The following is a 72089-nucleotide window of genomic DNA, read 5'->3' as shown; positions in this document are numbered from 1 at the left end:
AATAGTAGAGGGTTTAAATAGGCAGTCGAGAGTACATTATAGAAAGAATTAAATCCTACCTTGTCCATCGAATTGGCTGGGAAAAAACTCTGAGGGCCGGAAGAAAATTTTACAGAACAAAACAAAAACAAAAAAATACCTTTTTGTCTGAAATTGATGTCTTTTATTTTTCGAAATAGTGAGACATCATTTTCGGACGAAAAGAGGGGGTAATTTATTTTTCTAATTGCACCCAATGTAAGATATAAAAAAAGTTACCCCCCCTTTTCTTCCGAAATTGATGTCTTCAATTTTTCGAAATTGTGAGACATCATTTTCGGACGAAAAGAGGGGGTAATTTATTTTTCTAATTGCATCCAATGTAAGATAGAGTCACGGTTTGTTTTTTCAAAAATTTGAGACATCATTTTCAGACGGAAAGGGGGGATTTTTTTTTTCAGTCCTATCCACAAGAGAAGACTCAGTTTTTGAGAATGGAATTTCCTTGATCGATTTCTTTCTACTTGCTACTATTTCAAGAATGACTCACGGTTTGTTTTTTCGAAAGAGTGAGACATCATTCCCAGAGAAAAAGGGGGGTCATTAATTAACAAAAAGTTTTTTTTTTCATATCTAACTTTGAGCCGCAGAAATTTTTTTCCGGCTCTCAGAAATTTTTCCCAGCCGACTCGATGTGAATAAAACTTTACTGTTTTTTAAGAATGTTATTTCCTGGATCGATTTCAACCTATCGAGTTTCGCTTGAGTTTCGGCCATGCTGTGGGCCCACCTGGATACAAATTTTCCCCTTTTGGAATAGAATTTCCGTCAAGGTAGGCTCCTTTTCCTCTTTTTGCATTTTTCATGTCATTTCATTTGTATTGCAATATACTGAAAACGGGCGTTCGAACCGATTTCTAGGCTATTTCTACACAAATGGAGCTCGATCCAAGAAAAAAATGTCTTTTTTTTTATTTTGTGGACCGCCAATTTGTATTGGAATATACTGAAAACGGGCGTTCGAGTCGGTTTTCAGTATATTCCAATACAAATGGAGCTCGATCCAAGAAAAAAATGATGTCTTTTTTTATTTTGTGGACTGCCCTATTTGTATTGGAATATACTGAAAACGGGCGTTCGAGTCGGTTTTCAGTATATTCTAATACAAATGGAGCTCGATCCAAGAAAAAAATGATGTCTTTTTTTATTTTGTGGACTGCCCTATTTGTATTGGAATATACTGAAAACGGGCGTTCGAGTCGGTTTTCAGTGTATTCTAATACATATGGAGCTCAATCCAAGAAAAAAATTATGTCTTTTTTTTATTTTGTGGATAACCAATTTTGTATTGGAATATACTGAAAACGGGCGTTCACGTCGGTTTTCAGTATATTCTAATACAAATGAAGCTCAATCCAAGAAAAAATTATGTCTTTTTTTTATTTTGTGTACAGCCAATTTGTATTGGAATATACTGAAAACGGGCGTTCGAGTCGTTTTTCAGACTATTTCTATACACATTCAACCGTATCAAAATGACGTCATCGTTGAGTAGTCGCCGGACAATTTTATACCGAATTTGTATAAAAATATACTGAAAATGGGCTTGAGGCCCGCTTTCTAGTATATTCCTATATACATTCGGTTGCATTCAGAAGCAAAAAGAATGTCTTTTTGAATGGACAGGATGACTATGGAAACCGGATCTCTCTCTCCCAAGATTGGATGAGAGAGCGGCCCCTATTTGTATTGCAATATACTGAAAACGGGCGTTTGAGTCTGTTTCTAGACTATTTCTACACAAATGGAGCTCTATTTACGAAAAAAATGATGTCTTTTTTATTTTGTGGACAGCCCTATTTGTATTGCAATATACTGAAAACAGGCGTTCGAGTCGGTTTCTAGACTCTTCCTATACAAATTCCACCGTCTATACAGAAATGATGTCATCGTTGAGTCCAAACAGACTCGTCCCCGGACCATCTTGATGACCGAATGTGTATAGTCTGAAAATGGGCTTGAGGGTCGGTTTCTAGACGATTCCTCTACATATTCGGCCGCATCCAGAAAAACAAAAATACATAATTTCTCTTTGGGTGGACAGGAGAGAGAGGAAAAAGAAATTTATCCTCTCTCTCTCTCTCTCTCTCTCCCAAGATTGGAGGAGAGAGTGGCCCAAAAAAATGGGTCTCGGAAGGAATCGAATGCATCTTGAAATGCACTCATTCCTTCCAAGACCCATTTTTTTGGTCTCCTGATTCAACTCTCCAGCCTATGGAACAGGGAAAGTGGAGAACGTTTCCCCTTCCTTAAGCGACTGGAGACCATAGCGCATCATCATCATCATCATCCTCATCCTCTTTCTCATACTTTTTAACTAAGGCTTGTTGCCTCTGGATGATTTTGGGGAGGTGATGGATCCCGAATTGAGTGATGAAAAAGAGGGGACTCTTTTTCCTTTCTTGTTCGTCTTGCACGGTCTCTCGGAGGATGATATACGTTTCCCCGTCCTCCACGATTTTCGTCAGAGGTCTCATGAATATTTTACACATCCAAGGGAAGAGCGACTTGTTATGCAGGGATTTCGAAGCGACGAAGGTCGCTTCATTCGAGGTGAGGACAATCTGGTTCGGATGACCCCATTCTTTGGAGTAGTTGTCCAAATCGCCTAGTCGAAGAAAATGGTGTCGATTAGGAAAAAAGACTTGGAGAACACTCGTCGTATGCGTGACGTTCGTAGGCAAGAGAGTCAAGATATCTTTGGCATTCCAGTACAAAAATCCTAGATCCACATACGCGTGCACGTAATAGTCATCGTTATATTCCAGTTTGAGCAGCATGGCTTTTGTATTTTTTTTTCCGTTCTCAAGGCGAAACACTCGTCTGATATGAACAAGAGCTCGCTGGCGATCCGTTTATATAGACTCCTCAGAGAGAGAGAGAGGGAGAGGGGAGGAGGAGGAACAAGGTTGATGAATTCTAAAATAAAAAAAAATGATAAAACATGAGTGTTTGTGAAGGTCATAGAGAGATGATTATAGAGTTGTTTTATTTTTTATTTTCTCAAAAGAAAAAACCAAAAGGGTCCCATTCCATACGACATGGCCTTTGAGAAGGTGACGGGGTCATGTGTCTACAAAGTTGATAAACTCTAAAATAATAAAAAAAAGCTGTCATCACGTAGCTTTCGAGAAGAAGATGACAGGGGTCTCTAGGAGAAGGTCATAGGTAGTATACAAAGGATGGTTGTTTTTTCGTTCCTCTCAATCCCATGACCTTTGAGAAGGTGACGGGGTGTCCTTTAGGGAAAAAAATAGAAGGTCATAGAGAGAGAGGTAGACAAAGTGGATTTTTTTTCTAGAAGTCAACCGTCACGTCGCCCATCACGTGGTCTTCTCGTATATATAGAGAGGCGAGTGGAAGACAGACTCTATTTCCCAGAGAGAGAGAGAGACTGCTGTGCGTAGCCGTATTTCTACTCAAGATGATGATCCGCGTCTTATATAATGAGTTTGTGTGCATTCGCTATTATGTTGATGACGGAAGATTGTTTTGGAACGCTACGGACATTTTGACTCTGATTCATACTTCCAGCAAAAGAACCTGGGACATTCTCTCCGTGTTTTTCGACGAACACCACGTCTTCAGAAAAATAAAAGATCTCGAGAGTCTCGGCAGTTCTCAAGAGGGATATATCCTCTCCAGCAAAGAAATGTTACATCTGGCCGAAAAGAATCCTAAAAATAATCAGCTTCTGGCCTGGGTGTATAGCATTTTAACTCAGCCGCTGGTTCGAGTTGTACCCAGTCAACCCGTTTACCGACTGCTCTATCCGGGGGGCGTAATAGCAGACCGCACATTGAGTTGAACAGTGTTAAGCGAATTTCGCTTACTGCGCATGCTTGATGGTGTACCTTTGGCGCGGGAAGAAATATTGGCGACTAAGCAACCCTACGCTAGCTTCTTCGTGATCTCCATGGCTGTCGATTGTGTTCGAGTGATGTTTACAACTACAATGTTGTGGAACTTTGTTTATTAGTTATTTTAACGTCCATACCGATTGCACTTGTTTATATTTCTACTATATATTTCATTTTAATTTGTCAATAACAATACATTTAATATTTGTTAACATATTTTGTGCGTAATAATTCGTTATTTAGATGTAATTTGTTTACATGTTATAATTCAGTAATGTAAACTGTATTTTCTCGCTTAGTTTGTTAGCGTATATTCGCGCTTTTGTTTTCTCATTTCAAAGAATTTAATAAACAGCATTAAAGAATTGTAAAATTTCTTCAGTGTTATTTACAAGCACTTGCTATATTCCTCAGTGTTTCTTTATATATGTACGAATGTAACGTATGGTAAATCCTGAATTGTTTTTATTGCTTAAAAGTATAATGAATAAATTTTCAACTAATATATCGTAACTTTCAGTCTTTTTCTGGACGAAAATTTGTACAGTTACAAAGGAATGTGCAGAATTTCATAAGTATTACATCTTACATTTTGAATGCAAACACTGCTTCACATCATTTTGTAATAATGATTTAGATCTTATCTCTCTATGCCTGTATCAATTGTTTCATGGGATTATTTATCAATAATTCCTGGTAGAATTAGGAATGGGTTTTCATCCGCAGAGAACTCGTTGGCGCTTCGGGAAAGAACCCGTTGGCGCCGTTGCATTTTTACTCGCCAAGCTCGCCGTTCATCGACGATGAGCTGAGCCGTAAACGTGATATTTTGCAAACGTGATTTTTAGAGCATGTAAATTCAAATTAGCAGACAAAACAATATATTAAGCATATGGTAGTAAAAATTCACAGATAATAAGCATATAGATGTAAAACTAACCGGTTAAACGAAAATAAATTTTTATTAAATTCAAGTTAGCACAGAAAAGAATATATTAAGCATAAGACAATATATAACGATTTATAACGGAAATAAAAATTCATTTTAAAAATATAAATTAGTATTAATATACTGAAATTAACCGGTTAAGCGTGATATACGGAAAAAATTTGTCTTAAATTCCAGTTAACACAGAAAACAATATATCCCTTACACCAGCAGTGGTTTGCTAATTTTGATGATCATGGTGATGCATCGAACTGTTCTGTCATCTTAGATAATCAATAATATTTTTTATTTCAATTTAATCATCTATTTATGTCACAACTGCCATCCTCTGAAAGGTTATTGTTAGAAAAGCATTAACAATATATTATCTTGTTAAAATTTTACGCCATTAAAATTGATTTATTCTCATAACTTTAGATGACAATAACCAATAATAAAAATAAAAGCATTTCTTAATTATTTAAAATGCACATGCAAATTTTTGCGGCTTACGAAAACAAATTATTTTAGAGGTTGGAAACCTCATGGTTCTTAGAGCTGTTACTAATTAAGAACACAACGTGAACAGCCGTGTTACAAATTAGCATTCACCCCTCCCGCCGTATTTTCTTCCTTTCATCGCGAACCGAGAACCGGCATATATCTACGAAAATACTATTTCTATCTATTCGTTGTTAAAAAATTCAGAAAAAATATTAATAAAGAAAAAAAGAATAATATAAATCTGCAAATGCGACCAACGACAGCGATAATTCAATAAAATGAACGCATGAGGAATGGTTGCAAACTTCGAACAAGCGAATAGGAACTCTGCAGAAGTGCTTCCTTAGGAATATATACATATTATTAAAAGGTTTTTCCTGTATCATCTTCAAGAAACAGAAATTTAATTAAAGTGATGAATTATTGGAATGAATTTTAGTCAGTATTTCAAGTTATAGAATTCTACTGCAGTGGAAAATATGTTATTTAGATTTCTGTTGCATTAAAAATTATTTAAAAGCTGTGTAGAAATATTATTTTGAAATGTAAGAATTTTAAGTAGCAGAATTAAAATATATATATAATGCATATATTTAAAAGGTAGCTATTGTCATTGATCATAGATTAATTGACTTGGCCAAGAAGTCAGTACATAAACAATATATTTTTTATTCTGGGGGGTTAACATTGTTATTAATGGGGATATAATCAAATAAATAACAAAGAATCTTTGCAAATGAAACGTTTACCATTTCTTCGAATTTAGATATTTTTTCAAATATTCCAAGCATTTAAAAGAAATATAGTTTACATATTATGTAACTGTGGATGTATTTCTATTTCCTGAAGTTCTGAATATCTGCAGAAACACATATTTCGGTCTATGATTTAGATGGCTTAGAAAGTTAAGAAATAAATTTTTTTTAATATTTTGAAATTATTAACAAATGATTTTATATTAATAAGAAATTGATACTTTTGTAATTCCCCCCCAAAAATTCTTCAAGACTGGCAAATACTTACAGAAATTTTAGTTGTACATAAATTTAATCCCCCCCCAAGTACATGTGACGAACATGGACATACGTGTGATGAGTACGTTCCGTTAGACTTTGTAATTATTTTGTGTCAACTATACTTGTCGCCAAAATTTGGTCTTTATGCATATATATAATGTATACAACATGCATGCAAATTTATGATGTGTGTGATTATGGGAAAGCCTCGAGGGCTATCTGCCTAACGGATGGGATGCCTTCATGGAGGACTTTCCAAGGAAAACTGGCTCGTATACACGTTACACACGGGGAAAACCACGAAAACGCCCATGCAGCCAGCCCAATCGCGGGTTTCGAACCTCAGACAGAACTACCAGTGTTCAGGAACTTTACCACTCGGCGGCTGGTGGGCCTATGCAAAGTTATGATAGCTGTTAATTTATCATAATTGACCAAACATTACGAATACAGTTTCTCTTTCAAGATACGTACTTTCAGTTGTTTTCATGACAACTTCTGCATTTATTTAGAAAAAATTCTGTTGATAAAATACTACACACAGAAATATTTTTAAAATGATGTTTAAGAATGCTGTTCATTTTTCAGAGACACAGTAACAATTTAACTGGTTACAAACTTAACAGAGCACAGATGTTGAACAGAAAAAAGATTGCCATTAGAAATGCTCAAATGCCAAATTAAAATATTTGATCATAAACAAATGTAATTACAGTTAACTGATTTTTGAACTTGAAGACTGATTATCAAAAATAAATTAATGTTTATTAAAAGAATTTCATGAAAACAACCTAATTTTAAAGTACAATGAAAATAGTAGATTTTACTTTACCAAAATAGCTTAGTACGATGATTTTGTCAATGTATTTTTTATGTTTATTTATAGGAAATTCACAGAATGTAACATATATTACGAATATAAAGGTAAATTTTTTTATTTTAAACTATCGCTAATTAAATTAAAAATAATTTACAAAAGTTTGAATATTTGGTGTAAAATTCGACTTTTCATTATTAAGATTAAAAGCCCTTTCCACTGATTACTTTTCTTGATTTAATGAATCTCCTTTTGATCTTTCTTACACCTTATAAGAGTTTCACCCACTTTGGCAATATATACTGTGTGAGAATTCTGGAAAACTTAAGCGACTTCTTGCTATGTTTTGGAAATTACAACAGAGGTTTGGAATAGGTATAGAAAACCCTTTTATAAACTCAGACAAATTAACAGAGTGCACAGCTTATTAATACATAATCAGCCAGCATTTATGGCGTAAATCAAAAGTAATGAAATGAATTTAAGTAGATTTTAGTTAGCCCAAAGCCTACACAGACAGAAAATGCACAAATTGTCTCAGATGTAATATTGGCATGATAAGCTAATGGCGAGAAAAATGCAATGCTGCAGATAACCTGCTTCCAAGAGAACCCAACTAGTAATGCGGTCTTCAAGTAGATTCTTCGTTCTGATTCTACCAATTAAAACCTCTTCCTTTAAATACTACTGCTTTCTATCTTATTTGAATACACTCAAAATTAGTATTCTGGCAGGAAAATGGAAAGCGAGAAGTAAAAGCTAATTAACATAAAATAACTGGTTAATAAAAATAAATGAATACTCTACAACCTCAATTCACCACTTTAATTTAGCTATTTTCATTTTTATGTAGCCTGTATGTCGAAATATACATTTGTTTTGATGATAATAAACTTAATTCTTTCATTTTTTACCCGATTACATAACATCACATGCAACAGCTGTAAATATGAAAAACACATGCATATATCCAGCAGTATGTTAATTTCTTTTGAATATATGGCGTCTGTCATCTACAAAAGAAAACTGTAAACTTAAAATATAAGATGTGAACACAGGTCTCCTGTTGGATAATATAAGAAAGTAACACTTTCTGGTATTATTATTTGTAGGACCTAAGGTCCTACAAATAATAAAAAATAATAATTAAAACCAAATACTGTGTGGAGAGTAAAAAGCATAACGCAAAAACTTGGTGAAAAATTAAATCCCATTCTGTATAACAATATATGCATTTGACATTATTAGGTATTACTAATTAAATTAACATTTTAATACTTCAATGAAATATCAAGAAAATGAGAAAATATTATGAATACTACTTACTGTATGATATTAATTTTTTGTAAGTGAGCTAATTAATAAACAAAGACCAAAATATATAATTCCATATTGCTTAAGCTGAAGTCTACTTCATCCTATTATATCATCATTAGTTATAAGGGCAGAACATTGCAGTCTTCACCTTGCAAAATCCATGAGCAACATTTTAGTAATAGTATAGGAAAAGTTCATACAATGGCCAGTAGCTGAATTGAATGAAATGAGTATTTTAAATTTATAATTAAACATATTTTAAATTTGCTAGAAATTTAGGGACATATAATGTTTAAATATTTAAAGTTTCGGAGGACACTATTTAAAATGTCTTCTTTTTTTTGGGGGGGGGCGGGTTGCTTTAATTGCTTATGGGTTAGAGATTTCAGCTATATAATCTCATAAATAGCATTTAAAGATTATTTTTTTAACCCAGGCAGATTATATTTCCTCGTATGAAGTAATTATTCAAAATGTATTCACTGCCATACTTATTCATCACTATTCAAATACTAATAAATCGTATAGTAATACAATATTCAAATATTAATAATTAAATCCTTAAAAAATGTTCTATATTAAAAGGAAGAACATTTTAAAATGCCCAACTGAGCAGTATTTTTTAATCCTAAAATACGTCACTGTTGTATTATTTTTCAAATTCGTTACTAATATATGAATTAAGTAAACTCATGTATTATTTAGAATTGAGGATTAGTGATGTGGGTGTTTTGAATGTTCAGGGTTTTATGGAAAAGTACTATTGAATGTTAAAAAAAGGTTTATTAAAATTCAAATACAGTAATTCAATGATGTAATATACACATATAATTAATATGTACAACAAAAAATTATTGTATGAAATGCATAAGAGAGCAAAAAATGAAAACATATACATGAATTTACAATAGCATAAGCTGCAAAATAAACGGAATACAGGAATATTCACATAAATTTACAATAATATGAAACAATTAAGTGTTATGAGTAAGTTAAATCTTCATTTTCATTGTTCTTTTAATATCTTGTGTTGGTGGTTGGCCTGCACCCATTCTTTGAGTGATAATCTCTGTGGCACTTTATCAAAGCCTATATTGTTGAAACAAATATTACCAATGCTAAGTTGTAATGACATTAATACATGTATCATAACAAATACACAATGAAAATTAAGAAAATGTTAATGTACTAATATTTCTTTTTTCAGTAGTATTAATTCTTGAAATATCATAAAAGAGGAATTAGGAATTTTTTATTAAACATTCAATTGCACATCTACCAATTTCAGTGTTATAGTGGCACCAGGATAACTATGCGAGACACACTAATCCCCTCGAAGATTTCTGATATACAAAATAATTTTGGCAGTAACTCGTAAAGGCTAAAAAATGCTATCAAAAAGATACAATTCTTAAGTAATTACATATATTTTTCAGAAATATTTCGGAACTGTTTGAGCTGGTATTCGTGAGAATCCTCGAGTAATTTTTTAATTGCAGAATAATTGAATTGAAAAACAACAGAATGCAACCAAATTATATTATTAAGTATTCTTTCATTTCACTTTCTAATGCATGCATAATAGCATTAATTAAGAATTTAATAAAAACATTAGAAATAATTATATGAAGCAAGATCTCTAAAATTTCAAAATTGCATATAATTAAAATCTAGTTTAATATCCGCAATACGTTTTTAACTCATTATATTTTCATAAATTTAAATTTGCAATCTATGACAAATTACAACAAAACATACTTTATGACAAAAGAACATGAACTTCCAGACTAAATATAATGTGCATCATTTAGTCTGAGATTAAAAACTATGTATACAAAAAATTTCAAAACACATGATATTTATTCTGTTGCAGAAGCACACTGTTTATTTTCAATGTATATAATAATAAGTAAAGATGATATGTGTCAAATTTTCAGTTCTATAATTTTTATATCTAATAAACAGCGCACTATTATGCTAATAAGCAATCATTATTTTCAAATTCTTGCATTATTAAGTTGGTGATTATGGGTGGTTTTTTTATTCATCTGTTTTCTTATCCGTCATTGCAACTTCACTAAGACTGTTAATCAAGGCTGAAATGTATCCCTGCCTCCCGTAATTTTAAAGAAATATTTTAAGGAAAGATAGGTTAAATTACATAATAATTATATGTACTTTGCTTGCGCATTTACAATCAGACATAATACTCAACAACTAGTATGCTTGAAAATGCCCAAGTGGGATTTGAATGGCTTCAAGAACATATACTGGAAAAGTAAATAAAAGTATTATAAAAATATTGCTCCAATTCTAAATAATAGTTGTGTAATAAAAGAACATTTTAGATATGATATTAACTATTTTTTTTTTTAATTTTATCTCTTTGACCTTTAAAATGGAGGTAATGTTTCTGATTGATATTATGCGAAAACCTGAAAAGCAAACAACTACTACACTAAATCTAAAAAATGTTTCCAATTTTCACACATCTGCAAGAAACTAATAAGGTCAACAATGCCTGATTAACTGAATTTGTTGGCAGATAATGATTCAAATCTGAATATAAGAGACATGTAAATAGTATAAAAGCACACCAAATTTATATCAGTTTGCGAGTCATCGTATGTGTGAATGAGTGCCTACTATAAATTAAGTATAAATCTTACTCTGAACCACTTAGTATACTTATGCACTAACTTTTGCATTTTCTTAATTCATATATTTAATTAGCATTATTACAAAATTAAATAATGTCTGTAATAATTGTAATTGAAACAATTACATTTGAAATTTCACCTCTTTCATTAACTTCATTAGCAAAGCATACAATTAAGTGCTTCACAGTATTATTAACTGTAACTCAGACATTTACTTACATCTTAACATTCCACTTCCAGAAGCAAAGGTTAAAATTTTTCAGCTGACATTCACTGTGCCAATGCCTGAAATTAAAATCATTTTATAAAAATCTTTAAAATGATGATTCAAGTATTGAAAAATCTTAGATTATAACATGGCCATACACACAAAATATTTTATTAATTTTATATCAATAAAATGATATGTTGTTCAGTGCTGACTTAATTATTTAACAACACGAGAGTTTCAATGGTTGTGAAATCACATCAAAATAATAAGAAAATTTATAAAAAATGAAATAAGGGGTTATTATATTTAAATTTTACTATTTAGTTAAGAATGGTTATTTACTAACTGTAATTCATACATTCATCTCTGGTACAGACTTTCTACAAACTATCTCTGGCTACTATAGTCTGTATAGTCAGCTTCACAGGTACAAGCAAATGATGATTGACAGTCGTAATTATTATCTTGCCTTCCTGCTACATGTGCAGTACATGTATATGTTTTCCTATAACTTTCATAATGGCATACAAATTTTTCACTGCAGAAACATACAATTTTATGAAGAACTAATTTGAAATAATATATAGCACACATTAAAACAATCTAAGCATACTTTATAAAGTGCAATGTTATGTAATCGTTGACGAAAAATTACATACATCAAAATATACTTTATTGTTGACTTTAATATTGCTTTAGGGTTATTAAAAATCATCATCAATTCCTACATGCTGTACAATCATTTGCCTTTTAAAAATATAACTTGTTACATTTAATATTTCATCAAATTTTTCTATCCAATAGATATTTAATAATATTAGGAGTTAAGTAAATTTAAACCAATTATATTTTATTTTTACCAATTCTTTACAGTTATACCACAATTTATTACATTACTTTATATCATATTAACTTCAATCAAAACATTTCAACATATTTTGAGATAAAAGACCCAAGTACCTTGCATCAGTTTTACCTGTGATAAAATTACGCTCTAAATACTAATAGTTTTTTTCTTGAAGTTTCTTGAAAATGATTTTTCTTTTCGAAAAAATTAGAACAGTAAGGAAACAAATCAATTCTTAAAACATTTTTCTTAATGTTACATTATAAAGAAATTTAGGAAATGTTAAAAAAAGTTATTGAACTGTATGTGTGTTAAGAAAGATAATACTGTGACATAGTACATAAACATACTTGCACTTATAAAAACATATCAAATTTACTGAAATGGGAAAATATATACATACCTGAAAGCAATCTTGCAATAGCATTTGGTTTGGAGCTCTTGCGCTATCCGCTGCGGCATTTGTATTTACGCTGACTTTCTTTACCGATTTTTTGCACTCTTCAATCGAATTTATACTTTGATCGTATCATTAAGCTTTCCAGTTGTTGGAGCAGTAAGGTAAAATCTGTACAGTAATTACTATACATTTAGTACAGTAATTACTATACATTTAGATTACTGTATAGTAATCTAATTAATGTACTGATGTAAAATGTAAATGTACTCAGTAATGTACTGATGTAAAATGTAAATGTACATTTAGTAAATGTATAGTAATCAGTAATTACTATACATTTAGTTTTAGTACAGTAATTACTATACATTTACACTATACAAAGATTTAAACGTCAGGTTTGTTTACAATCAGATGGCGGTACATCTACCATATACCGTATTTATCCTCCTTTCAAATCGCGCCAACATAGTAATTACGCCAAATTTTTTTCTGGGCATGCGCAGTATGCGACATTCGTTTAACACTGTTCAACTCAATGTGCGGTCTGCCACTACGCACAGCGTGAGCTTGGAGGTAACTAAGCAGACACAACGACCAATATCCAATAAATTACGCGCACGCAATAATTTAATTTAAAATCAGAAAAGTAAAATTAATTAAGCTAATATTTTAATTAACAATTAAGCTAAGTTAATTTCTTTACGCAAATAAGCGCCGCAAACACGCGGTTGCAAAATGGCGGGGTATCACTCGTACCAGCAATTAAGCGTAATTCGCAAGAAAAAGCGAAAATAATTTCCAAAATCATAAAATAAATCAAAATAATAAAAGCATGAAGGCTTTCATAGATCAATACAAACCGTCGATTAGCATTGAAAAATGCTGATGCAAGAGGATTGAGCATGCACGTGGTCGCACTCTGCACATCACGCTAAATCAGACAAGGCGTACACGCAGAAACAGGATCGGTAGCAGGCTAAAGGCCCGTTTACACTAGCGGAACTTTGGTCCCAAGAAACGTACGCTAACGTTAGGATCCCACCCGTTTACACTTGTAAGTCTCAAAGCCTAAGAATTACTAGCCCCAACCAATCAAGTCGCTTTGATTTGCGCATGGGCAATATTTCCTATTTTGGGGTACAATGTCGAAAGTTTGCGGTAGAATGTCTAAAGTTAAAAAAGCTGAAGAAAGAAAACGCGTTATGCATTTGAGAAGTAATTTAATATGCATGTATTTGCTGTACAAAAGCGTTTGCGTTTCAAGGCGGGAATGGGTTCGGTCAATATTTCAAGAGCGAGATACGTATTCCGCTCATGCAACATTGTTTCCGTCATTGAGGCAGAAGTACCCAGAATTATTTTTCAATAATACTCGAATGACGGTAAGTTATTTTTATTTTTTAGCAAAACCTGAAAGTAAAAATTGAAGGAAAGTCAAATATTTCTTTTTATTATAATATATATATATATTTAATATCATTAAATTAGTAATTTTTCCCTTAGTAATTTATACTAAGGAAATAGGATTAATGAGTACATTGCGATTTAATTACCAACAAAATGAATAAGTTACAGTGTTTACTTTTTATATAATTATGGATTAGCATTAGTTATAACTAATTAGTTTGTAGTATTGTGTGGCCCCAACTTGTCAGTAACTGTGGTAGTGACTGCTATGAACTGTAAATTTAAACAAACATGTAAGAAGGCTTTAAAGCCCTTTTTATTTCACTTTAGAAATAACAGCTGCGTTCAGACGCTCACAAACTACGCCGATCCGGCAGTTTAACAAAACAGAAATGTGAAACTAAAAATTAATGACAGGATGAATAAACAACTAGATCACTACCTACGAGGCTCTGAAATCGTAACTAACCTAACCGCGTTCTAAAATACAGCTGAGATTCAGCGAGCTTACTGATTAAGCAGTTGAAAGATTCAACGAACTGCCGAGATAGGCACACAGGCCGAAACGCGCGGTTCTTAAATTTCTACCTAGCAACCTTCACGTTCGCGATTCAAGCAGCACACTTACAAACTCGTTTCCCTTCTATTTAAACTCAACTTACTTCTGCTAAAATTTGAATATACTGCGCGTTCTACTACAATTTACATACTCTGGCATCGGCAATTCTAGGGGAAAGTAAAGGCTTGACAAGAAAGATAGCTTATACTTAAAATAAATGTTAGTTAAAATAAATATAAACCCTACATTTGCCGCTGCCAGAATTTGGTAAACTTGGAAGCAGGTCCTAGAAACGACCTGTTGAAAAGTTTCCATAATTCTAACCTAAGACTCAAGAGCCCCGTTTACATAAAACAAACTTTTACCTAAAACATTTACAATCGTTTCTGTAGAGGGTTAGGATACAATATCTTCTTACAGGATCCTTTCTGCTGGTTGGTCTTCATCAATCAATCCTTTTCTCTTCCTTCCAGCATCTGGAAGGAATAAGTATCAGTATATTCCAAATGCATTATGATTTACACTTTCTGAATACTCGATAATGTTTTCGTTTTCGATCCTTTTCTTTTCCTTATTTAACTGCTTACATTCACATTCATTCAAATATTCAAACATGAATTTAACTTTACCCTGGTTCTCCACCATGTGTGGTGTCAAACGGGAATCTTCGTGTTTTTGTATTTCAACTCTTCCCCTAACCACAATGATTTATTAGATTTCCAACGACCAAATATGACACACCTTAATCCAACATACTGAAACTCGATGAGCTATGTTTAACATTCTTAAAATTCAAGTGTAGGTGGAGAACCCTAAAAAACACATTCATTCTAAATTTCCCCCTCATTCGTCTTTTGACATGCAGGCTTTCACTCTAAAGCATGATTTTATCTACTGTTTAACACTTAGGTTTTAACTCGTTTCTTTTGAGCATTTACTTTTAACATCTAACATTTTATGCTTCTACACTAAATTCTACTTTTACATAACTTTCAAGTATTTACCTATATTTACAAAATTCTAATACATATGATTTTTACAATTTACTATAAGATGAATAAGAGAAAATAAAATTTTACTTCACGCTTTCTTCGCCAAGCTGGAGGCACTGAAACAAAATTTTCCATTAATACAGAAATACGAAGTTATTTTACTTTCGTCCAAATTTTGGCTTTAACATAACAGAACCAGTCTTTCGACCAACATGAACTGCTTTCTCTTAGATTTTACACTTAAAGAAAATAATGCTTTTGCCTTAGCTAAAAAAGTAAAACAAAACTAAGTCTCAACCGAGACAAATTGACTTCCTTCAACACATAGAACTTCGTATTTACGCATAACATTTCAGAACAAAAGAAAAATGTATAGAAGATTTTAACTTATCTTTGACTTTTCGATGCTTGGAACTCCGACATCCTCTTCTGGCAGAATTGATCCCAAGTTACAGAATTCATGGACGTTAGTCTCCTCTTTTGGTTTCTTCGAGTTTCCTCCATGGTGAGTGACTTTCCTTTTTCGCCCTCTGTACGCCGGCCTCTTGGGGTGGTAGTCTTCGGGTTCCTGTCTTTTCCGTTTGGCCCCTGGACGGCTGGTCTTGGCGGCCTCCGGTTTGGATTCTTGCTTGATATTTTTCTGCTGGTGCCAATCTTTTCGTTCCTCTTGCTGTCTTTTACTTCTCATGAACGGCAGCCTTGTTTGCTCCTGACTATCTGGCTTTGGAAGTGGTTTCCTCGACGCAGATTTTCTACTGTGGGAAGTTGTACCTGGTCTTTTCCTGTTTACCAAAGATTCTTTACGAGGCGGCGTTGATTTCCTGCACTTCTTGAATGCTGGAGTCTGACCATTTTCCTTCCTTCTTTTCGGGAACCTAGAATAATTTGTACAAGGGCTAGGTTCCTCATCTGTTCTCTGCTTCTTGGGTGGTGGAGCGGGCGGCGTTAATTCTGAAATTTCCACTTCTTTTGCGCTTGAGTCCTGTAAGAAACTTTTAAGGATTTCGAAATCATTTTGATTATAATATTTTTCCACCTGGTCGAAACTTGCTTTACAGGTTTCCCCTCTCTCGTTCTTAAGGTACAATACGACTCCCTTGATTTCCTGTATTACATAGGGGCCTTCAAACTTTGGAGCCAATTTTGCAGTGAAATTATCTGGGGCACTTGATAAAGAAAATTTCCGCTTTAACACTTTATCACCTACTTTAAAATCTGCTTCACGGAGTTTTCGATCATAGTAAAGTTTCTGTCTATGTCTTGCCGTATCCGAACCTTTAACCGCCTGATCAATAAGTTTCTGTATATCTTTTTTTAAATTCTTCTTCCCTTTGTTGCTCAAAGAATAATTTATCTACACGCGTACTTAACTTACGTCCTAAAAATAATTCTGCTGGAGTTTTTTCAGTAGTATCATGATTTGCTGTTCTTAAAGCATAAGCTAACTCATTTATGTAGCCATCCTAGCGCTTGTGATGTGTGCTAACATAGCTTCGAATTATTTTTACAATATTTTTATTAACTCTTTCTGCGATGTTTGCCTGTGGTCTATGTCTACGGAACCATTTTGTTATGGCGTATGCCAAGTCCAGAGCAAATGTTTTAAAAAATTTGGCTAACGAAATGTTTACCGTTATCGCTAATGACTTTTATCGGTGCACCGTATTTTAAAATGTACCTGTGTAAGAATGCATCTGCAACTGTTTTGGCTGACGCGCGTTTAAGTGCAACAATTTCTGTCCACTTTGAAAAATGATCTACAATTACTAAAAGAAAACGATTTTTATTTAACTCACTCTGGGGAAAAGGACCAAGAAGATCTATGCCTAAATTTCATTCGGAAATGTAGCGCGAATTCTATTTAAGTACCCAGCCGGGCTGTAATTAATATCATTTATTAGTTGACATTGATTACAGGATCTGACATACGCAGTTACTATTTTGTACAATTGCGGGAAATATACCGCCTCGCGTACCCTTTTTATAGCCTTTCTGACCCCTAAATGACCCGATGTTGGCGCGTCGTGTAATTACTTCAAAATGCTCAATCGAAGAGAGGCTGGGATGACTGGTCTATACTTAAAATTTTCGTTTGTTGATTTCGTATAAAACAATAAATTATCTATTATTTCATAGTTTTCTGCTCTACTTCTTATTGTGGCGACATCTGTATGTTCAAAGATTTCAGGGTCATTTAAATAAGCATAAATACTTCCAAGTTCAGGATCAGCTTTCAATTCAGCAACAATTGTTTCTCTAGAACCTAAAATTTTTGAAGTCAACACAGCACATTTGAGTTCATTCCCTTCATCGTCCACTTTTTTTCGGGATAGTGCGTCAGCTACATTATTTTCTTTCCCTGGTTTATATTTAATTATTAGATTATATTCTTGAAGTTTTAAAGCCCATCTTATTCCCGAGTAAAGTCTACCAACAGCCGCATGATCCGAAAAGAATGTTACTGGCGCTTTGCCGAAATAAACTCGAAATTTCTGTACAGCCATTAATACGGCTAATGTTTCTCTCTCTGTAGCTGTATAATTCGTTTGCGTAGAATTGAAAGTTTTACTAAAAATGGCAAAGGATGGCCATTCTGCATGAGAACCGCACCTACCGCATAGTCCGACGCATCTGCTGCAATTTCCATGTTTTTGTCCTCTTCCGGGAATTTCAAAACAGGGGCATTGATGAGTGCTTCTTTTAACCTTTCAAATGCTGTATTTGCTTCTGCTGTCCACGTAAACTTTTTTTTTCCTTTTAATTAGTAGCAACGGTTCAACAATGCTCGCGAAATCTTTTATGAACGACCGATAATAAGGACATAACCCAAGGAAATAAGAGAGTTTCTTGGCGGTATTGGGAGGTGGGAAATTCTTGATGGTTTTTATTTTTGAATCCTGAGTTTCTATACCCTTTTGCGAAATTTTATAACCCAGATATTTAAGTTCTTTAGTTGCGAACTTGTATTTTGATGCGTTAATTGTAAGACCGGCCTCTTTTAATAATTTAAAAACCTCTTCCAAGTCTTTAATATGTTGCTCCAACGTACTACTCGTTATAATTAAATCATCTAGATAGATTAAAGTCGATTTTCCTAGGACAGGCTTTAGAACAATGTCCATAGCTCTTTGGAATGTTGACGGGGCCCCACACAACCCAAAGAGCATGCGTAAAAATGCATAAGTGCCCGATTTTGTGATAAACGCTGTTTTATGTATATCTTCAGGTCTCATAACTATTTGATAGTAGCCAGACGGTAAGTTCAACGTAGTCATGTATCTCGTAGACTTAATCTTTCTAATAATTTCCTCTATTACCGGCAAAGGGTAAACCGGGAACTTGGTAGTACTATTCAGTTTTCTGTAATCGATAGCAAACCTCCAAGCCCTTTTATCCGAAGGACGGAAATCGTTCTTTTTCCTACATAGTACGACTGGACTCGCGTACTCACTATTTATGGGCGTTATTATCTGGTTCTGCAGCATTTCCTGAATATGTTCCTCAATAATTTGCTCTTTCTGTTGATCATACCTGTAGGGTTTAGTCCTACAGGGTTTATCGGCAGTTAGTTGTATATCATGTGTTACAATTTGACAGTTACCAGGCCGTTCTGAAAACAAGTTTGAAAAAGTACTCACCACTTGCTGGATGGCTTGGCTTTCATGGACACTCAAATGGCTCAAGCCTAGCTTAGGTTCTTCCACTGGCTCCACCACTCTCTGATCCATTTCCAGCATGATCGAATTCTCCTGAAAATTTAGCTTGGCTTTCGCGGCCTTTAAGATCTCCATGCCTAAGATGACTGGATTTTGTAACTTTTTCACCACAAAAATTAATACTTTAAGGTTTTCACCTTTTGTCTGTATTTTTAATGATAATTTCCCGATACATTGACAGATTTTTCCTTGGGCCGCTCTAATTTCTGTGTTTTTATTTTTAAATAACCGTAATCTATTAAAATTCTTCTTGAAAAATTTATCACTCATAAAATTACCTTCTGCCCCTGTATCCGTGAGGGCTTCCACTGGTACATCGCCAACCAGGACTTGTATAATTGGTAATTGTGAATTCTTTACCACGATCGTATTTAGGTATCTTCTTGAAGGTTTTTTCGAAACTTCCGGGGTCTGGACCCTCGCTTTTACAGGCCCCTCTAATCGTTTAAAGCGTTCTTTTGAACTTCAGTCTTTTGGGAACGCGGACGGTTGTTTTCAAATTTCCTTTTTGCGCCTTGACCTTCGAGCTTCGATGAGTTGACTTGATAAATCTTTACCCCATAAGAGCGATTTGTCTTTCCGGTCTGTTGATTTGAGAATTGCCTTCGGGGACTTTGAGAATACGATGCCCCTCTAGATTTTTCCGCTATTCTTCGGTTTTGGAACTTGACCGCCAACTCGAAGAGTACCTGCAAGGTGCTTGGATTTCGGATTTCCAAGTAATCTTGGACAGCAGGTAGCAATCTTGGTAAAATTATTTCAATTATCTCTGTGTCGGGTTTCTTTCCATACAGCATGTCTGTCAGCTTAACTTTTCGCAGAATAAAGTCCGTCAAATCTTCCATATTACGTTGATAAAAACTATACAGTTCGGCTTCTAGCTTTGCTCGGTCTTTCACTATGGGGAAGGCCTTTAATAATGATATTTTAAAATTTTCAAAGGTATATGTTTAGCCTCCGAATTCTCCTAATAAAAATTTCCCTATACTCTTCCACCATAGTGAGGCCGGTCCTTTTAGTGCAGACGTGGCAATGGCAACTTTTTGTCTTTCAGGCACATGGTATAACTGGAAGTGATTTTCGAGACCTTCTAAGAATATCGCCACCGAATTTTTTCCGTCGAAATTGACGTTTGGCTTGATAGATGCTCTCATCGTTTGGACCAGGTATCCAAATCCTTCTAACTGGTTCGCCATTTCTTGCTGTTGGAGTTGTACAGGAGCTTCCATCCAGTTATCGGCCATCTGAGTTCGTGAGATGTTCGGGCGCCAATGTAATATTGTGTGGCCCCAACTTGTCAGTAACTGTGGTAGTAACTGCTATGAACTGTAAATTTACACAAATACGTAAGAAGGGTTTAAAGCCCTTTTTATTTCACTTTAGAAATAACAGCTGCGTTCACTTGACGCTCACAAACTACGCCGACCCGGCGGTTTAATAAAACAGAAATGTGAAACTAAAAATTAATGACAGGATGAATAAACAACTAGATCACTACCTACGAGGCTCTGAAATCGTAACTAACCTAACCGCGTTCTAAAATACAGCTGAGATTCAGCGAGCTTACTGATTAAGCAGTTGAAAGATTCAACGAACTGCCGAGATAGGCACACAGGCCGAAACGCGCGGTTCTTAAATTTCTACATAGCAACCTTCACGTTCGCGATTCAAGAAGCACACTTACAAACTCGTTTCCCTTCTATTTAAACTCAACTTACTCCTGCTAAAATTTGAATATACTGCGCGTTCTACCACAATTTACATACTCTGGCATTGGTAATTCTAGGGCAAAGTAAAGGCTTGACAGGAAAGATAGCTTAAACTTAAAATAAATGTTAGTTAAAATAAATATAATCCCTACAAGTTTATTAAGCACATTATTAGTGAAGTTTGTTTATAATTCGATTACCTTAATGAAACATAATATCAGATTGTGTATAATGTAAAATTATTAGATGTGCCAGATGTAGGACAGTCAACATTTTAATGCACTATCATGTATTAGGATACGTTCCTCTGTAAAAAAATAGCCAGCATTCTGTATCCGTAGATTTTTGTAATTATTACTGTCATGAATTTTATTAGTATTGCTTCACTTTGTCATGAAAATACTTTCGTAGGATCAGAAATATAAAATAATTAGGCTTTTAAATAATATATTCTAGAGAATTTGGGAGATCCATAAAAAGACTTGCTTTTAAAAGAATTTCTGCATTCCTGTTCCACCTGTGTTTTATATTTCACAAATGAGAAATGAAATTAAATCATGTCAATATTTTAAAAAATCATTTTTGGAGAATATTGTAGAATATTAATATGATGAAAAACGCTTAACCTCCAAAAGAATGTAAGAATAATTGTATCATAATAGATTATTTAGTGAAATTCTACTACCTGAAAAATTAAGCAATTATTAGAGTATAAGAGTGAATGAAATAGAGAGTAATTTTCCTTTTAATCAGAATTATTATATTTTATTTTTTCAAATTTGTAAGATAAATAATTGAATATTTTTCACTGATCATAGTTGCAGCAACACAGTATATATTTCGGCAATATAGTATATAGTGATGCCTCTCATGTTGAGCACCTTCAATAGTCAAAAGTATTCCTGAGAATACAAACAAACATTGGTTGTGACAATCACAGATAACCATATTCTCTGAAGGTTGCTATAATATCCCGTCGGTGGCTAAATAAATAAAAACACTGAACATTATTTGTCAATACCTCATGAATGGGTTTAGAACATAGGCATTTTGTGCATATCTGTCCAAGATATGAATGTAAATTAGTTTACCTTAAAAAATCTTCCTGATGACATTATTTAGGTTAGTAGGGTTACCTTTAGGCAGGTAACCCTAGTGTACGGTGCATAATCAAATAATCATGTTGAAGGTGCACAGAAGGCTGAAATCATTTCTAATTATGGAGTTTATGTTATTTTTGTTAATAACATGCGAGTAACCGCTAAAAGTGTTAATTGTTAGAAATAGTAAGATTATACTTCAAGCAATTTTTCAAAACAACAAAATTATTTTCTCTTACTTTGGCTAATCATTTTAGCATAATATAAACTATTTTGTATTTGTTTTTATATTAATTAGATTATTAAATATATAGTTCTGTTGTCCAATTTACTAATACGTATAATATTATTGAATTTACATGTAGGGAGAACAATATGATCATCTTCTACATTTACTGCAAGATAAACTACAGAAGCAAGAAACACGTTTTAGGAAATCAATTTCAGCGTCTGAGAGACTTGCCATCTGTTTAAGGTAAATATAAATATATACATTTGTTTTGAAAGCAGTGTCGACGCTAGACAATTTACCGCCTGGTGTAAACTCCACAAATCCGAAATTCTGCCACCCGATTCCTTCCTAAATTCTAATAATTTTGCCATCTGGTGTGGTCACACTGGTTGCATATGCTCTGGTGCCAGCTCTATTTGAAAGTCTTTATTACATCTAATTCCAATTTTGTGTAGTATGTATGATTGAAAATTAATGTTCTTGTCAGAACATTTTATACTTCCGTCTAACTGAACTTTTTAAAATTCATATTTTTTTAATTCGTAATGCATTTAAAAAAATTATGAATAGGAACATAATTTTATAAAAATAATTTGCATGAATAAAGCATTTATTTTCTGTGGTTTAATAATAAGAAAGAAAGAAAATTGCAATCTCTTTGAAACTGCCCCCCCCAAAAAAAAATAATTCTGAAAACTTGCATACTGCTACAGATTGCCCTTTGTTCATTTTTATACATGTTTCTAAAACTGCAAAAATTTAATTATTGATTCAGAATGTTATTGTAGATTTCTAGCATCTGGAACTAATTATACAGACCTGGCATACACTTTCCGAGTTTCTAAATTTTCAGTTCACATATTATTCGAGAGACCTGTGATGTCATATGGCAAGTCTTACAGCCACTGGTTATGGCTATACCAGCATCATCAGATGAATGGGCTGTAATAGCAAAAGATTTTGAATATAAATGGAATTTTCCCAACTGTGCTGGTGCAATCGATGGTATGTATTATGTCTTGCATTCCATATTTATCTGTCAGTGAGTACTTTTGAAATACAAAAATTGCATTATATTAAAATTAGGCAAATGAAGATTCTTTTCAAAGATAAATATAAAATATTGCAGAATCATCTAACTTGATATATGAGCTGTCTTAAAATATCAAAAGACTGGAATTGTTTCATAATAAATAAATGAAAGTGTGAAATCAAAAACAAATTTTAATATAAAAAGGAGTTTTTTTGCAAGTTTCTAATTTAAGAACTTTTTTAAGAACTGAATTTATTATTGAAAAAAGTATTTATATTAATTTTAATCATTAAAGTGTATATTATTTTTCTTTAGGCAATTGATAATTGTTGCTTTTCTTTTCTTGTAGGTAAGCATATCAGAATACAAGCTCCACCGTCAGCTGAATCAACATATTATAATTATAAGGGCTATAACAGCATAGTCCTAATGGCAGTGGCTGATGCTAGTTACACTTTCCTTTATGTTGATTCAGGCAACTATGGACGCATCAGTGATGGTGGAATTTTCAGTAACTGTTCACTAGGTAAAGCTTTGGTTAGTGAAACTTTGTTTTCATTGCCAAATCCAACACCATTATTAAATAGTGATCGAGTTTTGCCTTTTGTATTTGTTGGAGATGAGGCTTTTCCACTCAGGAAAAATATTTTACTCCCTTATCCTGGCAAATTTCTGTCGAATGAAAGAAAAATTTTTAGTTACAGACTTTCTCGAGCAAGGAGGTGCGTTGAAAATGCTTTCGGCATATTGGCGTCTAGGTGGCGAGTACTTCGTACTGAAATTGCCCTGAACCCAGAGCATGCTAATAAAGTAGGTTTGGCATGCTGTTGCCTTCATAATTACTTAATGAAAAATGAGTTGGGAAAGGCAGCTAAGAAATACTGTCTAGTGAACTTTGCTGATTCTCTTCTTTCAAATGCCACCATTAAAGAAGGTACGTGGAAAACAGAAGAATTTACATGGCAACCTCTTGGCCGTCTAGGGGCCAATAATTCATCCCGTGCTGCATCTGCAGTTCGAGATAATTTTTGTGAATATTTTTCTGCAGAAGGAGCAGTACCATGGCAAGAAAGCAAAGCATTTCTTGTGTAAATTTATTTTTTTGAAAATATTTATGAAATATGTAAATAAAACAATAAAACAACTGATTAGTGTTATGTACAAATAATTTCATTTATTTCTTGCCAAAATTTGTAAAAATTGGATTTTAGTTTCCAATTTTTTTTTTCATCAGTCATTTTTTTCAAATGACTATGAAGACTCAATAAAAATAGTTTATCATCATCGTCACCATCATTTTCACATCGATGGGGATTTTTCAAATATTTATTCGTTTCATCAATAACAGAAAGCAATGAACTTTCAATTGTTTCTTTCTTTTTTCTTTTCTTCCCCCTAGGAGTATTTTCATCATTGTTATTTGAATTAGTGTTACCTAAGATTTGTCTGGAGCTTGATGCGGGTGATAACAGTGATTCACATGAGGGCATAACATGAATAACAGATGGCTCCACATATTCACGTTCTGTCAAATATTCAATATTATCTGAAGACTCGGAGACAACAGATTCTACTGTGAAATTAAGCTCCCCGAATTCTTTGTTTCCTTGAAAGTTTGTCTGTGTCCTGTTTGGAAAGAAAACAAGGAAAAAAATCAAATGCATATAAAAAATATTTTTAATACATTAATGATTATTTTGTGATACGAAGTAATTAGGTAGTGAAATAAGCAAATTTAGAATCTTATTTGTTATTGCATTAAATAGCTTAATTTTTATTACTTATGAACTGCAGACAGTAGAGAAAAATGAGAGTTCTGGACCGGGATCTTAGGGATCTGAATTTGAGGGAGATCCCGAGAAGGAAGGGTTAGCCGTGGGAGGGAGGCTTATCTGAAAATGGGGACAGGGAGCCTTATCAGGAGGTGGATGGGAGTAGGGTAGTTGCTACGTCATAGAAAAAGGACGTGTGCTGAGGTTTTATTAATTAGGTGATTTAGCCATTGTGTAGTTATATGATAATGTGTAAACTTGCTTATTTATATTGAATTCTTAAAAATGTATATCAAGTAGGTGTTTTATTTTTGTTAAACAGATATAAAATGAAATGTTTCCTTAACAGTTTTTGGAAAATATTTATGTTTTTACTTGCATTTACCCGAAGGTTGAATGTCTATAATACTGCTACATATAATGGGTTTCATACAGGCAATACATTTTAATCATAAGTTTATTAAAATACAAATCATAGTGAGTACTATGTTTTAATTTGGTGATTTAGACATTTAGTAGTTATATGATAATGTGTAAACTTACTTACTTATATTAAGTTCTTAAAAACATACATCAAGTACGTCTTTGATTTTATTTAAACAGGGATTACTATATAATAAAATGCTTCCTTCACCTCTTTGGAAGATACTTATTTTCTTACTTATATTTATCCTATGACTGAATATCTACAAAACTGCTACATGTCATCACAATTATATTTGGCTGATTTACCGGAGCTGATTTCCTTCGTTAATAAATTTTTAGCCTTCGTGCTTTTTCTTCGTATTCTAACTATTTTACTACGTATATGATGATTATTTCCTAGGTAACCTTAATGACGATTATTTTTGAATTTAATGATTGAGGGATCCTATACACTCGAAATTTTATTTTATTTCTTAAATCTTCTTTTTATAGTTCCACATTTACTTTTCGTTACCTTCATTACATTACTTATTTTTATTATTAAATTCATTTTACCCAGAGTTTTTTCATACTTGTTAGCCATACTTTTAACTTATTTGTTATATTTTAGGACTGTAATTACTAAAACACGCGTTTTTATGTGTTATATTATTTAATGTTAGATGTAATTTAACTTTTTTCGCTCTTTTTAACGTTAGTGATCTTCAACATAGTCTGTATTTTAACATAGTTCCTATATTTTCTGATCATATACTTGACTTGTATTTAATATTAGATGTAACATTTCTAGCTTGTTTTGCACATTTTAACCTTCACACTGTTTCATATACTCTAATTTTTAACCAATTTATATTTTCACACTATATACATGACTTTTAGTTGATTTCTCTCATACATTTTAACCTTCATAATTTCCAATACAGTCCTAATTTTAACATAATTCCTATATTTTCACATCCATCATATACCTGATTTTTATTTAATTTTAGGTGGGAATTTTAACTTCTTTTCTATATTTTAACATTTTCAATTTTCAGCAAACTCTGAATGGTAAATAATTTGCTATATTTTCACACCATGTACATGACTTTCAATTAATTTATAGCTACTTTCATACGTTTTAAACTTCGTAATTTCAAATATACTTTACATTTTAGTTTAATTCCTATATTTTCTGACCATATATATGAATTTTGTTTAATTTTAGATGTAATTTTTAACTTGTTTCGTACATTTTAAACCTCCGTAATTTTTAAAGTACTCTAATTTTGAACTTGCTTATTACATTTTTCTACCACATACCTAACTTATTTAATTCTAGATGTAAATTTTAACTCCTTTTCTGTTTTTTATTGTTTTTAGTTTCCAACATACTAAGAATTTTAACTAATTTCTTATATTTTCACATGACTTTCATTTAATTTGTAACAACTTTCATACGTTTTAACACTTCTAATTTCAAACAGGCTCTTAATTTTAGCTTAATTCCTCTATTTTCTTGCCATGTATATCAGCTTTATTCAATTTTAGATATTATTTTTAACATGTTTCGTACATTTTATACCTTCGTAATTTTTAAAGTACTCTAATTTTGAACTTGTTTATTATATTTTCCTGCCATACGCATGAACTTTAGTTAATTTTAGATGTAAATTTCATACTTTTCTGGCACTGGGTTTCTTTCTAGTTTCCAACATACTCTAAAGTTGAACTCTGTTTTATAATTTTTGATTGTAATTGCGCTTGTGATTTGACTATTTCAGCTAAATTAACACGCTTAAATTTCTTAAAAATAGAGATCGATTTCAATTAAGCATTTTATTTTACAACCATTAACTGTTATTCATATCCAATTCGTTGAATAGCCCTTACTTAGTCCATATTTTATAGTACTATTTTAATTTGCCAATTCTACAATTTATCATTCTGTAGTACTCTTACCATGACTTATCCTACTACTTTACTTCATTATTGACTTCATTCGCATTTTCAAACTTTAACATTTCCTGCATATTCTGGCATTTCGTTTTAATTCTTAATACCCTTTATATCTGAATATATGTTTTTAAGCTCTTCAGTGTTACCAATGTTCAGTTTTGAATCTTGATTCTCATTAAGCTAATTTGATAGATTCCGAATTTTTAGAATGAAATCTCAACTTTCATCCATAATTTTAGACCCATATTCATTCTTTCATGTACTCATACAAATTTCTTTCTTATTATTTTGAACGCTCAGTACCTTTTAATTCAGTAATTTGTACTAATTGAATGCATTCTACATCACTTTAAATGTCTTGACTATGTAAATTTTCACTTTATTACCTTTTCCTACACTAAGTATGGATATTTCTGCCGTCATGAATGATTTTCATGTGAAACTGACGTATATTTTGGTTACATATCCAAAAGAAAGACCTAATGCATTTCCAGTTTTGAATAAGAGATGAAAGACAATCGATTTTACCCATTGGTTATAATTTCATCTCTTGAAAATTTGTTTTATTGATATGCATTTAGTCCTAATACATAATGTTAACGCATTTTTTTTTATCTTAGTCCAGTTCCAACTTAATTCACTAGACGGTTTCAAATATAGACTATTTTTTTAATTTCTTAGACTAAAATGTTCTTTTCGCAAATGTCAGTTTGCATTAATTTATTTACCAATTTATTTTCTTATGAATGAAATCTTGTAAAACACTACCACACCTTTACACAATATATATCATTACCAATTGTTAGCATAAATTTAGGTATTTTGCATAATGAAACTCGAAAGGCATACGAAACGAACGTGCGCCAAGGTATATATTGGCGAGAGAAAGTAAACCTCGTGTGCAATGCAGTATATTTGATTTTCACCCTAGCTACTTGTACTTGGCGAAAGGTCTAATCCAGTAGTACTTTCTTCTCTTTCAGGTACGATGGCAAAGTATATTCCTGTTTATTTTTCTTCTTGCCTTATATAGGTAAGCCTGATGATATTTAGTACTGATGATGATTCTATGTAAGTTATTCTTTTGAATACTTCAATTTTAATGTCTGTGAAGATTACTACTTTATTGTTATGCTCAAGTTAAGCAAAATTATCCTATTAAATAAAGATTTCGTAGTTAATCTTTTGACTTATGATTCTTTAATTCTGTGCTTGAGGAAACGTACTCATTACGCCTTCAGTGCTAATGCACAACCAACACCAATATACCTATATTTACAGAAGGAACCAAAGAGCAAGAGTCATTTTACCCAAATCTCCATTATAATTTCGAATATTTTAACTTTCTTCATCACAAATACCGAAATTTCTTCGTGCAATACTCATCATAGCAGTTAAATATTCCTTCCTAATACACATTTAATGAGGAATAACTAATTTTCAATACAAAATTGCACCTAAATAAGTGTTACGTTTTCTTATAATTGTACATATATGTCTGCATTATAGAATCTTTTTATCCATTTTCGAGACCTGTAATTTGCTAAATATCACTTTTTTCTGAGAGAAAAACTTCAAAGACCATGTAAAGCATTTAACGTTTTCTGCAGTATTTCCAACGTATAGAATAACTATCTTAGAACTAATTTCTTAGTATTAACAACTAAATATGAAATAGGCATTTTTCACTGTAGAATATTTAAGGTTTTACCCAAATGAGGATATAACCTCTACCGAATTCAAGTTATTTACCCAGAATTCCCAACAAATGTTTAGAAAATGTGCGCTAGAAAGCAATTTATTTACCTAAAAATGAGTCTTAACAGATTCTTATCGACTCCAGATTTACTATCAGTGGGAAACCTGAAGTTCACTTTATCTACCCTTGTCAGTATACACAGAAACGTCATGAATCATTCTGTAGTACAATTAGCACTTTAAATCCGTTTAATACTAATACTAATTTTAATTAACTTTCAATTAGGTTTTTTTTTTAAAAAAAAAGCATATTTATGCGACATAATATTAAATTTCTCCCAAGCTTTGTTGAGAAAAATGCAATTAAATATCCACATACACATTAAGAAAATCCTATTCATTAGAAACAGTAAAACTTTACCAATACTTAAATGAAATGTAAAATATTGTAATGCATTAATATAAAGCCTGAGTAACAAATAATTTTCCAATAAGCAGTATACGGTTAAAAAGAGTTTTCTTATAACTTATCAAATTTTAAGAAGTAAGAGTAAGGTAATGAACTAACGTTTTTAGAAATTTTCCTTTATTTTCTAAATCTACCCTTTTAATGCAACGAGAAAATTCAATGATACTCCTATTTTATTTTTATGTAGACATGCGCATTTCTCCTAACAGACGAAAATCCGAATATCTCACTTTTCCAAAGATTTACTATCAGTGGGAAAACCCTGAAGTTCACTTTATCTTACCCTTGTCAGTATACACAGAAACGTCATGAATCATTCTGTAGTACAAATAGCACTTTAAATCCGTTTAATACTAATACTAATTTTAATTAACTTTCAATTAGGGTTTTTTTAAAAAAAGCATATTTATGCAACATATTATTAAATTACTCCCAAGCGTTGTTGAGAAAAATGCAATTAAATTGTAACGTTGCGCGCTTCCAACCTGCACGCAACAATAGTGGTGATTGCTAAGAACTGGAAAGTAGACAAAAGTCTTGAGAAGGGTTTAAATCCCTTTTTATTCAACTTTAGAAATTACAAATGCGTGCTCTTGACGCTCACAAACTTGACGCAACAATAAGAAACTAAGAAAAGAATAGTAACAAGTGACTAACTACGAGGCTCTCTAAACGCAACTAACCTCACCGCGTTCTAAAATACCGCTGATAATTCAGCAAACTGTGAATATTACGTTGAAAGATTAACAATCTGCCGAGGCAAACACACAGGCCGAAACGCGTGGTTCTTCGATTTCTAACTAGCCACCTCCACGCTCGTGAAGCAAGAAAGCACACCTTTGAACTCGTTTCCCTTCTATTTAACTCAGAAACTTCCGCTGACTATTTTGAATCCTTGCGCGTTCTACTAAAATTTACATACTCTGGCATTGGCAATTCCAGGGGAAAGTAAGGCTTGACAGGAAAGATAGTTTAAACTTAAAATAAATGTTAGTTAAAATAAATATAAACCTACATTTGCCGCTGCCAGAATTTGGTAAACTTGGAAGCAGGTCCTAGAAACGACCTGTTGAAGAGTTTCCTCAATTCTGAACTAAATTTTAAGAGCCTCGTTTACATAAAAAAAATCTGTTATCTTACAAAAGGTAAAATAAATTTCTGTATATACTTATTTAACTTTCTCTTCTTACAGCAACTTTTCCTGGACTTCAGCAATCAATCTGTTCTCTTCCTTCCAGCATCTGGAAGGAATAAGTATCAGTATCTTTCTAAATACATTATAATTTACACTTTCTTGACACTGAATAAGTTTTTGTTTTTGAACGATTTATTTTTCTTAGTTACTGCTTAATTCACATTCATTCAAGTATTCAAACATGAATTTAACTTTACCCTGGCTCTCCACCATGTGTGGTGTCAAACGGGAATATTCGTGTTTTAGTATTGCAACACTTCCCCTAACCACAATGATTTGTTAGAATTCAACGACCAAATAGACACACCTTACTCGACATTCTACAACTCGATGAGCTACTTTAACATTCTTAAAATTCAAGTGTAGGTGGAGAACCCTACAAAACACATTCATTCTAACTTCCCCCTCATTCATCTTTAGACATGCAGGCTTTCGGTCTAAAGAACGATTTTATCTACAGTTTAATACTTAAATTTGAATTCATTTCTCTTGATCATTTACTTTTAGCATCTAAAATGTTATGCTTCTAGACTAAATTCTACTTTTACATAACTTTCAAGCATTTACGTATATTTACAAAATTCTAATACATATGATTTTTACAATTTACCATAAAATGAATAAGAGTAAAATAAATTTTTACTTTACTCACTCTTCGCCAAGCTGGCGGCACTGAAACTAAAGTTCTTATTAATACAAGAATACGAAGTTATTCTTATCTTCGGCCAAATTTTGGCTTTAACATACCAGAATTAGTCTTTCGACGAACAAAAACTGCTTGTTCTTAGATTTTATACTTAAAGAAAATAATATTTTTGCCTTAGCTAAATAAAGTAAAACAAAACTAAGTCTCAACCGAGACACATTGACTTCTGTCAAAACATAGAACTTCGTATTTACGCATAACATTTCGGAACAAAAGAAAAAAAAATTATAGAAGATTTTAACTTATCTTTGAGTTTTCGATGATTGGAATTCCGACATCCTTTTCTGGCAGAACTGCTCCCACGTTATAGGTTTCATCGACGTCAGTCTTCTCCTTAGTGTGCTCCGAGTGTCGTCCACGTTACTTTTTCCTTTTCGCCCTCTGTATGCTGGCCTCTTGGAGTGGTAGTCGTCGGGTTGCTGTCGTTTCCGTTTTTCCCCTGGACGGCTGATCTTGGCGTCCTCCGGTCTGGAGTCATGCTTGAATTTCTTCTGTTGGTGGTGGTCTTTTCGTTCCTCCTGCTGTCTTTTCGTTTTCTGGAACGGAGGCCTTGTTTGCACCTGACTCTCTGGCCCTGGAAGCGTTCTCCTCGATGTAGAATTTCTACTGCGATGCGTTGTAAGTGGTGTTTTCCTCTTTACCAAGATTTCTTTACGTGGCGGCTTTGCTTTCTTGTTTTTCTTAAATGCTGGAGTCTGAAAGTTTTCATTTCTTCTTTTCGGTACCGTCGCATGGTTTGTAGAAGGGTTAGGTTTCTCTTCAGTTCTTTGCTTCTTGGGTGGTGGAACGGGTGACGTTACTTCTGGACCTTCTACTTCTTTTACGTTTGAGTCCTGCAAGAAACTTTTAAGGATTTCAAAATCATTTTGATTATAATATTTTTTCACCTGGTCGGAACTTGCTTTACAGATTTCCCCTCTCTCGTTCTTAAGGTACAATACGACTCCCTTGATTTCCTGAATTACATAGGGGTCTTCAAATTTTGGAGCTAACTTTGCAGTAAAATTGTCTGGGGCACTTGATAAAGAAAACTTCCGTTTCAACACTTTATTCCCAACTTTAAAATCTGCTTCACGGCGTTTTCTATCATAATATAATTTTTACCTATTTCTTGCCGTATCCAAGCTTTTAACCGCCTGGTCAATTAATGTTTGCACGTCTTTCTGTTTAAATTCTTGCTCTCTTTGTTGCACAAAGAATAATTTATCTAATGGCGTAATTAACTTTCGTCCTAAAAATAATTCTGCTGGGGTTTTTCCCGCAGTATCGTGATTTGCCGTTCTTAAAGCATAAGCTAACTCATTTATGTAGCCATCCCAGCGCTTGCGATGTGTGCTAAAATAACTTCGAATTATTTTTACAATATTTTTATTAACTCTTTCTGCTATGTTTGCCTGTGGTCTATACGGAACCATTTTGATATGGCGTATGCCAAGTCCAGTGCATATGTTTTGAAATATTTGACTAATGAATTGTTTACCGTTATCGCTAATGACTTTTATCGGTGCACCGTATTTTAAAATGTATCTGTGTAAGAATGCATCTGCGACTGTTTTGGCTGATACGCGTTTAAGTGGAACAATTTCTGTCCATTATGAAAAATGATCTACAATTACTAAAAGAAAACGATTTTTATTTAACTCACTCTGGGGAAAAGGACCAAGAAGATCTATGCCTAAATTTCATTCGGAAATGTAGCGCGAATTCTATTTAAGTACCCGGCCGGGCTGTAATTAATATCATTTATTAGTTGACATTGATTACAGGATCTGACATACGCAGTTACTATTTTGTACAATTGCGGGAAATATACCGCCTCGCGTACCCTTTTTATAGCCTTTCTGACCCCTAAATGACCCGATGTTGGCGCGTCGTGTAATTACTTCAAAATGCTCAATCGAAGCGAGGCTGGGATGACTGGTTTGTACTCGAGATTTTCGTTTGTTGTTTTCGTATAAAATAATAAATTATCTATTATTTCATAGTTTTCTGCTCTATTTCTTATCGCATCGATATCTGTGTGCTCAAAGCTTTCGAGGTCTTTCAAATATGCATAGATACTTCCAAATTCTGGATCAGCTTTCAATTAAGCAATAATTGTATCTCTAGAATCTAAAATTTTTGAAGTCAACACAGCGCATTTAAGTTCATTGCCTTCATCGTCCAGTTTTATACGAGAAAGTGCGTCAGCTACATTGTTTTCCTTACCCGGTTTATATTTGATTATTAGATTACATTCTTGGAGATTTAAAGCCCATCTTATTAACCTGGGCGTTAGGTTTTTCCCCGAGTAAAGTCTACCAACAGCCGCATGATCCGAAAAGACTGTTACTGGCGCTTTGCTGAAATAAACTCGAAATTTGTGTACAGCCACTAATACGGCTAATGTTTCTCTCTCTGTAGCTGTATAATTCCTTTGTGTAGGGTTCAACGTTTTACTAAAAAATGCCAAAGGATGGTCATTTTGCATAAGAACCGCACCCACAGCATAGTCCGACGCATCTGCTGGAATTTCCAGGTTTTCGTCCCCCTCCGGGAATTTCAAAACAGGGGCAGTGATAAGCGCTTCTTTTAACCTCTCGAATGCGGTATTTGCTTCTGCTGTCCACGTGAATTTACTTTTCTTTCTTTTAATTACTAACAAGGGTTCAACAATATTAGCAAAATATTTTATGAATGACCGATAATAAGAACATAACCCAAGGAAAGAAGAAAGTTTCTTGGCGGTATTGGGAGGTGAGAAATTCTTGATTGTTTTTATTTTTGAATCTTGAGTTTCTATACCCTTTTGCGAAATTTTATAACCCAGATATTTAAGTTCTTTAGTCGCGAACTTGCATTTTGAGGCGTTAATTGTAAGACCGGCCTCTTTTAATAATTTAAAAACCTCTTCCAAGTCTTTAATATGTTATTCCAACGTACTACTCGTTATAATTAAATCATCTAGATAGATTAAAGTCGATTTTCCTAGGACAGGCTTTAGAACAATGTCCATAGCCATCTGGAATGTTGATGGGGCCTCACACAACCCAAAGGGCATGCGTAAAAATGCATAAGTGCCCGATTTTGTTATAAACGTGGTTTTATGCATGTCTTCGGGTCTCATAGCTATTTGATAGTAGCCAGACGTTAAGTCCAAAGTAGTCAGGTATCTAGTAGATTTAATCTTTCTAATAATTTCCTCTATAACCGGCAAAGGGTAAACTGGGAATTTAGTAATACTATTCAGTTTTCTGTAATCGATAGGAAACCTCCAAGCCCTTTTATCCGAAAGAGGAAACTCGTTCTTTTTCCTACATAGTACGACTGGACTTGCGTACTCACTATTTATGGGCGTTATTATTTTGTTCTTTAACATTTCCTGAATATGTTCTTCTATAATTAGGTCTTTCTGTTTATCATAGCGATAAGGTTTAGTCCTACAAGGTTTGTCGGCAGTTAACTGTATCTGATGCGTAACTATTTGACAGCTACCAGGCGTTTCTGAAAACGAGTTTGAAAAAGTACTCACCACTTGCTGGATGGCTTGACTTTCATGGTCATTCAAATGGCTACCCTGCTAAAAATGCCCCGTAGAAACCCATAAAATTTTTTACGGGGAATTGGCCTACGGGTACCCGTACAGCTCTGTGGGTACCCGTAGGCCAAATCCCCGTAAAAACCCACAGACAGAAACCCGTACAACTGTACGGGTACCCGTAGGCCAAATCCCCGTAAAAACACATAGAAAGAAACCCGTAAGGTTGTACGGGTACCCGTAGGCCAAATCCCCGTAAAAACCCATAGAAAGAAACCCGTACGGTTGTACGGGTACCCGTAGGCCAAATCCCCGTAAAAACCCATAGAAAGAAACCCGTACGGTTGTACGGGTACCCGTAGGCCAAATCCCCGTAAAAACCCATAAAAAGAAACCTGTACATTTCTATGGGTTTTTACGGGTACCCATAGGCCGAATACCCGTAAAAACCCATAGAAAGAAACCTGCACGGCTGTATAGGTACCTGTAGGCGAAATACCCTTGTACCTGTAAACGGAAACCCGTACGACTATGGTTACGAGTAGGCCAAATCTCTGTAGAACTGTAGGCACTATAAACAAAATCCCATAGCCAAAAATCAAAACTTTATATGCATATCCATTGGCCAAATTTCCATTAAAAAAATGGATATTCCGTAGGGTATGCCTTGTAAAAACCAGTAAACAAAAGCATGTACACCTATACAGGCACCCATACGCCAAATCCTGTAAAAACCACTACACAAAAATCCACAGACCAATAAAGGTACCTCTTGGAAAAATCGCTGCACAAAACCCATAAACAGAACCAATAGCATTATACCATAGTGGAGTATCCATACATAGAATCGTACATAGAATGGGTATCCATATACAGAATCCCTATAAAAAACAATACACAAAAATAGAACTGTAAATCAAATTTCCATAAAAACATAAACCAGCAGAAGTACATAATTAGCACTGATGAAATGTACAGAACTAAATTGCGGAGAAAGCATGTAAAGTAATTTTAAATAAAACTCAATGCGAATAAATAAAAATTTTAAAATATCTAGAAGCCTACGAGCCCGTTGTTCTTAATGCACGTCAATATCTATAAACATATTACAAAATATTTGTATAAATTCTCTTTACAAAATTTTAAACTACCTTTATATAATTCTGAAAATAAAATGAATAGAAAGATAATAACCAAAGTCATCTTTACAAAATTTTAAACTACCTTTATATAATTCTGAAAATAAAATGAATAGAAAGATAATAACCAAAGTCATGATTCACAACCATCGAATGATATATGTACATATATATATATATATGTAAGAAAAATAAGGAATATGCAAAAGATTAAATTAGCAGCGTAAAATTAATTTTCCTTCTCTATTCTAAAAACAGTAATCTTTCTGCTCTGCATCATTTGGAGATTAATTCATGTCATTCATGTCTTACATAATTTGATGTTGTAAAAGAAACTAAACCTCAAACAGCCAATACAGTATTTTTACAGTATTTTTACAATATTAACTATCAAAGACGAGTAAAAATGCATCGAGAACCAAAATTAACTCGGTCTGAATTAAGATTTCACCCTTAACGTAACGCATTTGCTTTTTACGCTTTGTATTAGCTGGATTGCAGTCTGTCTGCTCCTTGTTTCTTACTACACATTTATCAAAAATGTTAATTTTTGGAATAGGCATAAATAATGTGCCAACTTGTTTGTGGCTGCAACATATTTGCTGAAAGAAAAGTTTAATTAAATCTACCTCGACTGCCAAATTTCTTATTCATTGTGGACTGGAGTTTCAACATCTCTAAGCCATCAAAATTCTTGCTGTTCATTACGGATTCAGCTGCTTGTATTCGACTACAGAATCTATTACATATATATATAATATCATTTCATTTGATGGTTGCGAATCATTACTTTGACTGTATATATATTATTGATTTCATTATAAATATATACATATAGTACTGTACCTCACTGCATATATTTGTATTTCAGTTCTTTAATTGGGAAATTAAACAATTGTATTTAATCACATCAGCTTGTTTAACAATTTGATACCTAATGAGAAATGTATTGCCAAAGGATGGTACTTTCTAGCATCTGCTTAAATAAGTTACCTACAATGCACTAAACCAAATTAAAAAACAAAACTAGAAGAAACCCAAATTTTCAGGAAGAGAAACATTATTAGCAAGCAAGCAAAAAGAATACGGGACTTGCAAATTAGAAACTTAACATAGAGTTCAAATTTAGCATACTTGCTATCCCCTTAAAGCTCGCTTACCAATGATAGTAACACCCTGCAGCTAATTATGACACACATACACATAGATGTTTTGCGTGGAAGAAAGGATGAATCCAAGAATATAATGTAGTAAAGAAATAATAATATACAAACACTGTGTCGACCCCTTATTACAATACTTTGAATGTTACCTGTATCTCTCAAAAGATAAATGAAACATGAAGATAACATATAATAAACTTAATAGTACCCAAAATACAATAAATTATATTGTAACAAAATGAATTTAAAAAAATTTACAAGTTTCAACAAATACCAATTCTCAACGCACAGTTCAGGAATTAAGAAAATATCTCATAGCGTATAATGTTTTATTCCGTATCTCACTTTTAGTGCTATATAATCTTCCACAGATTTTATATAAATAAAATCTATAACATAATGGGTATTTATAGTATATGTAGTTCTTGATGTATAAAAGATAAACTTTCGTACTGTAAAAATTCCATCTATGTGAATAAGTATGAATATACTCATATACACATAATTATACTAAATAACTAATTTAATGAAACTAAATTCCTATAGAAAAATGGGGAAAGTGTAGAATCGCCCACTGCTTGGCGTGTTTTTAAGAATTGCACATACTCGGTATCCACGTACACATCGACCTATTTTCACTTAAAAAAAATCTCAGAATTGCACAAAAATGCCATTGTGCACTCCTTTGACTTTATTCATGTACACATCAACCTATTTTCACTTTAAAAGTCAAAAGAAAATTGACAAAAATCCAATTCCTTTTACTTTTGTACAAAGTGCCAAATAAATATGTGGGCGATTCTGCACTTTACCCGAAAAAATATATAAAAATACTATTTACCTATATATATTAATAATTTATTATTACACAAGGTTTTTCATATATCATCTCAAGGGAGCATAAATTTAATTAAAGCGATGCATTATTGGAATAAATTTGAGTCAGTGTTTTAGGTGCAAGTTATTTAGATTTCTATTGTAGAAAGAATACTTGAAATAATGTATAGAAATATTATTTTGAACCATAAAAATTCTCAATAGTAAAATTTAAAGTACTGAAAAGGTAGCTATTGTTTTTGACAGTAGATTATATAATATAAAAATACCTCATGCCGAGCATTTTCTGAAATTACAATGCTAAATGAAATTGATATAGTGCAGTATTTAGCAATAATAACTTTTTGTAAACAAATGTGGCTATATTCGCTTAATTGTAATGACAGTAATTTTAACTGCATTTGTATAAGGCTGTACAGAAGATTTATTTATATGGGTTTTCATCCGCAGAGAACAACCGGATTCCCTGTGGAAGTGATTTCGAAAATAATGTTTAAATATTACTCTAACTATATTTGAAAGCAATGCTATAACAGTGCCCTTATAAGACTCATGATCCGAAAAGCTTTGGTTTTAAATGTCTTGTAAAAACTTTCAATTACTTCTGCAAAATTCATACCCACGTAAAAATTACTACACCGAAGTCAATTGATTATACAGCAAAACGTTCCTAAAACAATCAACTCCACAATTCGAGATAATGCCAGTTTCCTGTAGCCTGACAAAACTATGAATGGTTTTTTAAGTCCTGTTATTTAATTATTGTCTTGACAAATGTGCCATTGTCAAAGGTGGTCATTTAAGAAAATAACCACTATATGAGGTTTCAACTTAATGTAATTTTTTTATAATTCACTTTTTAATAATATAATAATAATAAATAAATAATTCACTTTTTATACTCCCAAGACTAGTACATTTAATATTACATAAATCTTATTCACAAATCTATTTCTATTTCAAAAGCAATTTATGAAAAACACATTTGAAATTTTCTTCATCAAACTAATAATAATGAAAATTAAAGTATGCATAAAAATGATTATATGTGTTTTAACAAAATAGCACAAAATATTTAATGTAAAAATGTGGTTCTAGTCTCATACTTGTAAAGAAAAATAGACCAAAAAGAAAAAACAATGTAAGCTACTATGATCATCTAAATTTTCACATAATTTTAAAAAAGATTCCTTAAGCTTGTATGTCTTGTCTACCCCATTCAATAAGTAATAAACACATTAAATACTTCAATGTTTATTTCATTAATAAAACTTACCTTTTTTGCTCGCGAAATATAATTAGTACATTTTTTAAAACATAAAAAAAACATTCTTTTTGCTCGGCCACATCACATTAGTCGAAAAATTCAAAATTGAATCATGCAAGATCACTTTTAAGTAAGGTATGCTCAAATTTATTAGTACATAATATTCAAATGATAAAGCATCTACATGAACAAGCTTTAAAAAAGTATTTCTAAACTGTAATCAAAAAAATAAATTTTCCAAAATACAGTTTCAGTAGAATGCAAAAACTACATTTCTGCATCTGCACACTGAAACAAATTATCAAGTCTGAAATTATCAATTTTCAGTCTTTAAACACATTGTTTTTCAGGATAAAAGTAAAGATGGAAAATCAATTTCACGCTCAGAAACTCCATTTCACAACTAGTCAGTTATCAGCAACGTTCTCTCAAACATTAGACACGATTATACGTGCATGGCTTTAGTGGTATATTCATAGTCAGTGCTTATATTTTATTATTTATTACTAATTTCTAAACAGTAAAACATAGTAGAATTTGTAATACAGTAAATCCTAGTAAATAATATATTGCATTACTACAACCACGAAGAAAATAACACCACCATCACACAACAATAACTAGAGCGGCGCCATATTGCTTGTTTGGGAAACTTCTGAGAGTGGGAGAGGGAGGGGGAATTTTTTTCTCACGTCAGCGTTAACAGGGAGAAAAGTTTTGCGATTGTGAATGAACTTGTTCGCGTGAAAGAGATGTTGGTTGATACCGGTGTTTATTTTTAATATCAGAAATGTAAGTGCTTATGTGTGTGTATTCAGAGAACCAACTCGTAGCAAAAACCACCTCCCTAAGACGACCGCCTCTGAAAGAAACCAGTATTTCTGAAAACATAAGTATACTTTGGTATTGAATATTCCCTCTGTAAGGCGACCATTCACAAAGAAAATTCTGCAAGTGTGTCTGGTCGTCTTAGAGAGATTCATTCCGTAGATGCAATCTCCCTAAGACGACCACCTCTAAAAGATAAACGTATCTCTGAGAACGTGAGTATCTATTGGTATTGAGCATCACCTCTCTAAGGCGACCACTTGCAAAGATGAATTTTTATTTGCGGATGGTCGCCTTGGAGAGTTGGAGAGACCTCGTTGTGTGTGGTGTATATGATTACTGTTATTGTTTCCGAAAAAAAAATAAATAAAAAAATAGCATATTTAGTAAAAAACCTCTCTAAAACGACCACCTGCGTTTACAGGTTACTGTGGTGGTCTTAAAGAGATCATATTTTCATTCTGTTAATTTTATTGTTTACAAGAAGTATATTAACGTCAGATAAAAAAATAGCACAAACCCATATAAACCAACAGGAGATTTATTATTATATTGATACCAGTAAGAAAACCAGCAAGAGTCAATATAAACCTATACAAACCAGTACAAAGTTCTGCCATTGAATGTTGGTTGTATGGGTGTCAATTGATACCAGTAAGAAAAACCCACAGAGATCAACAGAAACCAGTAAAAGTCAATAGAGACCATCAAAAATTCTATAGGTACCAGTAGAAAGTTTTACTGGTTTCTATGGGTCATTTTGAAACCAGTAAAAAAAAACCCACAGAGACCAACAGAAACCAGTAAAAGTCAATAAAAACCCATAAAATCTTATGGGTACCCATAAAAAGTTTTACTGGTTTCTATGGGGCATTTTTAGTAGGGTAAGGTCAACTTGCGGTTGTTCCACTGGTTCCAACACCCTCTCGTCCAACTCCAACACAATAGAACTGTCCTGAAAATTCAATTTGGCCCTCGCGGCCCTTAAAAACTCCATACCTAAAATAAGTGGATTTTGCAAATTCTTCACTACAAAAATTAATACTTTGAGGCTTTCATCTTTTACCTGTATGTTTAATGATAATTTCCCGATGCATTGGCAGGTGTTTCCTTGTGCCGCTATAATTTCTGTGTTTTTGTTTTTAAATAATCGTAACCTATAAAAATTCTTCTTGAAAAATGTATCACTCATAAAATTACCTTCTGCTCCTGTATCGATGAGGGCTTCTACTGGTACATCGCCAACCAGGACTTGTATAATTGGTAACTGGGAGTTCTTTACGATGACCGTATTTAAGTGCCTTCTTGAGGGTTTTTTTAAAACTTCCGGGGTCTGGACCCTCGCTTTCACAGGCCCCTCTACTCGTTTAAAGCTTTCCTTTCAACTTCTGCCTTCTGGGTACGCGGACGGTTGTTTTCGAATTTCCTTTTTGGGCCTTGACCTTCGAGCTTCGATGAGTTAGCTTGATAGCTCTTTCCCCATAAGAGCAGTTTGCATTTCTGGTCTGCTCATTTGAAGATTGCCTTCGGATACTTTGAGAATACGATGCCCCTCTAGCTTTTCCCGCTATTCTGCGATTTTGAAACTTGACCGCCAATTCGAAGAGCTCCTACAATGTGCTTGGGTTTCTAATTTCGAAGTAGTCTTGAACAGCAGGTAACAATCTTGGTAAGATTATTTCAATAATATCCGCGTCGGGTTTCTTCCCATACAGCATATCCGTCAGCTTAATTTTTCGCAGAATAACGTCCGTCAACTCTTCTATATTCCTTTGATAAAAACTATACAGTTCGGCTTCTAGACTTGCTCGATCTTTCACTATGGGGAAGGCCTTTAATAACGATTTTTTGAAATTTTCAAATGTATATGTCTGGCCTCCGAAATCCCCTAATAAAAATTTGCCTATATTCTTCCACCATAGCGCGGCCTGTCCTCTTAGTGCAGATGTGGCGATGGCAACTTTTTGTCTTTCAGGCACAGGGTAGAGCTGGAAGTGATTTTCGATGCCTTCTAGGAATATCGCCACCGAATTTTTTCCGTCGAAATTGACGTTTGGCTTAATTGACGTTCTCATCGTCTGGACCAGGTATCCAAATCCTTCCAATTGGCTTGCCATTTCTTGTTGTTGTCCAGCAACTTCCATCCAATTTTCGGCCATTTCAGTTCGACAAGTGTTCGGGCGCCAATGTAACATTGCGCGCTTCCAACCTGCACGCAACAATAGTGGTGATTGCTAAGAACTGGAAAGTAGACCAAAGTCTTGAGAAGGGTTTAAATCCCTTTTTATTCAATTTTAGAAATTACAAATGCGTGCTCTTGACGCTCACAAACTACGCCAACCCGGCGGTAAAATAAAAATAAGAAACTAAGAAAAGAATAGTAACAAGTGACTAACTACGAGGCTCTCTTAACGTAACTAACCTCACCGCGTTCTAAAATACCGCTGATAATTCAGCAAACTGTGAATATTACGTTGAAAGATTAACAATCTGCCGAGGCAAACACACAGGCCGAAACACGTGGTTCTTCGATTTCTAACTAGCCACCTCCACGCTCGTGAAGCAAGAAAGCACACCTTCGAACTCGTTTCCCTTCTGTTTAACTCAGAAACTTCCGCTGACTATTTTGAATCCTTGCGCGTTCTACTAAAATTTACATACTCTGGCATTGGCAATTCCAGGGGAAAGTAAGGCTTGACAGGAAAGATAGTTTAAACTTAAAATAAATGTTAGTTAAAATAAATATAAACCCTACAAAATATCCACATACACATTAAGAAAATCCTATTCATTAGAAACAGTAAAACGTTACCAATACTTAAATGAAATGTAAAATATTGTAATGCACTAATATAAAACCTGAGTAACAAATAATTTTCCAATAAGCAGTATAAGGTTAAAAAGAGTTTTCTTATAACTTATCAAATTTTATGAAGTAAGAGTAAGGTAATGAATTAACGATTTTAGAAATTTTCCTTTATTTTCTAAATCTACCCTTTTAATGCAACGAGAAAATTCAATGATACTCGTATTTTATTTTTATGTAGGCATGCGCATTTCTCCTAACAGACGAAAATCCGAATATCTCACTTTTCCAAAGATTTAGCTTTAGACTTACTTTCATCGGAAAAGGAAAATAATTATACTTAAAAACAGGATATCTTCTAAAAGACCTTGAAACAATCACGATCACATCTATATGTAGCACTCAGTGGTTTAGTTTCAAACAAATTTTGATATTTTTTAATCATACAATGCATACGACTGCAACAGCTATTTCAATGGCGTTTTCATACTCACATTGTGTAAAAGACTTATAGTTTTGACTATTTTAATTGATAATATTGAGCAATACATTGATTATTTTCAGAAAACGTCATTTCAGAATCATATTTAACCACTCTCAAACTTTTGAGCAACACTTTCTACCATAATGACAACCAGATACTACATTATTTTTTACAGAAACATGAATTTTTTTTTTCTAATTCCTCTTTTAGAGATACTAATAAATTCTGCTATAGAAAGAAAATTCAGTTCCTATTATAAATCTACACGCTATTTGCAAAGAGAAAAGATACTCTAGATGATAACATAGCATCACATCACCCATATATTTTTAAAAATTTAGAACAATTTCAGTAAGGCAAATTATCTACGGAGTTTTCAAATACAGCTACATTTCTGACCTAACATACCGCTCATTTACTTCTATACCATTTAAATAAAACCAAACAATTAATAATATATTTGAATTTTCGATAAAGTTTAATACATCTATACAGTTATTTAATTCATGAAGTACCAAATTTTAAAAATTATAAGAGTAAAATCATCACTATTTCAGAATTTAGGAAAAGATCTTATACAATGAGAGTGAATATATACCGAACTTCATGCAAAATTTTTATTGTTTCATACCAAACATTTCACTATTTCGTAGATTCTAAGAACATAGCCCAATCTTTTCCAAAGAATATATATCATTTCTCATTAATTAGAGAGTGCCATACGAGTTTAATTGCAGGTGCTTACTGAATGACACTAAAAATTTCAAGGAAAAAATCAAATATTTTTCATCTTTCATAAAATTTTGTGAATAACAATGATATTTCACAAGAGCTAGAAGACTTAATGCAATGAAACAGTATCAAAAATAGAAAACTATTTTCAAAAATCTGAATTCCCATTGAAAAGTTTAGATATTCTTATGTAAAGTTATATCCGAAGTTATATCACTTCAGTCGTAAGTAATATGGGTATAAAATGTCATTAATTCGTTGTAATAGTTTGCGTATGAAAAATATAAACTTTTATTTTCGGAAGAAATACCAGAAATATATCAAATCATATCATAAATCTGGTTGGTCTTCAAGTTCGACTGAATATTGGTAAAGTTTTACTGTTTCTAATGAATAGGATTTTCTTACTGTGTATGTGGATATTTAATTGCATTTTTCTCAACAACGCTTGGGAGTAATTTAATAATATGTCGCATAAATATGCTTTTTTTAAAAAAAACCTAATTGAAAGTTAATTAAAATTAGTATTAGTATTAAACGGATTTAAAGTGCTAATTGTACTACAGAATGATTCATGACGTTTCTGTGTATACTGACAAGGGTAGATAAAGTGAACTTCAGGTTTTTCCCAGTGATAGTAAAATCTGGATAAGAATCTGTTAAGACTCATTTTTAGGTAAATAAATTGCTTTCTAGCGCACATTTTCTAAACATTTGTTGGAAATTCTGGGTAAATAACTTGAATTCGGTAAAGGTTATATCCTCATTTGGGTAAAACCTTAAATATTCTACAGTGAAAAATGCCTATTTCATATTTAGTTGTTAATACTAAGAAATTAGTTCTAAGATAGTTATTCTATACGTTGGAAATACTTTACATGGTCTTTGAAGTTTTTCTCTCAGAAAAAAGTGATATTTAGCAAATTACAGGTCTCGAAAATGGATAGAAAGATTCTATAATGCAGACATATATGTACAATTATAAGAAAACGTAACACTTATTTAGGTGCAATTTTGTATTGAAAATTAGTTATTCCTCATTAAATGTGTATTAGGAAGGAATATTTAACTGCTATGATGAGTATTGCACGAAGAAATTTCTGTATTTGTGATGAAGAAAGTTAAAATATTCGAAATTATAGTGGAGATTTGGGTAAAATTACTCTTGCTCTTTGGTTCCTTCTGTAAATATAGGTATATTGGTAATGATATATCTTGTGTAGAGGTCTGGTAGTGTTTTACAAGATTTCATTCATAAGAAAATAAATTGGTAAATACGAGGGCCATCCAGGAAGTAGATTACGTTTCCGTCTGTGTCCGCTAGGGGCGGGGCTAGCGCGGCCATCTTGGGGTCAGAGCGTTGCGCAGCTCAGTCTGCATCTAGCCGTGCTAGTGAGAGGTTCGTGCTGTGCTCCGTTCAGATACTGTGACGGTTTGAAATGTCTGCGTTAATTGAAAATCCCGCGAGGTGCGCTCAGTAATAAGGTTTCTGACTGCAAAAAACTGTAAACCGATAGAAATCTATCGGCAGCTTCGTGAAGTGTATGGGGACAACATTATCACTGAAGGTGGAGTGCGTCAGTGGGTCATAAGATTTCAAAATGGCCGAACCAATGTCACGACGAAGATCGAAGTGGGAGACCCAGCATAGTGACCGCCGAACTTCTCGAAAAAGTCGATGCTAAAGTCCGTGAAAATCGAAATTTCACAATAACGGAACTTTCTTTGAGTTTTCCACAAATTTCGCGAAGTTTGTTGCACGAAATCATCAGCGAAAAGCTTGGTTACCACAAGTTTTGTGCAAGATGGATTCCAAAAATCTTGACAGAGGACCACAAAAATCAGCGAATGGCTGCAGCGTTGAACTTTTTGGACGCTTACCATAAGGATGGTGACTCTTTACTCGATCGCATCGTTACTGGTGACGAAACATGGGTGAAACATGTGAACTGTGAAACGAAATTGCAATCAATGCAGTGGGGGCACACAAGTTCTCCCCAAAAACCCAAGAAATGCATGCAAACAATGTCGGCAAGGAAGATGATGGCGACTGTTTTTGGGACAGAAAAGGTGTAATTTTGGTGGACTTCCTGGAAAGAGGCACTACAATAAACTCTCAAAGGTATTGCCAAACTCTCCAAAAACTCAGAAGAGCAATTCAAAACAAGCGCAGAGGAATGTTGAGCTCTAAGATCTTGTTGATTCACGACAACGCCCGGCCCCACACGGCAAATGTCACTCGTAAAGTTCTTGAATCTTTTAAGTGGGAGTTGTTTCCTCATCCGCCGTACAGTCCCGACCTGGCACCGAGCGACTTCCACCTATTCCCAGCAATGAAGAAGTGGCTGGCTATGCAGCGTTTTGATGACGACGCACAGCTGCAAGAAGAGGTAACGAAGTGGTTGAAGGCGCAGGCGGCCGAATTTTTCGACGAAGGAATTTCCAAGCTCGTACATCGCTACGATAAATGCCTTAATTTGTATGGTGACTATGTAGAAAAGTAGTATTTGAGTGTGGCTTTCATCTGTATATAATAAAATTTGTTTCCTATACTTTGTTTATTTTTTTATTCCAAAACGTAATCTACTTTCTGGATAGCCCTCGTAAATTAATGCAAACTGACATTTGCGAAAAGAACATTTTAGTCTAAGAAATTAAAAAATTGTCTATATATTAAACTGTCTAGTGAATTAAGTTGGAACTGGACAAAGATAAAAAAAATGCGTTAACATTATGTGTTAGAAATAAATGCATATCAATAAAACAAATTTTCAAAAGATGAAATTGTAACCAATGGGTAAAATCGATTGTCTTTCATCTCTTATTTAAAACTGGAAATGTATTAGGTCTTTCTTTTGGATATGTAACCAAAATATACGGCAATTTCACATGAAAATCATTCATGAAGGCAGAAATATGCATACTTAGTGTAGGAGAAGGTAATAAAGTGAAAATTTACATAGTCGAGACATTTAAAGTGATGTAGAATGCATTCAATTAGTACAAATTACTGAATTAAAAGGTACTGAGCGTTCAAAATAATAAGAAAGAATTTTGTATGAGTACATGAAAGAATGAATATGGATCTAGAATTATGGATGAAAGTTGAGATTTCATTCTAAAAATTCGGAATCTATCAAACTAGCTTAATGAGAATCAAGATTCAAAACTGAACATTGGTAACACTGAAGAGCTTAAAAACATATATTCAGATATAAAGGGTATTAAGAATTAAAAAGAAATGCCAGAATATGCAGGAAATGTTAAAGTTTGAAAATGCGAATGAAGTCAATAATGAAGTAAAGTAGTAGGATAAGTCATGGTAAGAGTACTACAGGATGATAAATTGTAGAATTGGCAAATTAAAATAGTACTATAAAATATGGACTATGTAAGGGCTATTCAACGAATTTGATATGAATAACAGTTAAAGGTTATAAAATAAAATGCTTAATTGAAATCGATCTCTATTTTTAAGAAATTTAAGCGTGTTAATTTAGCTGAAATAGTCAAATCACAAGCGCAATTACAATCAAAAATTATAAAACAGAGTTCAACTTTAGAGTATGTTGGAAACTAGAAAGAAACCCAGTGCCAGAAAAGTATGAAAATTACATCTAAAATTAACTAAAGTTCATGCGTATGGCAGGAAAATATAATAAACAAGTTCAAAATTAGAGTACTTTAAAAATTACGAAGGTATAAAATGTACGAAACATGTTAAAAATAATATCTAAAGTTGAATAAAGCTCATATACATGGCAAGAAAATAGAGGAATTAAGCTAAAATTAAGAGCCTGTTTGAAATTAGAAGTGTTAAAACGTATGAAAGTTGTTACAAAGTAAATGAAAGTCATGTGAAAATATAAGAAATTAGTTAAAATTCTTAGTATGTTGGAAACTAAAAACAATAAAAAACAGAAAAGGAGTTAAAATTTACATCTAGAATTAAATAAGTTAGGTTGTAGAGTTGCGCGCCTCCAACTTGCACGCAACCCAGAGGTGACTGTTGAAACTGGAAAATAGACAGAGTCTTGCTAAGGCTTTAAATCCCTTTTTTTTCAACTTAAGAAGTTACATTTGCGTGCTCTTGACGCTCACAAACTACGCCGACCCGGCGGTAAAATAAAAATAAGAACCTGAAAAGAAAAAATAACAAGACTCTAACTACGAGGCTCTCTAAACGTAACTAACCTCACCGCGTTTTACAATACCGCTGCTAATTCAGCAAACTTTGAATATCACGTTGAACAATTAACAATTCTCCGAGGCAAGCACACAGGCCGAAACGCGGGGTTCTTGAATTTCTGTCTAACTACCTCCGCGCTCGTGAAGTAAGAACAGCACACCTCGAACTCGTTTCCTTTCTATTTAACTCAGAATACTTCCGCTGATAATTTGAATCCTTGCGCGTTCTACTAAAATTTACATACTCTGGCATTGGCAGTTCCAGGGGAAAGTAAGGCTTGACAGGAAAGATAGTTTAAACTTAAAATAAATGTTAGTTAAAATAAATATAAACCCTACAAGGTATGTGGTAGAAAAATGTAATAAGCAAGTTCAAAATTAGAGTACTTTAAAAATTACGGAGGTTTAAAATGTACGAAACAAGTTAAAAATTACATCTAAAATTAAACAAAATTCATATATATGGTCGGAAAATATAGGAATTAAACTAAAATGTAAAGTATATTTGAAATTACGAAGTTTAAAACGTATGAAAGTAGCTATAAATTACTCGTAATTGAAAGTCATGTACATGGTGTGAAAATATAGCAAATTATTTACCATTCAGAGTTTGCTGAAAATTGAAAATGTTAAAATATAGAAAAGAATATTAATTAATTAATTAATATTCTTTTCTTAAAATTAAATAAAAATCAGGTATATGATGGATGTGAAAATATAGGAATTATGTTAAAATTAGGACTGTATTGGAAATTATGAAGGTTAAAATGTATGAGAGAAATCAACTAAAAGTCATGTATATAGTGTGAAAATATAAATTGGTTAAAAATTAGAGTATATGAAACAGTGTGAAGGTTAAAATGTGCAAAACAAGCTAGAAATGTTACATCTAATATTAAATACAAGTCAAGTATATGATCAGAAAATATAGGAACTATGTTAAAATACAGACTATGTTGAAGATCACTAACGTTAAAAAGAGCGAAAAAAGTTAAATTACATCTAACATTAAATAATATAACACATAAAAACGCGTGTTTTAGTAATTACAGTCCTAAAATATAACAAATAAGTTAAAAGTATGGCTAACAAGTATGAAAAAACTCTGGGTAAAATGAATTTAATAATAAAAATAAGTAATGTAATGAAGGTAACGAAAAGTAAATGTGGAACTATAAAAAGAAGATTTAAGAAATAAAATAAAATTTTGAGTGTATAGGATCCCTCAATCATTAAATTCAAAAATAATCGTCATTAAGGTTACCTAGGAAATAATCATCATATACGTAGTAAAATAGTTAGAATACGAAGAAAAAGCACGAAGGCTAAAAATTTATTAACGAAGGAAATCAGCTCCGGTAAATCAGCCAAATATAATTGTGATGACATGTAGCAGTTTTGTAGATATTCATTCATAGGATAAATATAAGTAAGAAAGTAAGTATCTTCCAAAGAGGTGAAGGAAGCATTTTATTATATAGTAATCCCTGTTTAAATAAAATCAAAGACGTACTTGATGTATGTTTTTAAGAACTTAATATAAGTAAGTAAGTTTACACATTATCATATAACTACTAAATGTCTAAATCACCAAATTAAAACATAGTACTCACTATGATTTGTATTTTAATAAACTTATGATTAAAATGTATTGCCTGTATGAAACCCATTATATGTAGCAGTATTATAGACATTCAACCTTCGGGTAAATGCAAGTAAAAACATAAATATTTTCCAAAAACTGTTAAGGAAACATTTCATTTTATATCTGTTTAACAAAAATAAAACACCTACTTGATATACATTTTTAAGAATTCAATATAAATAAGCAAGTTTACACATTATCATATAACTACACAATGCCTAAATCACCTAATTAATAAAACCTCAGCACACGTCCTTTTTCTATGACGTAGCAACTACCCTACTCCCATCCACCTCCTGATAAGGCTCCCTGTCCCCATTTTCAGATAAGCCTCCCTCCCACGGCTAACCCTTCCTTCTAGGGATCTCCTTCAACTCCAGATCATTAAGATCCCGGTCCAGAACTCTCATTTCCTCTACTACAGACAATTTAAATAGATCTTAAAATTTAGCATGAAAAATAATGTAAGCATTTTTTGGGGGTTAATTTGAATTATAACATCCCATTGGATTCTTTTCTTACATAATCTTTTGTGTTTATTAATATTTGCAAGAATAATTTCTAAAAAAATACAGTTTGTTACATCCAGTTGTATGGTTTAATTCCTAGTCATTATATTCTTGGAGCAATGCTGGAACACATTTTGTTTTTAATTAGAATAGTATTTTATCAAATGTGGGGAAGGGTGAAATCATCATCACTCTTTGAATCTTTTGTACTGCAATATACAACCGAATTGTCATATTTATTCACTAATAATTTTATCGTACAAATATGGAGAAGGCAAAATGACATGAATAATTTATTTTCCGATGTATGGTGATTATAGAAGGAACATAACGAGTGAAAAGTATTCATGCATAAAGTATCAGCAACTTTCACAATATTATATATTTAAAATAAATCTACACCGCAATAAGAATACATAATCATATTACAATATTTAATAAGGTATTTCTACTCCCTTGTATCTTAAAACTTTCCCGCTCTTTTAATTATCATTTACTACTTAGACTTCATTGCTGCTATCTGTTTTAGATTGCAAATCATTGCCACTGTCACTGTTGTTATTCAGTCTGTCTTCCTAAATGATACGATCTTTACAATTATCAAAAGCATTAAATATTCCAGTTTCATATCCACACACTGTTGCATATACAGAGAAGCTTTGGCAACACATAAGATATCTGCTGATCTACAGAAAGTTCTATATGAAGAGTGAAAATCATTAACTACGTTAAAAACTGTCCTTTGAATGCCCATCTTTATTCGCAAATATGTGAAGAAATAGGAAATAGTCATATCCAGCTTGTTTTTCATACCAATGTTTGTTGGCTATCTCGAGAAAAAAATTCTAAATCGATCGTTTGAACTTAGACATGAACTTCAATGTTTTCTTAATGATAGATTTGAGTTGAGAAATTATTTACATTACTGGAAATGGCTTTGTAAACTAGCATACTTAGGAGATATATTCTCTGTTTTAAATTGCCTCAACTTATCATTACAAGGCAAAGAAATTTCATTATTTCATGTTCACCATAAAGTGAACGCTGCCATCGCAAAAGAGATTTATGGCAAAAGAGAGATGGTAATGGAGAAGTAGACTCGTTTCCCTCTCTGTATGAGTTTGTAACAAGTTCGACTATTAAAACTGACGCTGATACTGTGAAATGCATAACACAGCATTTAGAGAGTTTGCAAGTGAGCTTGAAAAACTATTTCCGTGATTTAAACAAAAATATTGAATGGATAATATATCGTTTAACATTAACACAACATCCATGCCAGAAGATTTGTCGCTTGCGGAAGAGCCAATTGCAAGAATTGACTTCAAACAAATTCTTGAAAAATAAACATAAGGTATATACTTTCTAACATCATTCTGGTTACAAATGCAACATGTGTATCTGGTTTTAACAGAAAAAGTTCTGAAATACATCTTGCCTTTTATAACTTCATATTTATGTGAAGTTTTTTTTTTTTTTTTTTTTTTTTTTTTCAGTACAGTAGAAGTCCAGAAATCCTCAAAGCTTGGGACCAGAGGTTGTGCGGATTTCAGGACAGAAAAGATAAAGCACAATATTCGGACTAAAAGTGCAAAATAAATAAGGTGTATTAGATACATTTAATTAAATTATATACATTACTGCAATAATTTATTATATGCATTAAATTTTTATTACATATATGATTATATTATTCATTGTATTATATGTACACAGCATTGAGGTTTGCCGATTTCGCCTCATGCAAAGATTTCCGGTTTCGGATTGCAGTGTTAGACTCACTGTTGCTGTAAAATGTCAACAGCTTTTTCTTTATTTTTCCGTATATCATACACAATCATGTCGCAATTCCATACCGTTCTGCTATTAAATGGAGGAGTAGCACCTGCCTCCATCTTTTACAGAATTTGCACTTTTTACGTTACTGTCAATGCAACGTGTTTATGTTTTTCAAAGTTGCAAGCAGTAAAATGAGTGTGTCTCTTATCTGTCATTGTATTAACAAGGGCTGAAATTTAAAATATTCTTAATTTATCCACAAAATATCCGGATAAAAAGGAAGACAGCACGAAAGAATTTCGTGAAATAACAAAGCTCAGAAAATACAGCAACGGGAATCGTGAACTTGAACAAAGAGTTGAATGAATCGTCTGCTTTTTACCTCGATGCAGATTAGAAGGAAAAAAACTTATCTTATTTTTTAAACTTTTTTATGTCAATAATTTGGTATTTCCCTTATGACTCATTATTATTCGGTAATTATGACATCATTATTCGGTAAATATTTTTTCTTCGATATTTCGTACTCAATGTTGCGGTTTCCGAAACCTATAAACTGAATGTTTATATTCTGAGAAACAACGCAGATTTTCGGTATTTGACTGTATTTGTAGACATTAAGTCGAAAAAATGGAACAGACTATTGGACGTGGAATCGCATCTGAGATTAAAATTAACAACCAGGGAACAAAACTATGACAATCTGTCATCTCAGCACAAACAATTTCATTCTTCTCATTAATCCAAATAAATGTTATTTATAGTGTAACATTTATTTATATTAATGCCATAGAAAATCAAATTTATAGTAGTGAAGATGAGCGGGATTATGAGTTAAATAACGTGGATATAAATATTACTATTGGAGGCTGCAATTTAACAGTTGTGATGACAGTAGTGTTTTTGACAGTAACAATAATGTAGTATGCCCTAAATAGAGATGACTTTAAAGAGATCAGGGAGAGTTCATTTTTTTTAAAAAAGTGGTGACGTCTTGTAGATTGAGTCGGCTGGGAAAACTCTCTAAAAGCCGAGATAAAAAATTTCTCTGGCTCAGAGTTATTAAAAAAACTTTTTGTTAATTTTTATATTGTCTTTAGACAGTATAAAAATTAACTCTACCCCCCTTATTTGGTTCGAATCAGGTCTCAACATGTTTCAACATGTTTGTAAAACAGATTTTCAAGAACGATATGACTCATTTTTTTCTTAGAAATCTATTTTTAGAAAGGGTGAGGCATCATTTCCAGAGAGAAAGGGTGGTAGAGCTAATTTTTATAATGTCTAAACACATTATAAAATTTAACAAAAAGTTTTTTTCTCACATCTAGGTTAGAGAATTTTTTCTGAGAGAGCTCAGAGAGATTTTTTTCCGTTCTTCTCCGACGATGGAAAGGGAAAAATACTGATCCAATTTCCCTACGCTTTAGGGAAAAAAAATACTTATGAAGTATTCATGTGTTGAAATTGGCTATTCAAATGAGTTGTGTTCTGTTTCTCATTGGAACTGCTCAATGGCAAGTCCACTCGTCTCGTTCTTTGGGGTAGGGGATGAAAGTTTAGCGGTTTGTTGAAATCGATGACAGTTTCCTCTTTAGCCGGCGGAACTGTAAACCAATTCCGTCTTAATTCCTCTAATGTCTTTGAAAGCCTTTCTACTTGTTCTGCTAAGGTTTCCTCGGTACTTATAGTCTCTCTTAGTTTAGGGGGGATTGGTTAGAACAGAGGGTATAGTGCGGGAGATTGGGATCGTTGTGAAATCTTTCTCTATATGTGTTTCGTGTAACTTGGAATATTTTTTTCCTTCTTCTTCTGGTAGACTTTGGTAGAGTTATTCAAAAGAAATGGAATGGGAAAGAAATAAACACATAACGAAAAAGGAACTCTTTTTATTATTTTCTAGGAATTCACATATATAAAAAAACCCATACCATTACATTAATGAACATTCAAGGAATCTTTCCAAGACCAAATTTTAGAAGAGGACCACAAAAAGTACTCTTGAGGATTCTCTTTCTGGTCTAGGTGAGATAAAGGTTGAGACCAATATTCTTGGGTTTCTAAAGCGTCCCAATTTGAACATTTCATCCTCCTCCTCCTCATTGTCACACGGGTTCTCCTGGGGAGCCTCGACCTCGTACACTTCTTCCTCCTCCACCACCTCTTCCTCTTCTTCTTTTTCGAAGGTTTTTGCTCTCTGGGGGTACGAATGTAGTTTCCTGAGAACATGACTGCCCTCCTTCAAATTGTATCGAAAATTCTTCACCTTGTTCTCGGCACAATAAATCAAATGCTGCTTGCGGAAAAATTGGTGTCGTGTGCATTTTGTCTTGTATCGCCACTCGGTTTTCCCCGGGACGTATAACTCGTAAACGGGCTGCTGACAGAGATTGCTGAAGTATTCGGCTTTATCGCATCCATTGACATAGATCGCCTCCACAATTTCGGTCAGCATTTTCAGAATCGTAGGAAGATGCTCGTAGGAAAGACAACCCTCGGTCCATTGCAGGCCGTGTCGGTTTCGCATGGTCTGGTTGATCGCAGCTCGATTGCGGGACGATAAGTCATCGTAATGGACAGGAGGGAGAAAAATCATGGATCCGCATAAGGTTAAATCATAGGTGATGTAGCCCAGTTCATTCAAGATGAAACACATTTCTCCAGTCTTGTGATCATGGCAGAGAAAGGACTCCATGTCCAAAACAATGTAGGAAACTTTGAGAGCTTTGGCACTCATGATGTCCATATTCATTGAAAAAAAATTCTCTCTCTCTCTTTCTCTCTGTGTGTGTCCTGAAGAAAAAAGGATTAGCGCTGTCTCTACGATCTCCTCTTTTATAGAGAGAGATAGACAAGGGAGCACGTGGCACGTCGTATGAATCTTGGGAAAGGTCACATTTTTTTGTTATCGTGCGCCTTTCAATAAATAAATAATAAAGGTCACCTTGGAAAGAAAGACAACATAGAACTCGTGCTCGACTTTGAAGGTTTCTACGATTCTCAAGGATCCTTTATTGTGAAAGAATTGGCTTACGTCACGTCGGACGGCACTTCTCGAGGGGTATTTGTTTTCAAACCCTCGTTTCCATGGAAAATGCTCACCGAAAAAGAAAAACGAACAGCTGTGTGGGCGAGTGATTATTATCACGGCTTGTCGTGGTACGAAGGAGAAATTCCGTACAGTTATTTCCCATGGTTGTTAAATATGTTGACGGAACCCTTTTCCGTGGTTTGGGTGCGAGGAGAAACGAAACGGCGGTTTTTAGAGAAATGGTTGCAAAGATCCATTTGTCGTATTTCAGGATCTACGAAAGAGATTCTCAAATACAATGGGATCGAACGAATGAATTGTCCTAACCATACAAAAGGTTTCTTCCATTGCGCTCTACAAAAAGTGGTTCGGTATCATTATTATTTAAAGACACAGAGAAGAAATTCGCAAGGTCGATCATGCAAAATCCAATTTTGAGAGAACCCCCTAAAAAAATACAATGTTACCTCTTCAACAGCATGGATGGTTTTGAAGCGTAACTTGGAATTCTTAAATAGATCAGAAAGAGTTCATTTATAAAAAAATGGTGATGTCTTGTCGATCGAGTCGGCTGGAAAAAATTTCTGAAAGCCGAGAAAAAAATTCTCTGGCTCAGATTTATAAAAAAAAGCACTTTTTGTTAATTTTTATCATGTCTTTAGACATGATAAAAATTAACTCTCTCCACCCTTATTTTGTTTGAGTCAGGTCTCAACATGTTTCAACATTTTTCTAAAACCAATTTCCAAGAAAGATATGCCTCATTCCTCTCTTAGAAATCTATTTTTAGAAAGGGTGAGACATCATTCCCAGAGAAAAAGTGTGGGTAGAGTTAATTTTTATAAAGTCTAAAGACATTATAAAAATTAACAAAAAAAAATTTTTTTTAAATCTGAGCCAGAGAATTTTTTTCCTCGTCTCTCAGAAATTTTCCCCAGCCGACTCAATCCAAGAGACATCACCATTTTTTTAAGAATATTCTTTCGGTTATTTATTTTTTTTTTAATTCTGAGCCAGACATACCCATTGACTTTCACAAATTTTTTACTCCCCCCTCCTTCCTTTTTCCTAAACTATAATAGAAACATTGTGGAATCTCATTTTTCGAAGCTAATCCACAGTTCTCCAATCAAAAGGGTTACTATAAAGGGGTTGGTTTGAATGCATTTATTTGCAAATTCTATAGGATTCTGTTGAGAAGGAGTAGGTGTATTGCAGAGTCGTTTTCTTAATGGAAGCCTAGTCTCATCAGAGGGTCTTTTCTGGGGATCGTACATAGAATGTTTTTCAGTAGGAATGGTTTCTCTCTGATCCTCAAGAGATATAGGGGAGTCCTGTCTTGAGAGATTGAGCGGTCCCTCATCCTCGAGGGGTCTTGACAAAAGGAGAGGAGTTTCGGTTCCCTTATCATCGTAGGGTCTTGACAAATCGAGAGGTCCCCCATCTTCGAGGGGTCTTGACAAAGGGAGGAGAGGTCCCTCCTCTTCGAGGGGTCTTGACAAGGGGAGGACAGGTCCTTCCTCTTCGAGGGGTCCCTCATTCTCGAGAGGTCTTGGTAAAGGAAGAGGTTTTTCATCCTCGAGGGGTTTTGACAAATGGAGTCGGTTTTCATCCTCGAAGGGTTTTGACAAATGGAGGAGAGGAATCTGAACAGACTCCTTCGTCTCCTCATCCTCATGGATAAAGATAGCCTTTCGGAAAGACCTTTTTACTTCTGAACAGGCTCCCCCTCCTCCTCATCCGCCTCCTCTTCATCATCGGTGAGAGAGATGGGATAGCTTTTCAACCATTCTATCTTTTCTTGCTCGATAATTTTTTGAAAAGTCGTGGACTCGTTCAGATGATTGTCCTCGAGAATATAATATGGGTTCTTCCCAGTCCTCACGATCGAGTGAGTTTCGTGCAGAAATTTGTGCAACTAGTCGCTAAAATGAACGAGGATCCCCCTTTTTCTTCTCAAGACGATTTATGATACTGTTCATTTGCGGGAGGGTTAGAAAGGTGGACGTGTAATGATATTTGGCTCCTTTCATCGACAAAATGTGTGTATCCAAAGTAGAAATTTCACGAGCCGTGAAAACGTTTTCGTCGGCCAGAAATTGGTCCCGCATCTTGTGGTAGCTACCCACGATATGATAACCCGCAAATTTTGAAAAATCGTAGGCTTTTAAGTAAATGACTCCTTGGATGACATAAAAGGAAAGTTCAAAATTTTTATATTTGAAAGGGATACACGTGGTGAGCTGGGGATTCCCAAAAAATACGACTTTTTGGCTCTCCTGTTCTATTTATATATAGAGAGAGAGACCCCCTTCCTCTCCCTTCTTCCTCTATATCTCTGCACGTCCTTGGGATAGAAAGGGTGACTGAAAAATTATGAACGTCATGGTTGGTTAGTTTTTTAATTATTACTTTCACTTCCTCATTCCAACCCACTCAAAAAAATAGCTCAGGGAGATAAGGTTTCTTGGAAAAGATATATATAAACAAAAAAAGAATGAAAATGACGTCATAGAGACTCTATGTGTATATAAAAATGCGAGAGCACTGACCGAGATCCATTTTATTCCATTGGGAGCCATGTCGCTGTTAGATGTTTTTCCAGCTCAACCGGTTTCGGGTGTAGAAGATTTGAAGTCGCTCACGCAAATCACCCACTTGAAAATATTTCTGGCACGTCATTGTGCTAAATTTATTCCTCATTTACCAACTCATCGAGGAACCGTCTCTTTGAAGCATGATGTCGAATTCTCCGACCTGCTCGTTCAGAACCTGTAAAGGAATTTATTCGACTCTCAAAAAACGAAAGAGAAATCCCCATCTCTTGGAACCGGGTGGATCGAGCTTTGAGAAGGCCCATTCAAACAGACCGGAGATATACGGATCCGCGCATGAGTTCTCGGTGGAAGAATATTTTTCTCACGAAAAGATACTTTACGTTTAGAGTGAGAACGATGGCCGAGGACGAAGTTCATATTTATCAAACCACAGCCTCCCCCGTCTATTACGAATCAGCGGCTCCCAATCTCCAGGAAAGAAGTTTTAAAGTCACCGACAGGACGAAATTTAAGAAATATATTCTAAGACCTTTCCAAAACTACGTCGTCCCTCCAAAGACGTGTTACCTCATCATCACGACCCAAAAGAGCCTCTTTCTCGTGGATCGGTGCCCGTGGACTCTTTGGAAACAAATGAAAAAGGAGATTCCTTTCCAAACGCCGACGACGTTTCAAGAAGAGAACCCACGGCCACCTTCTTCCATCCCTTCTTTAGATGATGAGAGGAGATGGATGAAACCGTCTTGTCCCGGAACGAGATCGGCAAGTCAACGGAAAGAAATCGAAGTCATCACTATCGAAGATGAGGAAGAAAAGAAAAAATTACCGATTAAAAAACGGTTGACTTACCGCAACATGCCTGGCGGGGAAGATTCGTTCAAGAACCTAGAATCCTCTTCTCAGACTGGTTCAGACAGGCAGCCTCTTCCGGACTCCTCTCAGACGTGTCCAGAACCTCTTCCAGCATCCTCTCCTTCTTCTTCTTCTCCAACGTATCCCAAAATTTTAGACGTAGAACTCCCGCCGGGTCCAAAAGCTCCAACGTGTCCAGAGTTCATGGAGGTAGAACCTCAGCCTGGTCCAGAAGCTCCAACGTGTCCAGAAATGGAGGTAGAACCTCAGCCTGGTGCAAAAGTTCCAGCGCGTCCAGAGGTCGTGGAGGCAGAATCTCAGCCTGGTCCAGAAATCATGGATCCGCCCCCTCATCTCAAAGAGACTCCAAGAGTTTCAAGACAACCTTTGGAGGATCCAGCACTTCCCGTATGGAAGGATTATATGGACTTACAAAGTTTGATGAATCATGAAAAGGAAAATAATACTGATCTGTGGGTCAAAGATTGTTTAGATGACTTATCCTCGAATGAAATTGAACTGTTATGGAATTGTGTTTCTGAACTGACATCGGAAATGTTATAAAAATTTTTTTTCACAAATTGTATGATGGTCATGATAACAATAAAAAAATATTATATATATATATATACCAATCCTGGTGGCTTCCCAATTCAAAGAGAGAGTGTTACTCTACAGTGACCAAGACCATCAAGGCAAAGTTCACCTGCTCTACGAATTTATAAGAAAGACAGCCAGCACTTATATTCCTCCTACCTCAAGATCTTCGTGAGGGACTGCTATGCGCTCTGAACGCTCTGGAAACGCTAGCCTTGAGAGGCTCACACCTTGCAGAAAGCCCAACCCTAGCAGACATAGGAGTAAACACGTCGACGGTGCTGTGAATTTGCTCACTCGATTCAGCAAAATGCAAAAAGACAGGTGAAGCAGCTCCATGCAAGCAAAGATACTATACAGCAGGATGAGCACCCGGTTATAGAGGGCAAAGATGGCCAACCTACGTACACGCAAGCGGTAAAGCGGAGATGGAAAAGGAAGGTCACGAACAGGCCGACACTGCTGATCCTCCCTAAACGTGATGAACAGAGTGCGGATATACGCGGGGTACTAGAAAAGCATATCCAAATTGAAGATCTGGGTGTCAACCTTCGGGGCATTACGAACTTAAATAGTGGAGGTGTGGCGGTGCGATGCAACAACAAGGATGAAGTACAGAAGATAAGTCAGTTCCTATCTCAGCACGACAACCTAAAGGATACAGTACGCACGCGTATACCACGGAAGATAACACCGAAATGCACAATCGACAATGTACCGTACGGCACCTCGGAGGTGGAAGTACAAGAAATGCTACAAAAGTCTTGCAAACTTGGGAATGAAGAGTGTAGAGTCCTCTTCACACTTAGCGCCCAGACAGAAGAAATAGAGCCACAAAGTGGGTGATTGAATGTACAGTCCGTCACAAAAGTATTCGAACACCGGTACCCTATCAGAAAATGACAAGATGGCGTTTTTCATTCTCTCTCTCTCTGTGTGTCGTGTTATTCCATCCTAGGTTTTCTTCTCCCCCCATCTTGGAAAAAACTGGAAAAAATGGTCACGATCTCTTTTTGAATGGGGGGATGCCATTTTGAGAAAAAGCAGACGACCCCATCTTGGAGAATGAACATGACCGCTCTACACACCCTTTCTCTCTCTCTCTCTCTCTCTCTCTCTCTTTGAATTGGGAAGTCATTTTGGGAAAAAAGCAGACGATCCTATCTTGGAGAACGGAAATGAACGCCCCTCCCTCTCTCTTTGAAATGGGAAGCCATTTTGGGACCCTCTATTCTTGGGGAGGGAGAAACTGAAAACTGCACCCCGCTGTCTCTGAATGCAGAAAGCCATTTTGGGAAAAGCGGACCCTCTTCTTCTGATCTTGGAGAACTGGAAATGAATGCTCTACACGATCTCTCTTTAAATTCAGAAGGTATTTCGGGACCTTCTAATGTTGGAAAACTGAAATGAACGCTCTACGCCTTCTCTCTCTCTTTGAAATGAGTAGCCATTTTGGAGGATTCTCCACCCCCCCATCCTAACCTTGGAAAACTGAAATGAACGCTCTACACCTTCTCTCTCTCTCTCTGAAATGGGTAGCCATTTGAAAAACTCCCTAACTTTGGAAAAAAAGAAATGAACGCTCTACGCCATCTCTCTTTGAAAATGGGGAAGGGGTGCCAATTTGAGACCTCCCTCCCCTAAACTTGGAAAAAAACTGAAATGAACGCTCTACACTCTCTCTCTTTGGACATGGGTAGCTCTTTGGGGATCCTCTCCTCTTGGTAGAAAAAAGAATTGAAGTGAAGGCTCTACACAATCTCTCTTGGAATGGGATCCATATTTCGGGAAACGTAGAGCACCTCATGCTGGAAAACTGAAGTGGACCACCAAGATTGGACTCTCTATAATATTTTTTTATTGATATCATGACCCTCCTCCAATTTGTTAAAAAAACTGTTTTTTGTTTTGTTTTTTATCCCATTTCCGATGTGATTTCAGAAATACAATTCCATAACAGTTCAATTTCATTCGAGGTTAACTGATCTAAACAGTCTTTGACCCACCCATCCGTATGATTATTTTCTTCTTCCTGTTCCATCAAACCTTGTAAGTCCATATAATCATTCCATACGGGAAGGGCTGGATTCTCGCAAGGCTGTCTTGAAACACTTGGAGTCTCTTTGGGATGAGTGGAGGGATCTACGATGTCTGGACCCGGCTGCGATTCTGACTCCATGATTTCTGGACCCGTTGGAACTTGTGGACCCGGCTGAAATTCTGCCTCCATGATTTCTGGACCCGTTGGAACTTGTGGACCGGGCTGTGATTCTGCCTCCATGATTTCTGGACCCGTTGGAACTTGGGGACCCGGCTGACATTCTACCTCTACGATGTCGGGACTCGTTGAAGCTTGTGGACCCGTCTGACATTCTACCTCTACGATGTCGGGACAGGTTGGCGGAGAAAAAGAGGATACTGGAAGAGGTTCTGTCTGTGAGGAGTCCGAAAGAGGCTGCCTGTTTGAACAATTCGGGGAAGAAGAAGAAGAAGCTACTGGGTTCTGAAGCGAATCTTGCACGCCAGGTAGGTTCCGGTAAGTCGACCGTTTTTTAAGAGGTAATTTTTTTCTTCCTCCTCATCTTCAATCGTGATGACTTCAATTTCATTCCGTTGCCGGGTCGATTTTGTTTCGAGCCATGACGGTTTGGTCCAGCTCCTCTTATCATCTAAGGAAGGGATGGGTAAAGGTGGCGGGGGGTTTCTCCTCTTCTTCTTGAAACACCATCGGCGATTGGAAAGGAATCTCCTTTTTCAATTGTTTCCAAAGCGTCCACGAGCACCGATCGACGAGAAAGAGGCTCTTCTGGGTCGTGACGATGAGATATTGCGTTTTCGGGGGAACGACATAGTTTTGGAAAGGTCTTAGGATATATTTCTTATATTTCATCCTGTCGGTGACTTTAAAACTTCTTTCCTTCAGATTGGGGGACGATGATTCGTAATAAGCGAGAGGAGCGGCTGTGGTCTGAACAATATGAACTTCGTCCTCAGCCGTCGTTCTCACTCCAAACGTAAAGTATCGTTTCGTGAGAAAAATATTCTTCCACCGAAAACACGTGCGCGGATCCGTATATCGCCGATCTGTTTGAATGGGCCGTCTCAAAGCTCGATCCAACCGGTTCCAAGAGAAGGGAGATTCCTCTTTCGTTTGTTGTGATTCGAATAAATTTCTGTATATATTCTGAACGAGCAGGTTGGAGGATTCGACATCTTGATTGAAAGAAACGATCGCTTGATGAGGTGGTAAATGCGGAATAAATGTCGCACAATGACACGCCAAAAAGATTTTCAAGTTGGCGATTTGATTTAGCGTCTTCAAATCCTCCCCGTTCGAAATCCGTTGAGTTACAAAAACATCTAACAGCGACATGGCTCCCAATGGAAAAGAAATGATCTCGCCCAGTACTCTCGCCTTTTTATATATAGACACACACAGAGACATAGAGGCTCTATGACGTCCGTTTTATTTTATTTTATTTTATTTTTTGTTTCTCTCTCTCCTTTCCAAGAAATCTTATCTCCATGACCTCTTTTTCTTTTCTTAAAAGATGAGTGTGTGTGGGAATGAGGAAATGACAGTAATAATATAATAAAAAAAAAACTAATCAACCATGAACTTCTCCTTTTTCTAGAGTTACCCTTTCCATCCCAAGGACGTCCAGAGATAGAGGAAGAAGGGAGAGGAGGGGGAAGGTCACGCTCTCTTTCTCTATAAATAAAAAGGGAGAGCCCCAAAGTCGTATTTTTGTCCAAGTGGATCATGAGGAGGCATCCCCAGCTCACCACGTGTATTCCTTTCAAATATAAATATGTTGATCTTTCCTTTTATATATAATCCAAGGAGTCGTTTACTTGAAAGCCTCCGATTTTCCAAAATGTGCGGGTTATCATATCGTGGGGAGTTGTCAAAAGATGCGGGACGAAATTTTGTCCGAAGAAAACGTGTTGATGACTCGTGACATTCCACCTTTGGATGCACAAATTTTGTTAATGAAACGAGCCAAATATTTTTACACGTCCCACTTTCTAATCGTCTCGCAAATGCATAGGATTATAAATCGTCTTGAGAAGACAAAAGGGATTCTCGTTCATTTTAGTGAATGGTTGCACAAATGTCTGCACGAACCTCTCTCGATCGAGAAGACTGGGAAGAATGCCTATTATATTCATCTCGAGGATTCTCCTCCTTCGTCTCATCTTAACGAAGCCACGACTTTTGAAAAAATCCTCGAGCAAGAAAAAATAGAATGGTGGAACAACTACCCCATCCATCTCCCCGAGCATCAGGAGGAGCCTGTTCAGAAGAAAAAGAAGAAACCTTTCCAAAAGCCTATCCTCATCCTCCTCGATGATGGGGATGAGGAAAAGCCTGTTCAGATTCCTCTCCCTTTGTCAAAACCCGTCGAGGATGAAAAACCTCTCCCTTTCTCAACACCCCTCGAGGAGGAGAGACCCCTCGAGAAGGAGAGATCTCTCCCATTGTCAAACCTCCTCGAAGATGAAAAACCTCTCCCTTTCTCAAGACCCCTCGAGAAGGAGGGACCTCACCCTTTGTCCCTCGAAGATGAAAAACCTCTCCCTTTATCAAGTCCCCTCGAAAATGAGGGACCTCGCGATTTGTCAAGACCCCTCAGGGATAAAGGAACCGAAACTCCTCTCTCTTTCTCAAGACTCCTCGAAGAGCAGAGATCTTTCCCTTTCGAAGAGGAGGGACCTCTCGATTTGTCAAGACCTCTCGAGGATAAGGGAACCGAAACTCCTCTCCCTTTCTCAAGACTTCTCGAGGAGGAGGAGGAGGAGAGACCGCTCCATGTCTCAAGACAGGACCCCCCTCGATCTCTTGAGGATCCGAGGGAAACCATTCCTATTGAAAAGCAATCTATCGACGATCCTCAGAAAAGATCTTCGGATGAGACTAGACTTCCATGTAGAAAACGAATCTGCCACAATCATAATAATAATATACCCACCCCCTTTCAACAACAGAATCCTACAACATTTACAGATAAATGCATTCAAACCAATCCCTTTATAGTAACCCTTTTGATTGGAGAACCCGTGCATTAGCCTCTAAAAATTAGATTCTAGACTGTTTCTATGACCAGAATCTAGAGCCAATAGATAGGTCTAGCTCAGAATATTCTTTTTAAAAGAAAATAAATAAATAATCCAAAGACCATTCGTGAATATAAATGGTAAAGTCTCGAGTCGGCTGGAAAAAAATTTTCAGAGCTCAGAAAAAATTCTCCAACTCAGAGAAAAAAAACTTTTTGTTAATTTTTATCATTAGTCTTAGACATGATAAAAATTAACGACCCCTTCCCTTTTCGTCTGGGAATGTTGTCTCACTCTTTTGAAAAACAAATCGTGATTCATTCTTGGAATGATTGCCATTAGAAAGGATGAGTCATGGTCTATTTTTAGAAAGGGTAAGACATCCTTCCCAGACAAAAAGCGAAGGTCGTTAATTTTTATCATGTCTTTTTGACATGATAAAAGTTTTTTTTTTTGAGTTAGAGAATTTTATCTCAGCTCTGAGAAATTTTTTTATCCCAGCCGATTCGAGACTTTTCCATTTTTTTTAAAGAATGATTTCTCCCTGATCTATTTCAGAATTCCAAGTTTCGCTTCAGAACCATCTGTGCTGTTGAAGAAGTAACGTGATATATGTATTTTTTAATGAGTTCTGTCAAGATTGAATTGTGCAGGATCGACCTTGCGAATTTCTTCTCTGTGTCTTTAAATAATAATGATACCGAACCGCTTTTTGTAGAGCGCAATGGAAAAAACCTTTTGTATGGTTAGGACAATTCATCCGTTCGATCCCATTGTATTTGAGAATCTCTTGCGTCGATCCCGAAATGCAATAAATGGATCTTTGCAACCATTTCTCTAAAAACCGCCGTTTCGTTTCTCCTCTCATCCAAATCACGGAAAAGGTTTCCGTCAACATCATTAACACCCATGGAAAATAACTGTACGGAATTTCTCCTTCGTACCACGACAAGCCGTGATAATATTCACTCGCCCACACAGCGGTTCGTTTTTCTTTTTCGGTGAGCATTTTCCATGGAAACGGGGGTTTAAAAACAAATATCCCTCGAGAAGTACCGTCCAATGTGACGTAAGCCAATTCTTTCACAATAAAGGCTCCTTGAGAATCGTAGAAACGTCCAAACTCGAGCACGAGTTCCATGTTTTTTATTTCTTTTTCTTTCCAATGTGACCTTTATTAGTATTATTATGATGGATGTGTATTGAGATGCGTACGATATTATTCAAAAAAATATACGAATGTGACCTTTCCCAGAATTCATACGACCTGTCACGTGCAACCTTCTCTCTCTATAAAAGAGGAGATGGCGAGAGAACGCTATCATTTTTTTCCTTCAGGACACACACAGCGAGAGAGAGAGAGAGAGAATTTTGTTTTTCTTTTTTTTTTTTTTTTTCAATTGAAGATGGACCGTTTGACTGCCAAATCTCTCAAAGGTTCCTACATTGTTCTGGACATGGAATACTTTCTTTGTCGTGATCCAAAGACGGGAGATATATGTTTCAACTTGAAAGAACTGGGCTACATCACTTGCGATTTAACCTTATGCGGATCCATGATTTTTCTCCCTCCTGTCCATTACGATGACTTATCGTCCCGAATTCAAGCTGTGGTCAACGAGACTACAAGTAACCGACACGGCCTGCTATGGACCGAGGGTCGTCTTTCCTACGAGCATCTTCCTACGATCCTGAAAATGCTGACCGAAATTGTGGAGGTGATCTACGTCAATGGATACGATAAACCCGAATTTTTCAGCAAGCTCTGCCAGCGATCCGTTTACGAGTTTTACATCCAGGGGAAAACCGAGTGGCGGAACGAGTCGAAATGCACGCGACACCAATTATTCCAAAAGATGATTCATTGTGCCGAGAAGAACGTGAGAAATTTTCGATACCATTTGATGGAGGGTAGTTACGTTCTCCGGAAACTACATTGTTACCTCTCCGAGAGCAAAGCCGTCGAAGACGAAGAGGAGGCGGAAGAGGAAGAATCTCCCCAGGAGAACCCGTGCGACGATGAGGAGGAGGAGGATGAACTTCTAATAATAATAATAATAATAATAATAATAATAATAATAATAATAATAATAATAAATGTTTAAGTTGGGACGCTTCAGGGACCCAAGAATATTGGTCTCAACCCTTATCTCACCTAGACCTGAAAGAGAATCCTCAAGTGTACTCTTTGTGGTCCTCTTCTAAAATTTGGTCTTGGAGAGATCCCTTGAATGTTCATGAATGGAATGGTATGTGAATCCCTAGAGAAAAAAAAAATAAAAAAAAGTTCCTTTTTTTTTAATGTGTTGATTTCTTTCCCATCCCATTTCTTTTCCATAACTTCACCCCAATCGACGAGAAGAAGAAGAATTTTCCAAGTTACACAAGACGTAGAAAGATTTCACAACGATTTACGAATCACACTCTCCACATGATATATATAGAGAGAGACCCTCTGTTCTCTAGCCAATACGTCAAGACTTCCCTAAACTAAGAGAGGCCATGAGTACCAAGGAAACCTTAGCAGAGCAACTGGAAAGACTTTCAAAGAGATTAGAAGAGTTAAGACGGGATAGATTTACAGTTCCGCCGAATAAAGAGGAAACTATCATCGATTTCAACAAACCGCTGTACTTTCATCCCCTACCCCAAAGAACGAAACGAGTGGACTCGCCGTTGAACAGTTCCAATGAGAAACAGAACGTCACTTATTTGAATAGCCAATTTCAGCACATGAATATTTCATAAGTATTTTTTTGTTTTTTTTTTCCCCTAAAGCGTAGGGAAAGCGGATCAATTGTTTTTCCCTTTCCATCGTCGGAAAAGATTGGGAAGAAAAATCTTTCTGAGCTCTCTCAGAAAAATTTTCTAGCCTTAAAAAAAATAAATAAATAAATAAAAATAAAAAATAAATAAAAAACTTTCTGCTAATTTTTATCATGTCTCTAGACATGATAAAATTAACTCTACCCCCCTTTTGTCTGGAAATGTTGTCTCACACTTTCTAAAAATAGACCATCACTCATCCTTTCCTAAAGAATAGAATTCCAAGAATGGGATCTGGTCAAATGGACTCTCCCTGATCTCTTTAAGTATTCCAAGTTTCGCTTCCGTTCAGTCTGTGCTAAAAATACAAACTACTACGGTATCGTGGTGTATGGAAACAGACTCTTGTCAATCGATCCCCCCCCCATTTTTTTAAGAGTGTATTTTCACATTTTTCCCTATAGATCCTTCTCCCTGTTTCATCAAACCCTCTCTATCGCTCTGCATAAAAGATATGTATCCATTAGCTTCCCATGACCACCTTCCCCTAGCCAAGATTGGATTCAAGAGGTTATCGAAAAAAACTGGGTTGAGTAAAGGAAAAAGTACATTGGATAAGACACGTTTGTTTCTTCCTTTCCAATGTACTATTTCCTTCACTCAACGCGGTTTTTTTCGCCTCCTCCCTGACAGACGGGAAAAGAAAAAGAGGAGGATGTCCCGTATAAAGATCGTCCAAAAAAATACCATCCCTTTTATATAGACCGCGTGATGCCACCTCATCTCATCATGATTTCTTTTTTTTTTTTAGGAAGACTCGATAATGGAACTTTAATAATACAGATGAGAGTCCAAGATGGAAGATCATCCCCTACCCCAAAGAACGAAACGAGTGGACTCGCCGTTAAACAGTTCCAATGAGAAACAGAACGTCACTTATTTGAAAACCCAATTTCAGCACATGAATATTTCATAAATATTTTTTTGTTTTTTTTTCCTAAAGCGTAGGGAAAGCGGATCAGTTGTTTTTCCCTTTCCATCGTCGGAAAAGATTGGGAAGAAAAATCTTTCTGAGTCCTCTCAGAAAAATTTTCTAGCCTTAAAAAAAAAAAAAATAAATAAAAATAAAAAATAAATAAAAAACTTTCTGTTAATTTTTATCATGTCTTTAGACATGATAAAAATTAACTCTACCCCCCTTTTGTCTGGGAATGTTGTCTCACACTTTCTAAAAATAGACCATCACTTCTCCTTTCCTAAAGAATAGAATTCCAAGAATGGGATCTGGTCAAATGAACTTTCCCTGATCTCTTTAAGTATTCCAAGTTTCGCTTCCGTTCAGTCTGTGCTAAAAATACAAACTACTACGGTATCGTGGTGTATGGAAACAGACTCTTGTCAATCGATCCCCCCCCCATTTTTTTAAGAGTGGATTTTCACATTTTTCCCTATAGATCCTTCTCCCTGTTTCATCAAACCCTCTCTATCGCTCTGCATAAAAGATATGTATCCATTAGCTTCCCATGACCACCTTCCCCTAGCCAAGATTGGATTCAAGAGGTTATCGAAAAAAACTGGGTTGAGTAAAGGAAAAAGTACATTGGATAAGACACGTTTGTTTCTTCCTTTCCAATGTACTATTTCCTTCACTCAACGCGGTTTTTTTCGCCTCCTCCCTGACAGACGGGAAAAAAACAAAGAGGAGAATGTCCTGTATAAAGATCGTCCAAAAAAATACTATCCCTTTTATATAGACCGCGTGATGCCACCTAATCTCATCATGATTTCTTTTTTTTTTTTTAGGAAGTCTCGATGATGAAACTTTAATAATACAGATGAGAGTCCAAGATGGGCGTAAAAAGCCATTTCATTAAGCATGCATAAATCTGTTTGAAAGAAACTCGAATAAGAAGGAGAATATAAAAAAAGCGGGAAGGTTGGTAACGAGTCCTTTTCTCTCTATATAATATTTCTCTCGTTTTGGAAGGGTTCCAAGCCGACCCGTTCGCTTTTTTGAAAAAAAAAAAAAAAAAAGAAACTCCAACCAGATGAGACTTTTTTTTTCGCCCCAAGGTGACCTTTACAGGATAACGCTTTCAGGGTTCATTCATCCTCTTATGTGAAACGGTGACCCTGACGAGATCGAGATAAATAAGTCCTGTGAGTTGTTTTGTGATCTTGACGCGATCCAAGAAAGACTTTTTATTTTTTTGGAATAGGCGGAGGGAGAAAACGTTCTCACGGCCCTCAGATATCGTTTCATAAATATATTTTTTTATAAAAGTGTTTCTTTCATCCCGATCCTTTTAAGAAAGAGGTTGGAATGACCCTGACATTTAGATAGGGTCGCGATCCCGACAGATGTCGCGCGAGTATAAAAGTGTGTGTCCTCCGCGAGATTTCTTCAGAGAACAAAGAAGACGTGAACTGACCTGGTAAGTCCCTTTGGTCCTATGAATATGGTTATATAAAATCGATTTGATTCTTTGTTTTTTTTAATAATCATAATAATAACTTCATTTAAAAAGAACTCTCTTCTTAACCCTTTGAAAAGAAAATGTCTCTTTCAAGACGATGACTCTAAAACGTTTTATTGTTTTTTTTTCTTTCTAGATCTTCCCTGTTATATATATATACCTTCTCGATTCTTTTTTCCTGTTTGTGGGAGACATCACCGTATTCATCGCCATGGCGTGTTGAGAAAACTTTATCGTGCTCGATCTAGAGGGTTTCCAGTCCTACAACCACAAGAAGGGTGAATTTACCTACGTTTTAAAAGAATTGGGCTATGTGACAAAAGATTTTTTGACCGTGGGATCGTTGACGTTTGCTCCTCCTCAACCCTTACACCAACTGAGTGACAAAAACCAAAAGACGAATGCCTGGCTGACGAGAAACCGGCACGGGCTTCGTTGGAACGAGGGCCATATTCCCTACAACCATTTAGGACGCATTCTCCAATCGCTCACTCACAGCTTTTCCACGATTTATGTGATGGGATGCTAGAAAGCTAAATTCTTTGCTAAAGCCTTGGACTATCAGAAATCCGGGACGGAAATTTATGTGCCAGATGGAATCATTTGGAAGTATCAGGGAAAATATGCCCGACATCATCAAAGGAGGAAATATTTCCATTGTGCCGAAAACAAAGTGCGCAACTATCGGTGGCACATTACGGAAGGGGATTTTCATATCAATCACGTTTATCCAGACGGAACGGAGAAGGAGGAGAGGATCCAGGAGGAAGCAGACAATCCTCTGCAAGCTTTTGATAAGACCTACGATCAGTTAGAGAAAGATCCGTCCCCGAAAGCGTACGATGAGCTCCTCCAGAAATGGGATAATCTGTCCTGTTTCCAAGTGATGGAACATGCGGATGAGCATACGCCTTTCCAGTTGATGGACTCTTTTTCTTCGTCGACTTCCTCCAATAGCTCGAGGAAGACGGAGGGTTGGGGAGACGTACCTGAAAATATTCCCCATTACGATCCAGCAGCTTGTTGGGACGAACCTCCCAAAGAATCTCTTGAGACCCCAAAAATATCTTCAGAGGATCCAAAGACAAAATCCACTGAGACTATGTCAGAGTGTTGGGACGATGAACGGACGACCGATGCTCCAAAATCCACTGAGACTATGTCAGAGTTTTGGGACGATGAACTGACGACCCATGCTCCAAAATTCACTGAGACTAAGTTAGAATGTTGGGACGATGAAACCGAAAAGACGACAGAGAATTGGGATGACAGTTCTCAAAAGTATTTGAATTGATATATATAAACTCAGGAGAAAAAAAAAAAAAAAAAAAAAAAGATTTTTAGAAATAAGTAGGGAAAGGTTCTCCGCTTTCCCTATATTTATGGAAATGGACTAAGAAGAGAGAGAGAGAGAGACGAATCAGGAGGCCAAAAAAATGGGTCTTGGAAGGAATGAGTGCAAATGCATTCGATTCCTTCCGAGACCCATTTTTTTGGGTCCCTCTCTCATCCAATCTTGGAAAAGAACTTTGTCCTATTTTTCTAGGTCCATTCAAAAAGAAATGAATCTATCCATAAATTTTCTAAAAAAAAAGATCCTTCACCTCTTGACGGTCCAAAGTCGGGAATCTTGGAAAAAGTCATCCACCGTTCATCCAGTCAAGCTTCTCTGTAGAAAATCTAGTTGGTGCATCTGCATTCTTGAACACCCGGCAGTTATTATTGGACGGGAAACGTCGAATGCTGAAATAGTTAACAGTGAGCCCATTCTTAAAAAATGGTGATGTTTTATTCATCCAGTCGAGTGGGAAAAAATTTCTGAGAGCCGGAAAAAAATTTCTCTGGCTGAAAGTTAGATATGAAAAAAAAAAAAACTTTTTGTTAATTTTTATAAGACATGATAAAAATTAATGACCCCCCCTTTTTGTTTGGGAATGATGTCTCACCCTTTCGAAAAACAAACCGTGAGTCATTCTTGAAATAATAGCAAGTAGAAAGAAATCGATCAAGGAAATTCCATTCTTAGAAACTGAGTCTTCTCTTGTGGATTGACTGTAGGAAAAAAAAATATACCCCCTTTTTCGTCTGAAAATGAGGTCTCAAATTTTTTGAAAAATTGAAGACATCAATTTCAGACGAAAGGGTTTTTTTTTTTTTTTTTTTTTTTTTTTTTTTTTTTTTCACAGTGTGTCGACATTTTTCATCTTCGAATATCGTCAATATTCTATATGTGACATTTAAGCGACCCGTTTAATTACAGGATGGAATTAGAGAGTGACTGTAAAATTTTCCGAATATCCTTTTC

The 72089-nt window shown here is 34.9% G+C and overlaps 1 protein-coding gene across 1 annotated transcript; it reads right to left on the bottom strand.

Moving 5' to 3' along the window:
• Positions 1–24420: 24420 nt before the first annotated feature.
• On the bottom strand, positions 24421–62328 carry LOC146992924 (uncharacterized). Its single transcript, XM_085809655.1, has 2 exons — positions 58884–62328; positions 24421–24973 (listed from the first exon to the last, which is right to left on the bottom strand). Exons 1-2 carry the CDS (start codon positions 58889–58891, stop codon positions 24502–24504), a joined length of 480 nt encoding a protein of 159 aa, XP_085665781.1. The 5' UTR covers positions 58892–62328; the 3' UTR covers positions 24421–24501.
• Between the last annotated feature and the right edge of the window lie 9761 nt (positions 62329–72089).

The sequence above is a fragment of the Stegodyphus dumicola genome, chromosome X2, assembly GCF_044657685.1.
Source record: "Stegodyphus dumicola isolate Sdum_Otavi_A_Nest chromosome X2, ASM4465768v1".
In the NCBI taxonomy this organism is placed as follows: Eukaryota; Metazoa; Arthropoda; class Arachnida; order Araneae; family Eresidae; genus Stegodyphus; species Stegodyphus dumicola.
This window is presented reverse-complemented; position numbering and strand designations above follow the sequence as displayed.